Genomic DNA, 72,089 nt, shown 5'->3' with positions numbered 1-72,089 from the left:
GATTTTGGCCGATTTTGGACTTTTGATTCAAGATTTGATCTTTTTCGATCGGGATTGGTTCCTTTAGAAATTGTTTGATGTATTTGAGTTGTTTTTGGTTAGTTTCGAGCCGTTCGGAGGTCGAAACGCGCGGGATGGAATTTTGGAGCATCTCTTAACTTGCACGGTGTTGGAATTGGCTTGTTCGAGGTAAGTAACTCTTCTAATCTTAGTGCTGAGGGTATGAAACCCCAAAATACGTGTTATATGATTGGCATTGAGGTGACGCACATGCTAGGTGACGGGCGTGTGGGCATGCACCATGTGAATTGGGACTCTATTGTTTCCATGGCACTGTATAGTGGTCCTACTTTGTTGGTATCCGTCTTTTCACTATGTGATAAAGTAGTTAAGCTGTCAACCATGCTAGATATCATGTTTAGGTATTATGTTGTTCCTGTTTTGACCCATAGTGGTCGTTTCTTACTGTCACCTCACTGATTTCATTGATATTTCATACTCAGTCATATTCATGCATTCATGCCATAGCTCAGTCTCAGTTATTATTTATTGATACATCATATCATTGTTGTCGGGCTAGTTTCATGACATCGTGAGCCTGTGAGTGATACTGGAGAGATTGATGACTGAGTGAGGCCGAGGGCCTGAGTGAGAGTAATATTTTTTGGGATCAGGCTGCACGCCGCAGCATGATACATTGATTACATTTATGAGATCGGGTTGCACGCCGTAACGAAACTTAGGGTTGTATATGCATATGGATCGGGTTGCACGCCGCAACGAGCCTTATGGCTAACTATATATTATGGGATCGGGCTGCACGCCGCAGCGATATAGTGCTTGGGCTGAAAGGAGCCCCTCCAGGAGTCTGCATACCCCCAGTGAGCGCATTCGGCTATAAATAGCGATCGGGCTGCACGCCGCAGCGGGTATTGTACAACGCTGAGTGATTGAGTGTGCTGAGCATAGTGAGAGAAAATGCGAGACAGCGAGATTGAGTACTCTGCGAGTGTGAGTACATAAGTTGATACTTGAGATGTATTATATTTGACATGCGTACTTGAGATACATGCATAGAGATGCATTTCATTCTCTACCCGATTTTTGGGACATTTATGATTTTACTTGTATCTTGACATGTAGGCATAGAGAAGTACTCTCCTCATGCTATCTGAAAATGAAACAACTTACTATTTGTTGAAAGGAGTTTTTGGGAAAAATCACAATTTTCATACTTACTCGTATTTTGGATTTTTCGGTAAAAGATTTGGATTTTTACTGATATACTTGAAAAGAAATGCCTACTTTTCTAGAAATGTGAACAAACTGAGCCTTTGATTTCTGAGATACTCTTTTATTACTTGTACTATGTTGTTATGTTGACTTGTGGAATATAGGTATTGGACCCGACCTTCATGTTAGCTCGTCACTACTTTTAACATGAGGTTAGGTTTGTTACTTATTGAGTACATGGGGTCGGTTGTACTCGGCTTACCAAGCGGGTTGGGTTAGGTGCCATCATGACTAGTCAGATTTTGGGTCGTGACACCAATATAGTATATCACTATGCTATATCAGTTTACTATGTCAGTATAGAATTATATTGGTTTTTGTGTGTGTGTGTGTGTTTATCAATAAAAGATGATACTGATATAGTATATAAGTATGCTATATGAGTATAGAATTGTACTAGTTTGTGTGTGTATTTTTTATCAGTAAAAGATGATACGGATATAGTATATAAGTATGATATATGAGTATACTATGTGAGTATAGAATTGTACTGCTTTGTGTGTGTGTTTTTTATAAGTAAAATATGATACTGATATAGCATATCACTATGCTATATCAGTATACTATGTAAGTATAGAATTGTATTGGTTTGTGTGTGTGTTTTTTATCAGTAAAAGATGATACTAATATAGTATATAAGTATGTTATCTGATTATAGAATTGTACTAGTTTGTTTGTATTTTTTACCAGTAAAACATGATACTTATATAGTAAATAAGTAGGCTATATTAGTATATTATGTTAAAAGCAAACAATGACATAAATATGTAAACATTATACATATTTAGCATATTAGTATACTATTTGAGTACACAATTATCTTGATCATTCTTCTTCTCTGCACATAACTGTATTTGTATTATAAACAGGCATACCCTTGATTGCGTGGATGAAAGATGCACTTGGAGACTTAAAGCATCAAGCCTACGAGCATCCAATCTTTTCAAAGTGACGCATTTCAATTCTGTCCACAGTTGTTTAAATGATAAGAGATTTTGTTCGCAAAAGCAAGTTGTCTCAGCTTTTGTTTTAGCTGTGGTACAAGATAAACTTGTTGACCCGAAAACTATATATACACCAACAAATATCCAGAGAGACATCCAGAAAGCATATGGTATGGACTTAAGCTACATGCAAGTATGGAGATCAAAAGAAAAAGCAATGCAATTGTTGAGAGGAATACCAAGTGAGTCATACAAGAAAATACAATATATCTTTACATGTTAGAGTACGCTAACCCAGGATCAGTGACACGACTACACACTGAAGTAGATAGGAGCTTCTTGTATGCATTCATAGCTATATATGCATCGATTAGAGGTTGGATCTATTGTAGGCCAACAGTTGTAGTTGATGGAAGCTTTTTAAAGTCAACATACAGAGGGACCATACTCACGGCTTCCACGCAAGATGCAGAGGGTAAGAAAAAAAGTTGTCTCAAAATCAGTATTGAATAATTGATGTACTTTACTATTTTAAAAATGCAATCCAATTACATTCAGTTAAAGCATCAAAAGAGATCTTCAAATATCATATGATACCAATATGGTATACAAGTATACTAATAGATTATATAATTATTTTGCTATATATATGCACCTACCTATGACTATACTACTATAAGAAATGATATAGTAATATTGTGTGTTATAACTGTAACGACCTGGCCGGTCGTTTTGAGTATTATAATCTCGCTCCCCTATTTACTACTCAATTTATGCTTTATAGTTGTTTTATGACTTACCGGTTTAGTTGGTTCGAGTCCGGAAGGAATTCGGAGTGAAATGAGACACTTAGTCTCATAATTAAAAATTTAAGATAGTAAAGTTGACCGGATATGAACCTATGTGAGAATGACCTCGGATTTAAAATTTTGATGATTCCAATAGCTCTGTATGGTGATTTTGGACTTAGGAGCGTGTCCGAAAAATTATTTGGAGGTCCATGGTGGAATTAGGCTTGAAATGCCGAAAGTTGAAATTTTGGGAAGTTTGATCGGGCGGTTGACTTTTTGATATCGGGGACGGAGTCCGATTTTGAAAATTAAAATACCTCAGTTATGTCATTTATGACTTGTGTGCAAAATTTGAGGTCAATCGTACGTGATTTGATAGGTTCCGGAGTCGTTTGTAGAAACTTAAAATTTCAAAGTTCATTAGGCTTGAATTGGGGTGTAATTTATGATTTTAGCATTGTTTAAGGTGATTTGAGGGTTCGACTAAGTTCGTATGATGTTTTAGGACTTGTTGGTATATTTGGTTGAGGTCCCGAGGGGCTACTGCTGGAATTTTCTGATATGTGATATTGTTTTCCTTCTACGTGATCGCGTGAATGTGTCTGCAATCGCATAGGCTTAGTTGGTCAGTGGAGGTTTTTGTTCTACGCAATCGCGTGGGGATATCTGCAATCACGTAGGATTAATTTGAGGCAGTGATATTCTGTGCTTCGCGATCGCGTGAAGCGGGACGCGATCGCGTAGCTATGTGAGTTTGTTATTCGCGAACGCGTGAAGAAGGTCGCGTTCGCGTAGAGGAAATGGGGCAGAAATGGAAATCACGTGTTTGTCCTTCACGATCGCGTGGTTTAGTCCGCGATCGCGTAGGTCTGTCATGTTGTGCATCGCGGTCGCATGGGAAAGTCCGCGATCACGTAGAGTTAAATCTGGAGCGATGGAAAATTGTTCTTCGCGATCGCGTGGGAATGTTCACGATCGCGTAGAGCAAATGTCTAGGAAGAGAGTTTAAGTTCTGAAAATGCAGTTTTTGATGGATTGGAGCTCGGAAAGAGGCGATTTTCGGGAGTTTTTCAAGAAAAACAATGGGGTAAGTGTTCTTAACTCAATATTGGTTAAATTACCCGAATCCATGGTTGTTTTTATCATTTAATTGGTGAATTATGTTGGAAAAGTTTGAAAAACCTCTTTGTTTAAATTGAAGATTTGAGGGTCGAGTTGGGGTCGAATTTTGGTAAAATTGGTATGGGTAGACTCGTGGTTGAATGGGCTTTCGAATTTTGTAAGTTTTGTCAGGTTCCGAGACGTGGGCCCACAGGCGATTATTGAGCTAAATTTTGAATTTTTATGAAAAATTAGTATTTTCTTATGGAATTAATTTCAATAAATTTTATTGACTTAAACGAATTAATTGTGACTAGATTCGAGGCATTCGGAGGCCGATTTGCGAGGCAAAGGCATAGCAGAGTAAAGAATTTCATGTTTTGAGATAAGTAATAGTTTTAAATCTGGTCCTGAGGGTATGAAACCCCGGAATTTTGTGTCATGTGATTATTTTGGAGGTGACGCGCATGCTAGGTGACGGGCGTGTGGGTGTGCACCGAGAGGATTGTGACTTGATCCGTCCCATGGAAACTGTAAAGCTGAATAACTTGTTGATAGTTATGTGCTCTCTATGTGTTGTGGAAACATGACTATTAGACATGCTAGAAACCATGTTTAGACTATATGTTGGTATTGTTGGGACCCACAGAGGTCGTGTACATGTTGAATTATCTGCTTAAATTGTTGTTTTGTACTCAGTCACAGCTTACTTGATTATTTTATCTCAGTCTCTATTGCTCATTATTGATGTATTATATCATTGTTGTTTGGGCTGATTTTATGATTTTTGAGAACCCGAGAGACTGGAGAGCTTTATGACTGAGTGAGGCCGAGGGCCTGATTGTGAGATATTATACCATAGCATGTGAGTTGTCCGTGCAACACGTGAGTTGTCCGTGCGGATCCTTATATTATACTATAGCACGTGAGTTGGCCGTGCAGCACGTGAGTTGGCCGTGCGGATCCAGATATTTATATTATGGGACGTGAGTTGTCCGTGTAGCACGTGAGTTATCCGTGCAGATTATAGCGCTTGGGTTGTAGGAGCCCCTTCGAAATCTGTGCACCCCCAGTGAGCGCGGGTACCCATTGAGTGTGAGTGTTGAGGGCTGGGAGCCCAGTGAGTGATTGTTGTCCTGAGAGGTTGTACTTGTTTTTCATTGGTTGGTGCACTTAGTTAATATCTGTTGTTGTGGTTCTATATCCGGATTACATGAATTTGAATTGTATAAAATTGATTTGACTTAACCTGCCGGATTTGAAAGCATATTTATTCTTTGCTGGAATTACTGAAAAAATAAATTATAATTGTATAGCTCGTCACTATTTTCAGTTCCTTATCTATTATTGTTACTTGCTGAGTTGGTTGTACTCATACTACATCTTGCACTTCGTGTGCAGATCCAGGTGCTTCTGGACATAGCAGTGTTGATTCTCTCGCACATATAATTTTTCGGAGATTCACAGGTAGCTGTCGTATTCCGCAGACCTTGTCAATCCTTCCCTATCTCCTTATTTACTGTATTTGGTCTTAGACTATTATAGACCGTATTTTCCGGACTTGTATTCATATTAGATGCTCAAGTACTCAGTGACACCAGGTTTTGGGGAGTGTTCGTATCAGTATTTGTGGGATTTTATATTGTATTTAAATATTATATTTTCAAACTTAAAAGAAATTGTGGTTTATTGAGATTATAGGTTTGCCTAGTATCGAGATAGGCGTCATCACGACAGGTTGGGATTTTAGGTCGTGATAGTAACTAATATTATTTTTTGATTTTACAGGACAAATTCTACCCCTCGCATGTGCAATTGTTGATTCGGAAAATGATGCATCGTAGGAGTGGTTCTTCGTGCAGTTCAGAGAAACATATGGACAAAGAGAGGGAATGTGCATTGTATCATACATGCATGATGGTATATGGAGAGAAACTTCAATTGTTTATCCAGAAGTCCCTCATTGTGCATGTATGTTCCATCTGTGGAACAACATAAAGACGAACTTCAGGAAGAGCCAAAAACAAATCAAAGATGTATACTTTGCGTTACCAAGAGCATACACTGTTGAAGAATTCAACACGTATATGGCAGAGTTAGAAGCTATTGATAGTATAGTGAAAGAATACCTGATGGATATTGAATATGATAAATGGCTCTGGGCACATTCCAAGGCAAATAGAACCATAACCATGGTATCGAATATTGCAGAATCAGTAAATGAGCAAACAAGCACGCAAGAGACCTCCCAATTATGAATTTTCTTGACTTTATGACAACATTGATTCAAAAATAGAATTACACCAATCGGAAGGATGCCGTAGAATCATTTATGAAGATCGGTGAAAAGTATAAAAAAATATTGGCAGATAATACTATCTTATTACAGACGATGATAATATGTATTTTCAGAATCATAAAAACACTGCATGTTTTGTAGTTTTACTTCTGCACCTTAGATATTTCACTAACAACTACATATTGTTATCAAAAATACTATTACTTCATACAACTAATGACTTTTCTTAATTAAAATTATATTAGGTGTTGCGATCAACTCAATACTTACATTTAGATGATATTCCATGTCCACATGTAATGGCAGTTATACAAAAATTCCATATGGATTCATACAAGTATTGCTCAGATTACTACAACATAAACTACTTGCTGAAAACATATGAGATACCAGTAAACCTTTTGACGGATGAAACAATGTGTCAAATTCCAGAACATGTCTCTTCGCAGGTGGTACTGCCACTAAAAGGAAAAATCAAACCAGGAAGAGCTAAAAAGAAGAGAGGCATAGGAGGTTGGAAAGAAAATACAGTTACATGTGCACTATATACAGGAAAAAAAAAGACACAACCGGAGAACGTGCCAAAATATTCCAAAGAGAGATTGATATAATGCTTCAATATTTTTATATAACTTATATATCGTAGAATCATCATTTGAATTGCCAAAAAATAAAATGCATGTCTTGCACTAGACATATATTTGGTATGGTGATTGTTTGCCATATTACTTTTTGGCAAAAAATGTATATGGCTACTTTTGTTTTCAATAAGAATCTGTTTATTTGCTATTTTAGTATATAAAAGTGGGATGCATTTACATCTAGTTGCTGCAGGAAAAAGGCGCTCAAATATAACGTGATACCCACGTGATATATCTGTATACCTTATTAGTATATATGTATACCTTATTGGTATCAAAATATGTGCAGAAATAGAAGTGGTGCCCCAAATGCAACATCTGTACATACATCGTTAACAAAATGGGCACGTTTTGCATCTCATGTCAGTATTGAAGTATAACAAATTGGAAGCCATTTACATGCAGTTACCGTTACATTTGTGAAATTTTACTAGGTTGTTGTTATTGTTGTTACACGCAATTACTGCAGGAAAAAAAGGTACTCAAATAGAATGTGATACCTAAATGGTATATTTGTATACCCAACTCATGTCAATATTGAAGTATAACAAAAAGGTACTCAAATAAAATGCGATACCCGAATGGTATATTTGTATACCTTATTGGTATATAGTTGTATTGCACTAATATGGTTAAACCAAAATATGTGCAGAAATATAAGTGGTCCACTAAAAAAATACAACATCTGTACATACTTCCTCAACAAAATAGGCACACTTTGCAACTCATGTCCGTATTGAAGTATAACAAATTGGAAGCCATTTACATCTAATTACTGCCGGCAAAAAGGTACTCAAATACAATGTGATACCCGAATGGTATATTTGTATACCTTACTAGTATACAGTTGTATTGCACTAATATGGTTAAACCAAACTATGTGTAAAAATACAAGTGGTGCACCAAAAAAATGCAATATCTCTACATACTTCTTTAATAAAATGGGCACACTTTGCAACTCAAGTCAATATTGAAGTATAACAAAAAGATACTCAAATATAATGTGATACCCGAATGGTATATTTGTATACCTTATTGGTATATAGTTGTATTGCACTAATATGGTTAAACCAAAATATGTGCAGAAATACAAGAGGTCCACCAAAAAAATACAATATCTGTACATACTTCCTCAACAAAATGGGTACACTTTGCAACTCATGTCAGTATTGAAGTATAATAAATTGGAAGTCATTTACATCTAATTACTGCAGGAAAAAAGATACTCAAATACAATGTGATACTCGAATGGTATATTTGTATACCTTATTGGTATATAGTTGTATTGCACTAATATGGTTAAACCAAAATATGTGCAGAAATACAAGTGATGCACCAAAAAAATACAATATTTGTACATACTTCCTCAACAAAATTAGCACACTTTGCAACTCATGTCAGTATTTACATCTAGTTGGTGTAGGAAAAAAAGTACTCAAATACAACATGATACCCAAATGATATATTTGTATACCTTATTGGTATATAGTTCTACTGCACTAATATACCTGAACCAAAATCTTTGCAGAATACAACTGGTACATCAATGCAAAATCTGCACAGAATTTCTTAGATTCAACTACAATTAAAAATTGCTCTCAATACAAATCCAAAACCAATTCGCGTTCTAAAAATATTTCTTCTCATTCAAATAAATATGTTGCCAAAATTAAAACTCCTACAATTTTCCAAAATGAAATAAACTGAAGATAGATTCCAATATTAAAACGGTTATAGCAACATATTGTACTATTACAATTGTATTCCTAGAACACACTTTTAAAAGATAGCATTTTTATAATCTAATAATGCAAAATACAATACTTCACCAAAAACTATTAAAATCCTTCAAAGTTTTCATGCTACGATTAACTAAAAGCAAAAAGAGACCTATACTACTTTTGCGCTTCTTTCTAGAGTCTTTTTTGTTACTACTAGAGCCTCAGATTCACTTGATTCACCATGCAACTTCTTGTTCCTCCCATAGTGCTACAAAAGTTTACCAAACCTAGCTCGAAGAGCATCCACATCGAAATTAGCAACATGGATTGGAAGACCTTCAATAATGTACTCAGCAAAGCATGCAACATATACTCCACAATCTCTAAAATAAAATAAATGAATATAATATAAAAATCGATTAGTAGTGAAAAATATTAATATGAATAAGGAAAACAAAGTAAAAAAAATTAACTATTCTTACGAATTTTGCTGTGTTGGCAGATTTGTAATCAGTTCATCTCAAATGGATCAATCAAGATCTTTTTCATGTGCAGATCATTTTCTACTACAATGTCACTTCTTTGTTTTTAAAATTCAATGCTAACTAAAAATAGGGGGATCAACACAGTATATGCCGCTGCCACCTTTTAAATAGTTTTTTTGTGCTTTCGACTATGTAGCGAGTCATATACATAAAAATATATCTCTTATGGAATGATACATACCCCAATATCCAATGCCACTTTTCTGCCAAATTAATTGGAAAGAGGACATGATCAACCTGGTGCCATGGAGTGTTGCAATGCATCCTAAATCCTTTCATGTACTCCATGATATCGCCTGATCTATCAATTAAATGATCTTGTTTCCCACCTTTTACAAATTCTGTGTAAACCCTTTGAATGATATTATTAAAAAGAGTATATGTAGTTGTGACTTTGATTGGCATATTAATTCCATATTTGGCCTTCTTCATAAGATAGTAGATTATAATATTCAAGTGCTGCAAAAAAAGAGGAAGAAAACATGACTAACACTAACAATATGCATGAAGTAATACCAAAACAAAAATAAAAAGCAGTACACATACCGAACTAGACAATGGCCTGCTAGAATAATTTAATGTGTGAAACAATGTCTTATCATCAATCTATTCAACTTCAAAGTCAAAACAAGGGTCCAGCATCCGATCACCAGGTAAATATACTTCACTATTTCATATAAAAGAATACATGGATAAGAAATACATCAACAAAAATTAAGAAAACATGAAAACAAAAATACATGAAAATGAATGCGCACTCTCCCAACTGCATATCTGCTTCAACAAAGTTTGAGAATGCAGTCGTAAGCTTATAATCAACAGCCATTGAAATGTCATTTATAAATGAAAATCTTACTTTGATAACCTTCAAGGAACCCCTAACTGCACTAACACCAGATTGCCAGTCATTCCTATACGGCGACTGTTTTACAGCTGTAGGGCGCCTTCTCCGTGTGAAAACTGCATGAGTTTTTTCAACATATGTTCGTGTCTGGACAACAGTTCTTGATACCGACTGATTAGATTTACACTTATTTACATCATGAGTTGTTAGTTCATTTCTAGATTGATTTACAGTACGTCTCCCTCTTTGTGTAATGGCGGCAATTAGATCAAGTTGAGACTCAGTATATTCATAAACAGAATCCAAGCCAAGATCACCCTCGTGTCGATAGGGAGCTTAAATTACAAAATATTAGTGAATGAACAAATATACAAAGGTAAGATATTTTTTTTAAAAAAGAATGAAAAGTTACATATAGAAGACGTTACCAGAAGGCAAATTCACATTACTGCCACCAACATCCTCTTGACCAACACCATCAACCCGAGATGTTGAACACATAAAATCATTATCAACATCACTATTTAAATAAAAAAACTATCAAAAATCTCTCATTTACATACAAACTTCAGAATTTGTAACATCAACAATCGTATCCCATGGAGCAGTATTTTGTAGTAAAGGAAGAGCTTTAGACTCAATAATAACATCTAGTCGTGTCTGTGCAGGGATTCTTGATGGCAACAGAGCAGGTCCAAACTTTTTAACATCATGAGATGGTTGCTTATATTTTACATGTTGTGTAATGGCGATGATTTGATCAATTGCAGATGCAGACAGTTCAAAGTTAGAATCCAAGCTAATATCATGCCCAAAGTTAGAATCCAAGCCAAGATCATGCTCATTTACAAAAGGGGCTGAAAAAAGTTAAAAAAAGATTAGTGAATGCACAAATATATAAAGTTAAATAAATAAATAAAGAATTAAATAATTACATATATAACATTTTACCAGAACGCAAATCATCATTAACTACGACATGCCTTATTGTGACGTTCTTCTCATTGACACCACTGGCACCACCCTCACGACCAACCCCACCAAAACCAAACACTAAACCTCAACGATCCCGGTGGCGATGTCCTTTTTTGTCTGGGTGGAAGCTGGTGGGCGGGGCTTGCTTAACCGGATACACGGAATTGGGATCTATATTGCATGCAAATCGCCCCTTTCAAACTGGTCATAATCATTATGCATCTCACAAAAGTAAGGATCATTATCCTGTTGCTTATGCTGAAAATGAGAAAATAATAATTTTATTATTATGTATATTACAAGAATACTATGTGCACTAAAAGTAAAGAATGGAATAGCATCTTATAAGCATATATTGCATCTTTGAACAATATACTATAGCATTATATTATATAAAAGAATAATGCCGATGAATTTTTCTCTATTTTATTGACTGCCTACCAATAGCTGCAAGCACCCCCTCAAACTTGGTCTCTACAAAAAGCTTCAAACCTTGTAACTCCTTCATTACCTCAGCATTGGCAGGTTCGGAATCACCTCCAGTACTTTGATGCATACTTTGTGTTTTTGGCAATTGAGTGCCAAAAATTTGAAAGTTATCAGGCTGACTGTCAGTGCAATCAACTTCAATTTCAAAGTTTAGACCACGCATATCAAATAGTTGCTTCTCAGTAACAGTTGGGGTGATGTTCTTTAGTTAAAATTATTAATGACACTAGTTAGAAATAGAAATGATAATAAAACATGGAAAGATGAAAAGATCCCTATTACCATATGATACCAATATGGTATACATATATACCAACAGAGTATATCATTGTTTTGGGATATTGCTACAACTACCTGTGACTAAACTACTGTACCAAAATATTAAAAGATACAATAAAAGTATGAGAAAATTAAAAGTATAAGTAGCAATAAAAGTATAAGTAGCAGAAAAGATCCCTATTATCATATTATACCAATATGGTATACATGTATACCAATAGAGTATATCATTGCTATGGAATATTGCTACAACTACATGTGACTAAATTATTGTACCAAAACATTAAAAGATTCAATAAAAGTATGAGAAAATTACCTGCTCGCGTTGCAATCTAAACATTCGCAAAGCAACTCGCTCATTCTGTATTTGACCTTTGACTACCCAATTCAAAATCTGTGGAAGGTTGTTTCCAATATGATCAGCAAAGTGACCATCCAAACTTGGGCAACATTCATACAACCAAATCTGTAAAGCCAACGGGAAGCCACTGAGTCTATAAAAAGAAGGCTTATCTTGAAACTTGTTGGAACACGAGTTGATTGTAGTGTTATAAATATCTATACCCTAGGGATAATTATTAAAATCACTGCACTCAACCAAGTCAATGTAAGACCGTGAAATAACCTTTGTTTTGAGCAGAGAAAGTAAGAAGATGTTCAAAAAATAAAGAACTGCTATCTTCAATGCATCATCATTTGTCTCCCATTTCTTCTTCGTAAAACAATCTACTAGTTTGGCCAATGTCACAAATGCAGTCCCAAAATATTTTGAAATCAACCTATTCTCTAGTACGCTCTCTATACTTGTATCACCCTTACATTTCAGCCCAGTAACGAGTGCAAATTCATCCAAATCAAAGCGCAACCTAGAATCACTCACTACAAACCGCATCTCATTTTTCACCTCATGATGTACTTCTCTAATAAGTAAATGGAGCATAACCCGAATTTACACAAGAACTGGTGGCAGATCCAAAAAATATCCAAAGCATGTTTTCTTAAACATCCGAAGTTACGTCTTTGTTAAATTCTCTTTCAATAGACGAATGACATTGCAGTTGGTATCCCAATCTACCTTTGGTTTATAATCTATGTCCATAGGCACAAGAAAATCCCAACACACTGCAAAACATGTTCATATAAATAATTTCAGAATTAAAATTCACTTAAAATGCAACTAAAACAACCTAAAATGTTACAACTACCATATGATACCAACATGGCATATAACTATACCAACAGAGTATAAAGTTCTACTGGCTAATTCCCGGCAACTATAAATGACTATACTACTATTACATAACAGACAAGCATAAAGAGAAAAATCAAAAAGGTATGCAGCTATAAAGTATTTTCAAGATATTATACGATACTACTATTATTAAATAAAAAATAAATAGTGTACCAATTAAATACAACCAATACAGCCAAAAAAGGATCCAAAAGCATATGATACCAATATACCAATATAGTATATAGCTATAATAATAGGGTATATAGTTATACGGGGTTATTTCAACAACTGCCTATAACTATAAAAACTATTACATAACACGCATACTCTATATCCATAGGCACAAGGGAATCTCAACAATTCAAAACATGATCATATAAATAATTTCAGAAACATAATTCACTTAAAAATGCAGCTAAAACAACCAAAAAAATATTACAACTATCATATGATACCAGTATGGCATATAATTATACCAACAGGTTATACAGTATTACTGGTTAATTTCCGGCAACTATATGACTATACTACTATTACATAACACACATGCATAAAGAGAAAAATAAAAAAATAGTGTATCACATATTAATATAATAAAGTATTTTAAGATATTGTACTATATTACTATTATTAAAAGAAAATCAAATAGTGTACCAATTAAATGCAGCTATTACAATAAAAAAATAATTTAACTAGCATATAATACCAATACCAACAGGAAATATAGTTGTATGGGGTCGTTCCCGCAACTGAGGTTCCAACAAACATATGATACCAATATATTATATAGCTATACCAACAGGGTATACAGTTGTACGGGGTCATTCCTAGTTCCCACAACTGACTATAACTATAATATAATACAAAAGCATACCAAGAAATCAAAAAATAATAATGTATTATATATTCAAAAGCGCAGATCCTAATTTTAAGAAAATTATCTTCTTGGGCACGACACCAATTTTTTTCTTCTTTACTTGAAAACCATCGCTACAATCAACATCGATTGGTTGAGTCTTTGTTTCAGGCACGAATTCACGTTGGCTTAGTTATTTCAGTTCTAATTGTGATATGAATCAAATATCACTCTAAAGTTTGCAAAATAGCCGGCTTGCCGACATGCAAACCTGGAGACATCTAATACACTTCGGATTTTATTAGTTTGTATATGATTTATATTTATTGCATGAATTCATGTAGAATAAGGATTGTCAATTTTTTCTATAAAAGAAGCTATTATTTCATCATAGATTTTTAGGGAATATTACACAAAAATTATTCTTGGGCAAAGTTTTCAAAAGGTATGATTAGTAACAGTAACAATTTTATTATTATACGACATTAGATTAATCACATCAATTTTTTAGGAATTAATGAGTTCTTAGGTCTCTTGGGGTGATATGAATTATTAGAACTTCCTTCTTTATATCTTTTTTTGCTGTTAACTAGATAACTAATGATGATGCTGTAGGTTTATCTTTATCGTTATTGTATGGGATTAACACGTTGTATTATCTGTGACTAGCTATATCCAGATACTTGCTTATGATATATATATATATATATATATTTATGGTGCAAATATATCCTAAAGTATATCTATGTTGCTGGAGCATGAAGAGGATAGACTAGACAAAGGTATGCATTCTCGAAATTCTCTTGCAAGTGAATACTCTTCTATTACATGTTCTAACTTCTTTAATCTTTCAGTTGTCTCGAATATTGCGATGATCCAAAAGGTCATCTTATATTTTAGAACTCGATTCTGTGCCCTTAAGCCTTAAAAATTTTATTTTCACCCTCCTCAATTTGCGTGCACAGTCCGAGCATGTTTCCGAAAAGTTTTTCTGCTAAAAATTGATGAAAATAAGAATTTATGCCTTAAAAGTTGATTTTAGTTGATTTCGGTCAATATTTTTGGTAAACGGATCCGGATCCATGTTTCAATAGTCCCGGTAGGTCCGTATCGAATTATGAGACCTGGGCGGATGCCCGAAATCAAATTCGGAGGTCCCTAGCTCGAGTTATAAATTTTTTATAAAAATTATTTGTTTTTAAGAATTGATTGACGTTTGGTATTGTTAGTACCGGGTCCGTACTTTGGTTCTGAAGCCCGGTACAAGTTTATTATGATATTTAAGACTTATTTGTGAAATTTGGTGAGAAACGGAGTTGGTTTGACGTGATTCGGATGTCCGGTTGTGAAGATAGAAATTTTAAAGTGTTCTTGAGAATTTTATTTGATTTGGTACTAAATTCATAATTTTAGGTGTTATTTTGGTGATTTGATCATCGAGCAAATTCGTATGATGTTATTAGACTTGTGTACATATTTGGTTTGAAACCCCGAGGGTTCGGGTGATTTTCGGATAGGCCACGGGATGTTTTGGACTTTTGCAAAATCTGGTTTTCTGCAGATTCTGGTGTTCTAGCATGTCCTTCTTCGCGTTCGCGAAGGTCCTCTCGTGAACGCGAAGAGTAAACTGATGAGGCCGGAATTTTCTTCTTCGCGAACGCGAAGGCTTGGTCGCGAACGCGAAGCGATGGGGGCACTACCCTTCGCGAATGCGACGAGCTCATCGCGAACGCGTAGTGTTAGGCACTGGGGGGAGTCAGTCTTTCCTTCATCGCGAACGCGAGCAATGCCTCGCGAACGCGAAGGCCGGGGGGTAGCCTACGTGAACACTGTCTCGCGAACGTGAAGGCTTGGCAGCCAATGCTCTTCGCGAACGCGATAGTGGCCTTGCGAACGCGATGCACACTGTCGCCCAACACTTAAAACAGAATCAAACACGGGTTTAAGCCATTTCTTCAACATTTTTCAAGAACTAAAAGGGTAGGGGCGATTTTCAAGAGTCATTTTCTTTCCCAAAGTATTGGTAAGTTATTCTAAACCATTTTCTTTCAATTACCCATTATATTTTATGAATTATCAACCTAAAATCTAGAGTTTTCATGGTAGAATTAGGGGTTAGGGTAGAAACTAGGAATTTCGGAAATTTGGGGATTTAGACCTCAAATTAATGTCGGATTCTAAAATTAATTATATATTCGGGCTCGGGGGTGAATGGGTAAATAGATTTTGGTCCAAACCTCGGGTTTTGATCAAGCGGGCCCGGGGTCGATTTTTTGACTTTTTGGAGAAAAATTTGAAAAATTTAATTTATGCAATATAATTGATTCTTTTAGAAATATTTGATATTATTGAGTCATTTTTGAATAGATACGAGTGATTTGGAGGTGAATTCTAGAGGAAAAGCTGTGATTGAGAATTAAGTGGCCTTCGGAACAAGGTAAGTGTTATGTCTAACCCTGACTTGAGGGAATTAGGAACCTTACACTATTTGTTATGTGAAATTCATGTGAGCGGCGTATATGTAAGGTCACGAGTACTTATGCGCCGCCAAATTACCTGTTTTCTTTTCCATGTTTCTTCCGTTTTTCTTACATTGTTTCTCCCTATGCCTAATTGCTATGTGTTTACACTAGTGTTGTTAAATTGATAGTTCTTATTATATTTACGGATTTTCTGGTGATAATTGAGTATTTATTTTAAAGTTAAGATTGATATTTGTGGAACCAAATGTTGAAGTAAGGTTTGTACTTGTTATTCTATCTCCCTGTTATTATTTATGCATTGCGTTATGGTAAGGGAGAGTGTTAATGCACGAAGGATGATGCCGTGCCATATTATGAGTGTTAATGCACGAAGGGTGATGCCGTGCCATACTGTGAGTATAAAAGCACGAAGGGTGATGCCGTGCCATATTGTCAAGCAGGTTACTGTTGGAGATGATGGAGTTTTGAGGATGCAGGGTCGTGTTTGTGTGCCTAATGTGGATAGACTTCGTAAGTTAATTCTTGAGGAGTCCCATAGTTCTCGGTATTCTATTCATCCGGGTGCTGCCAAGATGTATCAGGACTTGCGGCAGCATTATTGGGGGAGGAGAATGAAGAAGGACATAGTTGCATATGTAGCTCGGTGCATAAATTGTCAGTAGGTAAAGTATGAGCATCAGAGACCTGGTGGTTTGCTTCAGAAGATAGGCATTCCTGAGTGGAAGTGGGAGCGTATCACTATGAATTTTGTTGTTGGACTCCCACGGACTCATAGGAAGTTCGATGCAGTTTGGGTCATTATGGACAGGCTGACCAAGTTAGCGCACTTCATTCTTGTGGTGGTTACCTATTCTTCGGAGCGAGTGGCAGAGATTTACATTTGTGAGATCGTCCGTCTTCACGGTGTGCCCGTGTCCATCATTGCTGATCGAGGTACGCAGTTCACCTTGCACTTCTGGAGGGCAGTACAACGTGAGTTGGGTACGCGGGTTGAGTTGAGTACAACATTTCATCCGCAGACAGACTTGGACAGTCAGAGCGCACTATTCAGATATTGAAAGATATGTTTCGCGCTTGTGCTATAGACTTTGGAGGTTCTTGGGATCAGTTCTTGCCACTTGCAGAGTTCGCCTACAACAACAGTTACCATTAGAGCATTCAGATGGCTCCCTTTGAGGCATTATATAGTAGGCGGTGCCGGTCGCCAGTTAGGTGGTTCGAGCCAGAGGAGGCTCGATTGTTGGGCACAGACTTAGTACAGGATGCCTTGGATAAGGTCAAGATTATTCAGGATCGACTTCGCACAGTTCAGTCCAGGCAGAAGAGTTCATGTAAGTGAAGTTGCCTCAGCCGGACTACTAAACTCATAAGCACGCCACCACTGATAGGTTGCTCCTCTAAGCTGAAAGGTGGTAAAAGAAACCCCACTCATCTCCGCTACACCCATACTACGGAGAATACGATGACACTCCTCCAGAAAACCCTAAGCATCGTCTGTAGCCAATCCGCTGAAGATAGGTGGGTGGTACTTCCTGTACCTCTCAAGTCTGAGTTGCTCCGCCTCAGAAGCTGCTACCCTAACCTCGGGCTGAGTTGGATCTACCAGCTGCATTGGTACAATATCTAGAACCGGGTCAACCTGAACCCGCTGCTCTAGAGTACCGACGACAGGAGTCTGTGCTCCTCCCCCGGCCTGAGATGTGGCAGGAGCAAGTGGAATCAATCCAGCCTGAGCTAAGGTGCTGAACATGCTCAGAAACTAGGCTAGAGTCTCTTGGAGTGCTGGTGCAGAAACAGGTACCTCAGGTGTCTGCCCTCCAACTAGAGCTACTGGGGGCTCCTCTGTAGCAACTCTTGCGGGTGCTCTGGCTACACCACGTGGACGTCCTCGACCTCTACCCCGGACCCGGCCTCTCGCAGCTCTAGCAGGGGGCGCGGGTGCCTGGTCATCAAATCCGATTGTACTTGTCATCACCATTTGTGAGAGAATAGAATATAGAAGTTTAGAAATTTTTAAGTCAACAATCTTCGCACGATAAGGAATCAAAGTAGTGAAATTTCCTAACAATTCCATAGCCTCATGAAGATAAGCACAGACATCTCCGTGCCGATCCGCGAGACTCTAATAAACCGGCTTGTGACTCACGACACCTATGAATCTAGAGCTTTGATACCAACTTGTCACGACCCAATTTCCCCTCCATATGACGTCATGATGGCACCTAGTCTCTACGACTAGGTAAGCCTAACATTTGTGGAATAATGAAATGAAAACATAAATTTAACAACTAACTGTAGCAATAACAACATAACTGGGTACCATGCCGCTTGGCATGTACAATAACCAACTATTCAAAAATACACAGAAATCCCAAAACCCGGAACATCGTGAATCACAAACTACAGAAGGAAAATCTAGTGTCTCTATACATCAAAGTCTATCAAAAGAAAAATACATAAAATAATGGACATTGAGAAGAGTAGAAGGGGACTCCGAGGTCTGCGGATGCGATAGATATAACTTAAAGTCTCCAAAGCTGTCTCGGCTAACTGACAATGCGGTTGATAAGGAGCACCTGGATTTGCACATGAAAAACATGTGCAGATAGTAGCATGAGTATACCATAATCGGTACCCAGTAAGTGCCAAGCCTAATATCGGTCGAGTAGTGCCAAGCCTAATATCGGTCCAGTTGGACAAGGATTTGACTTACGAGGAAGAGTCGGTAGCTATTCTAGCCCGACAAGTTTGCCAATTGAGATCAAAAGAGTTACCCTTCAGTTCGAGTGCAGTGGAGAGGTCAGCCTATTGAGGCAGCCACTTGGGAGTCTTAGTCCGATATGCAGAGTAGATATCCCCACCTTTTCCCCAGCCTAGGTACTTTTCTATGTCCGTTCGAGGACGAACGGTTGTTCTAGAGGTGGAGAATGTGATGACCCAAAAGGTCATCTTATGTTTTAGAACTCGATTCTACGCTCTTAAACCTTAAAATTTTCATTTTTACCCTCATCGATTTGCGTGCGCAGTCCGGACATGTTTCTGGAAAGCTTTTATATTAAAAATTGATGAAAATAAGAATTTATGCCTTAAAAGTTGATTTTAGTTGACTTCGGTAAACATTTTTGGTAAACGGACTCGGATCTATGTTTTGACGGTTTCGATGGGTCCGTATCGAATTATGGGACCTGGACGTATGCCCGGAATCGAATTCGGAGGTCCCTAGCTCGAGTTATGAATTTTTGATAAAAATTAAAAGTCTGAAAATTATTTATTTTTAAGAATTGATTGACGTTTGGCATTGTTAGTACCGGGTCTGTATTTTGCTTTCGGAGCCCGGTACAGGTTTATTATGATATTTAAGACTTATCTGTGAAATTTGGTGAGAAACGGAGTTGGTTTGACGTGATTCGAACGTCCGATTGTGAAGATAGAAATTTTAAAATGTTCTTGAGAATTTCATTTGATTTGGTACTAAATTCGTAGTTCTAGGTGTTATTTTGGAGATTTGATCGCGCGAACAAGTTCGTATGATATTTTTAGACTTGTGTGCATATTTGGTTTGGAGCCCCGAGGGATCGGGTGAGTTTCGGATAAGCCACGAGATGTTTTGGACTTTGAAAAATCTGGTTTTCTGCAGATTTTGGTGTTTTGGCATGTCCTTCTTCGCATTTGCGAAGGTCCTCTCGCGAATGCCAAGAGTAAACTGATGAGGCCGGAATTTTCTTCTTCGCGAACGCAAAGGCTTGGTCACGTATGCAAAGCGATGGAGCATTACCCTTCGCGAATGCGACGAGCGCATGGCAAACGCATAGTGTTAGGAACTGGGCGGGGGTGGGGGGAGTCAGTCTTTCTTTCATCGCGAACGCGAGCAATGCCTCGCGAATGCGAAGGCCAGAGGGTAGCGTACGCGAACACTGTCTCACGAACGCTAAGGCTTGGTAGCCAATGCTCTTCGCGAACGCGATAGTGGCCTTGCAAACGCGATGCACACTGTCGCCCAGCATTTAAAACAGAATCAAATACGGGTTTAAGCCATTTCTTCAACATTTTTCAAGAACTAAACGGGTAGGGGCGATTTTCAAGAGTCATTTTCTTCCCCAAAGTGTTGGTAAGTGATTCTAAACTATTTTCTTTCAATTACCCATTACATTTTATGAATTATCAACCTAAAAGCTAGAGTTTTCATGGTAGAATTAGGGGTTAGGGTAGAAACTAGGGATTTCAGAAATTTGGGGATTTAGACCTCAAATTGAAGTCGGATTCCAAAACCAATTATATATTCGGGCTCGGGGGTGAATGGATAAATGAATTTTGGTGCGAACCTCGGGTTTTGACCAAGCGGGTCCGGGGTCGATTTTTTGACTTTTAGGAGAAAAATTTGAAAAAATTAATTTATACAATGTAATTGATTCCTTTAGTAATATTTGATATTATTGAGTCATTTTTGAATAGATACGAGTGATTTGGAGGTGAATTCTAGAGGAAAAGCTATGATTGAGAATTAAGTGGCTCTTGGAACAAGGTAAGTGTTGTGTCTAATCCTGACTTGAGGGAATTAGGAACCTTAGACTATTTGCTATGTGAAATTCATGCGAGCGGCGTATAGGTGAGGTGACGAGTACTTATGCGCCGTCAAATTACCTGTTTTCTTTTCCATGTTTCTTCCGTTTTTCTTACATTGTTTCTTCCTATGCCTAATTGCTATGTTTTTACACTAGTGTTGTTAAATTGACCGTTCTTATTATGTTTACGGATTTTCTGGTGATAATTGAGTATTTATTTCAAAGTTAAGATTGATATTTGTGGAACCAAATGTTGAAGTAAGGTTTGTACTTGTTATTTTACCTCCCTGTTGTTATTTATGCATTGCGTTATGGTGAGGGAGAGTGTTAATGCACGAAGGGTGATGTCGTGCCATATTGTGAGTGTTAATGCACGAAGGGTGATGTCATGCCATATTGTGAGTGTAAAAGCATGAAGGGTGATGCCATGCCATATTGTGAGTGTTAATGCACGAAGGGTGATGTCGTGCCATGATATGAGAGTTAATACACGAAGGGTGATGGCGTGCTGTTTCTATTGATTTTATGGTGAGATTGAGAGTAAAACCACGAAGGATGATGCCGTGCATTTTTCCTTTACTGTATTCGTTGTTTCTGTTGATTCATAGTATATTGGTTGTACTAGTTATTATTCTGCTGTAATTCTTTATCTCGTATTTCCCTCAGCATGTTTCCCCCTCCCGATAATTGTTGTCTAGCTTTTCATTACTGTTATTTGCATATACACTATTAAATTGTACAGGTTGATTTGTAGGTGCCTTGCCTTAGCCTCGTCACTAATTCGTCGAGGTTAGGCTTGACACTTACTAGTACATGGGGTCGGTTGTACTGATACTGCACTCTGCACTTTCTGTGCAGATTTTGGTACCGGCTCGGGTTGATCGAGATTTTGCTATTGGACCGCTATCCAGAGATTCAAGGTAGATCTGTCGGCGTTCACAGACCTTGAAGTCCCCGTCTCTCTTTTCTGTTCTACTGTTTCTTTCATTCAGACAGTTGTATTTCTATCAGACTATTACTTGTAGTAAATTCTAGAATGCTCGTGAATTGTGACTCCAGATCCGGGTGGTAGTAATTAATACAGTTTTTATATTATTCCGCACTTATCATATTTTATCTTAGTTAATTATTGTTATTTACTGAATGGAAATAAGGAATTCGTTTAATGATTCTCTAACGTTGGCTTGTCTAGCAACTGAAATGTTAGGCACCATCACGGTCCCGTCGGTGAAAATTCCGGATCGTAACAAGTATAATTTTTATTTTCCACCTTCCCCAGCGCTTAAATCTTTACTTCAGAGTATAAGTTTCTCCGAAAATTAAGAAAATAACCTTTTGACCCCGTTCAAATTATTTGCTTCATGAATATCAATAGGTGTTCAAACTTTCTGTTAATCCTTATCTCATGTTCTTCTTATTTCTTAGATTTTTTGCTTGGTTTTTTATCACTAATTTTTTTAACCCTTGAATCCCAATGATATAGGTCTAATTTTTCGATTTACCTTGTTCAGGCCTACGGTGACAAAAATTAACTTCAAATTTTATCATCTTCTTCTAAGCAAATAACACGAGGGTCAGACTCTAAATTCATATGAAAACTAAAGTTCAGAACCATTACTAAAGTACATCAGCTTTATGAGGTATATTCATCTCATAAAGTTCAAAGGTTTTGTAGAGTAAATTTGTATGTGCGAGCTCTGTTACTTATTAGATGAAAGTAAAAATAGGATTCAACTATAAAGAGATATAGGCATTAACCAACTAGGGAATCTTAGAAATTGAGAGGACATTGGCTTAGTAGAATGATAAGTATTAATTTTAGGATTCTAATTTCAGTAAAAGATCTATTAAGTATTATCCCTTTTCAAGATGATTTATTGTCACGACTCACGTTGGCCTATGGGAAAGTTTAGTGTATTTAGCTTTAAAATTCCAATTACACAATTGTGGTCAAATAATAAATTTTAGTTGAAGTCGACATCCTAAGTATTGAACAAAATGTTAAATATCACATACAATTTTATCCAACTTTGAACTATTATCTTTATTTGTTGAAATATCGCAGCTTTCAAACCTTCCAATTTCTTCTTTGCTTGCTATAATAGTTTAACCATATAAAGATAGATAATTTCTCTAACGTTGTTCAAACTTGAAAGAATTAAAAAAAAATTCCGACAAAGTATGTTCAATATATGTTATTATATACCTGTAAAATCTAATATTTTACTTATATATACATTATAATTTTTTGACGAAGAGTAGTAAATTGACCATCCCTAGGACGATGTAGCTTCACCCCTGCGAACGACACCGCCTTAGAGATATCAATAAAAGTGCAACAAAAATATACACACACAAAAAAGGACCAATAACATGCTTGTATCTTTTAATAAATAAAGGTAATGTAGCAAAAAATTACATGTAACTATTTTAATGGCGATCCTTTGGGCGAATTCTGACTTCAAATATTACTCCCTCCGTTCAATTTAAGTTGTCCACAATGAACCTGGCACATCCCTTAAGAAATAATAAATAAAGTACATATTTCATCATAATAACCTTAATAATAATAGCATTTTAAAAAGTCTTGGGAAATAATTTGGGAAGGAATAGTTAATGATAAGGATAAAACGGAAATTTTTTGTTGATTTTATCTTGATTTGCTAAAATTGACAAGTAAAAATAAAAAAATATATTTAGTATAGTACACAAGTAAAAGTGAATGGAGGGAATAGTTCACTAATTATGGTAATTTATTATATACATTTTTAAAAGAATCCATTTTATTAGTCTCACAAATGTTATTATTTAAAAACATATGCAATTACAGGTTTGACTTAAATTTTCATGCAACGCACGAGTATAGAGACTAGTTTTTTTAAAAGGTACGTATTAAGCTATTGAACACTTCGGTTTTTCATGGACTGTCTACTCGAAATCTCACTTATACCTATTAAGCCCAAACTATTTATCCTTTGATACCCAGGCCCAAACTATTTACTTTTCCTACCCATGCGGCCCAGACTATTTATGTGGCCCACCTATTAGCGAATTCTCATACCCGGCCCAAGCTATTTCACCCAGCAGCCCGCGTAATTAGTGAATTCCCATTGTGAGCACGTAATTTTTGCCTCACAAAAATAACTCCTACAAATTTTGCAAAAATAGTTTTTTTTTTTCTTTTCTCTAATTATTTCTAATTTTTATAGAATTTTAAGGAATTTCTTGTTAATTATTGTTTGTATTTTAATTGCATTTTGTGTATATTTAATATTTCAAAAATCATGGAAAGTACCATAAAATGTCCAAATCTTTATTGCATAGCATTTTAGGTTTTTATTAGTTGCATTATTAAACAAAAATTACAAAAAAATACAATGGTCTTGTTAACATTTTTGCTTTTAGTTTTAAACTAAATAGTGGTAAGTTAATGGAAAATAATTAAGTAAGATTAATTTTACGAATTAGACTAATTTAGGATCAAATTTAGGATTCTTATTTAATTTGTTTAGGATTTAAAAATCAAGAGAAAAAGAAATAAAGAAAGATAAGGGGTTTTTTTGTTTGATTTACTCATAATTTGGGCCAATAGCCATTTTAGCGGCCCAATTCTCAAATCCGCCCAATCCAATACTCATGGTCCAATCCGGTCCACACCCTCAACCCAAAACGACCCCATTTTGATCCCTTAAATCTCAACACTTCATCTCCATTAATCCAGCGGCTCGCAACTCCCTTCCTATCTCCCTTTTAACTGTCCGAACCGGCCCACTCCCCCAAAATGATTTCTCTCATTCTCAAAGACCACTCTCATCTCCCCCACTCAAAACCTAGCCGCCCCAAAACCCTTCACCGGCGGCACTCTCCAAATGACTCCAAATCACCACCTTACAACCTCCAGCACTCTCTCAGCTATAATCCACCTTCAATTTCTTCAAAAGCCCCATCGAATTGGTCGAATCGTAGATCTAAGAAGGTCGAAAAAACCTAAATTTGTCCTTTTCTAGTTTCTCCTCAATCTCGACCCGTTTGAACTCGAAACTTACATCAATTGATTGCTCTTGATGAGAGAAATCGATTGATGTTGGTCTAAGTTCATCTCACGGCCACCGGAATTTGTTCTGCCTGGCAGAGTTTGGTATATCCTCAGTTTTCTTCTAACCTGCGTCTATATGGCATCGATCGGTAACCTTTCGACCTTTTCTTTGTCTCAGATTAATTGTTCTTGGTTGATTTCAAATGAATCCCTATTTTTGCATTTTTAGTAGACATTTCACATATTGTTTTTACCTAGTTAGGTTAATAGTTTTAATTGCATAATAATTATCTTGTAGGCTAGTCAATCCTGATTTTGTTAGTCACCATGTTTGAATTAGGGTTTATTGGTTAAATTGTTTGATTTTTTGCACATTGTTTGCTCTATTTTGATTTCCAATCTGGTCGAATCTTTTGTGTTTAGTTTGTTTATAATTAACAAAAGTCTAAATGGGTTAAATGAGATAGAAATTTAGGAAATTTTTTGTTTGAGCTACTGAAAAAATGTTAGAAGGAAGTAAAAGGGATTAAAATGCAAATTAGTTAAAACTTGGGGTGGAAAAGAGGTAAAAACAAAAGTAAAAAGGGTAGGAAATAAAAAGAATTATCTAGAAACAGGGACAGATGTCCCTTTTCAGCAGAAAAGATGCTTTATTCCCAAATTTTAGGGACTAACATTCTAGAATTATTCCCTGATTTTTCTGTGCACACAACAGATTTCATTCTCGATATAAGACCTCATCTCCTCTCATTTTTACTCTCTCTGGATTCAAAACAGACTTTCACCCTAAGAAATCTCTGAAATTCAGATTTCTTTTCCTTCATTTTGAGACTGACTTGGAAACAGATTTGAAATTCAATTTTTCTTCTTTTTAAAAATTGAGAACTTCCCTCTCATTTGGCTATGATTCCGCATTAGAGTTTCATTGGTCTTTGGTTTTACTGCTGGATTTTTGGTTTGAAAATCAAAGCTCATGTATACTTTTTCCACTGCTATTGGCTGCTACTGTTTAAGCTGTGTTTTTCTGCTGCACTTCTCAACTTCAGAGATCTATTTTCTATCTTGTCTATCTTGCAGTAATCAGGTGCTCATCTGTAAAATTGAGTTGTTGTTTTTGACATGAATGAATCAATCTCTTTATTTGTTTCCATGAAATCCTAAACATTTACTGTATTCATATGTTGATTCTCTTATTATTAGTCTGTCGATTAGTGGATCGAAATTTAACTAACTTCATTATGGTTTGTTTCTGCTTGTTTGATGTGTTGAATAATGCAAGCCAGAACCCTTTGCCCTAACTTTTGCTTACTTGAATTGGTTGTCCAGTGTGCTCTAGACTCATTAGTATTCCTCCTTGGTTGATTTTTGTCTGTTGAAACTATTTTAGTTTGTTAAAAATATTGTATTAATCAGTTCATCATCTTCTATAGCCTGTTATTGTCTAACTAATGATTTGTGCTAAAAAATGGTATTAAGATGTGGCGGCATGGATGGATTTGACCACGAGTTGGTCGGAGTCATCTCTAAAGGAGCCAATACAGCACTTTAAATTGTAGAAGTATATAGTGTATGAGTTTCATAGTTTTTTTTCATACATTTAACAGCTCGAGGTTTCAATGGTTAGCTATAGAAATTCGTATGAGTTAAACTGAAGTTCATTGACCAGCCTTGTTAGAATAGTTATTACTAGCGTATTTGAATGGCAAATTAGTTATGAGAGATTGGTGTTGTAATTAGAATTTGAATCGTATATATTCATTTTGGGATTATGCTTAAATTACTATATTTTTCTTTCAATGATAGATGAAGTCTTGAGTCATTAAGTTTGGTTCCCAGTCATTGGGCCTAAAAACTGGCCCAACGAAGCTTTAAATAAATTTTGCAGCCCTAACAGACTTTCGACCCCTGGTCAGATTTATTTTGGGCTCGCTCAATGAGCCAGTGGTCTGTTCTTCCTCTATAAGGCAGAAGACGTTTAAACTATTACTTGAAGTCCATTTTTATATGTATATGTAATTGTTAAAAGTCCAATTTGAGTGCCTAAACAAATTTTGACTTGTGCCAGTTTTCCAGTTTAAAAATCCACATCGATGTGGTTAATTGAAATAAGAAATGTGGTTTAATTATAAGCTATCATCCATCCATAAACTCTTGATCCTCCAGTAACCCCAAATTAGTTTAGGAAAACAATTATGAATACCATAGTTTGTTTTAGGCGCGTTAATAATAATCATCGTGACTATGGGTACGGTTGTCGTGGCATAGTCATCATAAGTAATCCCCAATTGGAGTGTGCGTTTCGCGTGACTCGACCACAACTTCAAACAATAATAAACATTAAACACATTGTAGATTGCAGGTGCGTTTCACGTGGTGCGATTTGCGATGTGTAAAAATGATGGGTGTACGACAACGTAACTCGTCTCATATTAATTCCATAGAAGTTTAAAATGCAGTAATGTAATAAAAGCGGTAAAAGGAATAAAAAAGCACATAGGTTTAAAACATGTATTAAATCAGATAGCTAGGCTAATTATTAATAGTTGAGTGACCGTGCTAAAATTACAGAACTCGGGAGTGCCTCACACCTTCTCCCAGGTTAACAGAATTCCTTACCCGGTCTTCTGGTTTTGCAGACTTTAAAACATAGTCAAAATTCCTCGATTTGGGATTTAAAATGAACCGGTGACTTAGGACACCATAAATTATTCCAAGTGGCGACTTTTAATTAAATAAATAATCACATTTCGAATAATGTCACTTTAATTGGAAAAACTCCCTACCCCCTCGGAAAAAAGGAGGTGTGACAGCTCTGGCGACTCTGCTGGGGATCGAACCCAGAATCTCTAGTTCTGGGTTCAGAATTCTAGCTTAGAATAACTATTATACTTGACTTTTGTTTATTATCTTATTTTTACATGTTTGAGCCTAATGTGCTAAATGCCGCTTTTTACCGTTTTGATATTGCTTGAACTGTATATAAACTGTTACGAAACCCTTATTCTCTCTAAGTCTTCTAAATCTTCTGGGAAGTGCACGCTGGCGTGACTTCTTTTCTGTTAGTGTCATATCCCTAATTTAGAACGAGGATCGGATAAGTTGCAAAGCCGGATGATCTTTTGGTTACCGGTACGCTGCCCTTCCCCCTCCCCTCCCCCCCCCCTTCCGGCTCGAGTTGTCCGCTCGGGTTAGTCAAGTCTAGAACAATACACCCAGGTTTTAAACTTAGAATAACATAGCCTCATGCCGGATCCCTAGTAGGAACGCTTGTTTGCATCATGTGCATTTGAACTTGGGGACTCAACACAAGAGTTGGGTCCGTCTAGGACAGGTGTACCCGAAATAAAAAGACCATCCTGATGCATTTTACGTACTACTTGTGCATTTATTTGCTTCGGCTTGCATGTTGACTGGCTTTTAGAATAGGGAGGAAAAATCAAGAAAAACCAAGATTGAGGTAGGAGAGAGAAAGTCACCCGTTTCTGAAAACCCCGGTATTCAAAATATCCCGAAACTCTGCCAAATTCTTTTTTAAAAAAAGAATAAGTTATTTCTAAATAAGTCATATTTTCCTATTGCGTCAAAACTTACCGAACTACGTGGGTTTGATTCTCACCGGATGTGGGATACGTAGGCAACCTTCATCGGGTCCAGCCCCGCTTTTTTGCAAAAAATAACCAAAAATATGAAATGTTGTCATTTTGTCATAAATAAGTTAGGTGATTCCGTTTTTGCCCAAATAGCCAAAAATGTCCCGACCGGACGCCAGAAGACCGTTTTGCAAGAATAGTCGCCTATAGTCCTTTTTCTATTGTTTGTCCACTTAGCAAACACAGCCCTAAAATCTTCCCTTCTGAAGTGCTAAAGGGTCGTATCTGCAAAAGTAGCCGTGATTTGTTTTAAATTGAATTTTGCAAAAATAATCTTTTCTGATCAGTTTTCAAACAAAACTCACATGTTTTAACCCAGTCACCCTAATTTAAAAATGTGCAGAATGAGCACTGTTCAGAATTTACCGGTGAAGGTTATGGATCAGATTCCACTAGCAATCCACATGTGGTGGGAAGACTTGGGAAAACAAGGGCAAGACAAGGTCAACTGATATCTAGAGGCACTCACTAAACTATTAAAAATTCAACCTAGAAGGGATTTGATAGAGGCACTGGTTTCGTTCTGGGATCCCGCTCACAATGTTTTGTATTTCTCAGATTTTGAGCTTACACCTACCTTGGAACAAATTGCGGGTTATACCGAGAATACGGAGGGATTAAGGCACAAGTATATGATATCTCCAAGGACTGTTACTCCCCACAAGTTTCTAGACCTACTGAAAATAAACAGGCAGATCAAGACTGAAAGTCTAGTATGTGGAGCTTCCACTTTTCACTTTCTATACCAGCGGTACGAGCACTTAAGAGGATTTGAAGACCCAGAAAATGGACTCTGCAGTAAGGGAAACCGGTCAAAGTGGGAAACACATAGATGCTTTGCCTTCATGGTTGCATTTTTAGGCCTTTTAGTGTTCCCGAGGGAGGACAGGTGCATTGATTTGCGTGTAGCGAAAGTTGTCCATGTTTTGACTACCCAGGCCAAGAGTACCCTCGCGCCCATGATCGTATCAGATATATTCCGAACTCTCACATCTTGTAAGGCCGAAGTCAGGTTTTTTGAAGGGTGCAATCTGTTATTGCAAATGTGGATGATCGATCACCTTTGTTACCGTCCCCGATACATGAACTATGGGTCTACGGAAAAAAAAAAGCATCGAAGAGTTTAGTACACGAGTAACAGGGTTCGAAATGCCGGAAGGGGTCAAAGATTGGATATTCCGCCTTCGTTCTATAACTGCGGATCAGATATGGGTGTTTAACAGGCGGGCTGGGATGGGCTGAACACAAAAAAACCAGCCCGTCTGTTTAACGTTGCGGGCTGAGTTAGCGGGCTGTACTTTTTTGGGGTTTTTTTTGTCCGTCCATGTTTGGGCTAGACCGGGCCGTGCAATTTTTTTTTTTAAGTAAATTTTATTTTTCATATTCCATGTTATTGATACTTAAGTGTTTTCAAACTTTTAAGGCTTAGAATTAAACTTTAAAATTTGAATTTTATAATTTTAAAATTAAAATTTGAAAGTAAGTGGTTACAAAAAATTATTTAGTAAGACCAATAGGCGATATGTAAAGATCAAGCTCCGAAGACTTTCATTTGATATTTTTATTGAATAATATATAATACTTCAAATTAAATTGCAAGTTCTTTTTTGATTTTGTTATTTTTGAACTTGCAAATTAAAAGTTTACAACAATTATAAAAAATAAAAATAAAAATAGTACATCACATACTTTGCATTATTTTTGTAAGTTCATCCATGTCAACATGATGTTCTTGGTTTCCGACATTGGTTGAATCAGAACCATAAACCATTATATCTCTAATTTCTTGGTCCTTCGCTTCATATACCTCGTCATGCCTTTGATTTTGCCATTCTGATCTTATCCAATCTTTGAAGCACACTAGAATTTCCAAAGCGTTGTTGCCCAGTGAATGACGGGTATCTCCTAGTTGCTGCCTTGCTTGGCTAAATGCGCTCTATGATGCGACTGTTGAAATCGGCACATTTAGCACGTCTCGAGCCATGGCCGAAAGAACAGAAAATTGATTTGAGTTGCTCCTCCACCAACCCAGTGGTAGAAAGTTCTTTGTGCAGGGCTCTGCTGACTTTTGCAAGTAGAATTAAAGTTCATCAATATTCCTGCTACTGGTTTGTTGATGCTCCCCTAGTGTAGACCAAATCAAGTAATCTCCAACACCATCATTATCATCCAAAGCACTGGTCCCAGATGTTGAAACTGAACTTGAAGGAATATTTGCATCTACAGCAGAAGAAGCATCAACAATGTTAGCATAATAATTATATAATATTTCTAAATATTTGTGTAGATCAGAAATACAAGTGTCAATATCAGGAGTTTCAGATGGTCCAATATCCATATAAGAATATAATGCAGTGATTAATTGGCGACAAGTGGCCATTTTGATAGAAGGGTTTAAAATAGCACCAATTAGGTAAATAGGGGGAATTGGGTAGAAATATTTTTTAAACTTATCTAGCATAGATTCAACAACAGAAGTATATCCTTCTTTCTTCTTCAAATTATGTAGTAAAAGAAAAATTTCAGCAATATGAACTAAACCATTTGCAATAGTAGGATAATTTACAATATTTGATTTTGACCATTGGCAACGGTCCAAAATAAATAATTAAAAAAACCGTTAAAAAATGGGCTGAACCGGGCTGAAGCCCGTTAATTAGCAGGTTTCGGTGCACCGGTATCAAAAAACTGTATGTTTGAAACCCGCTCCCCGCCCAACCCGTCCCAGCCTGCCCCCCACGCTACAGTACCGGGCTGACCCGGGCTGAACCGGGTTGTAAACGGGTCAGCCCGACCCGATTAACAGGTATAGGATCAGATAGAGTGGACATTAGGTTAGATTCCCGTTGATAAGATTGTTTATATGCCCGCCACCGGTCCTTGCTTCCTTCTAATGGGTCTCCGAAGCATCCAGCCCTATGCCCCGTATCGGGTGTTGAGACAACTTGGAAGATGCCAAACAGTTCCTAGAGATGAAGATCTTAGTACTCATGTGGTTGAAATCTGCTCCGAGGCTCAATTTCCTGAAGAAGTGGTTCGCCATATTTGGAACGAATGCCAGTATTTGGGGGCAAACACCCGAGTAAGCGATTTGTCCAAGGGCGAGGTTTTACCGGGTTATCTTGCTTGGTATGGAAAGAGAGTCGTGACGAATGATGAATCTGACAGGCAGACTAAAAGGCCTCATATCCAAGAATTTGTCGACGCATCGCAAGAACAATGGGCTTGGTTAGCCAAAGAGAATGACTATCGGACTACCATAAGCAAACTAGAATATCAAATCAGAAATATCAAATTTGATAGTAGTTTGCAGGCCGTTGTGGATGAAGGGGAAAAGAAAAAGTTGGCTCAGGAAAATGAAGCCCTCCGAGCTGAGATTCAGAAAATAAAAATAGCCGCTGAAAACCCGGGAAGAAGCAAAAAGGATGAAAGACTCATAAGCAGTCTTAGGCGAAAAGTGTGTAATTATGGGGCTAATCTGACAAAGGCTGAGGAAGAATTGGCAAGAGCTCGGGCAAAACTAGCAAAAAATGCAGAAGAACGGACAAGGTGTGTTCAGCAGTTAAAGTAAAAGTATGATAGAGGGGTCGCGATCTTAAGGGAAAAGCTGACTAATCTCGAAAATAAAATGTTCCAACAGATAAAGGATTTCAAAGCAGAAAGAGAGCATTGCTATACATTGATTGCCCGATTGGAAGAAGACATACAACAATTGCAAGGTCAAAACCATATGGTCACGCAGGTGTTGGAGGCCTGATCTCAGCAAATTGGATGCTTGCTCCAAGAAAAGGGTGTCATTAGAATGAGGATTAAAGAAATCGATGATTACGTCGCAATGAAGTGCCATGAATGCGAAGATATGACCAGGTCCATGTTCTTTGCTTCTATGATGACCTTTGTCCGTCACGTGATGGCTGATTTAGAGTACCTTTAAGAAGAGATTGTACGCAGGCCCGCGTCGAGACCGACTGATGTCTCGCGGGCCCCCGGAATAGTATTGGAGGCTCTTATGTATTCTTGATTTTTTTTTTATTTATTTATTTTTGGCTTTGAGTCTGTATTTTACCTTTTCGAGTCTGTTTATCTTTTCCAAGTCTGTTTGTTTTTCTGTTTTGAGTCTGTATGTTTAATCGTCAATATTTCCAAAGTCTTTGTAATTGAAAAACCCAAAAAGATTTTATTTAATGAAATATTGAAAAATGCAAAATTTTCTTTTCTTTTATTCTGTATTTATTTTCTGAACTACGTAATAATCTGATTCATGCGGCGTCATGATACGTAGACAATGCCCATCGGATTCGATCATAACTATAGACAATCTGAGTGAAAAATAAACTGAAAATGAGTGAAAAAGGAGAGAGAAAGAAAAAGGAAAAATTGAGTGAAAAAGAAAGAAAAGAGTGAAGAAATAAAAGTGCGGAAAACAGCAAAGAGAAGAGAAAAGAAATCAGGATTTGAAATTTGAGAAAAGAGATAGCAAAGCTGGGATGAAACACATAGCCGTTGCAAAATATTTAGAAACGTTTAACTGTTCAGGTGCATTGCATCTCCAATATGTGATTCTCTATCTGTCAAATGTCTCAAACTGACAAGGTTGTTGTGTGTGCAAGTTTAGACAGGTCCTGTTTGGTGGTTGGTTTTGTTGGTAATCTGGCTTCCCATCCTTACTTCACAAGATCCAAAGGCAGTGTTCCTATGGCCTCCGAAAGTCATCTACCAATTATTGATCCTTCTGAGGATAGCCTGGCATCGGTTATCCCACAGTCAGAATCAGCAACTGCTGAAGAAAACAGAAGGTTGCGTTGCCGTATGTTAGAGATGTGGGACGTTTGGTCTAATGGCAAAGAACTGCCCAGTATAATCCCCGGGTTTCCTGAACTGCTTCCCAGGACAAGCGGAACCTCCAACGTCCCCATTCCCGTAACCAACCCATTCATCCTGTTTGGGTACCCCACTATATTAGCTAATTTCACCGATATGCCTTCTGAGGTTTGCCCCCAGGCACTGTTTTCGGGAGTATCTTCTACAGTATTCATCGCACCACCAGTCTCTACTACGGCACTTCCAACAGTGCCTAGGCCATGCTTCGAACCATCAGCTTTCACTTTTCAAGTACCACAATTTTAGCTAGACACAGCTCATGTCATCCTAAACCCCTACCCTCAGCACCCGCAATACGAGTCTCCAGTAGAACAGGAAAGAACGGAAAGAAACCCCGAGCAGGAAAAAATGGCTCGGGAGATGAAAAGTCCCGAACAAAGTCTTCAGAACATGCAAGGCCTGAGTGGCCAAAAGAGTGTCTCGTACTTCGATCTATGTATGTTTCCTCATGTTCATTTGCCCGTTGGCTTTAAAATGCCAAAATTCGAAAAGTACGATGGGCACGGAGACACGATCGCTCATTTGAAAAGATATTGCAATCAACTGATAGGGGCGGGTGGAAAAGAAGAACTTTTGATGGCCTATTTTGGGGAGATCTTGACGGGAATTGCGTCAGAATGGTACATGGACCAGGACATATTCCATTGGCATATTTAGGACGACTTAGCCCGAGATTTTGTCACGAAATTTCAATACAATGTTGATATAGCTCCAGATAGGAATTCCCTGACCAATTTCAAGAAGAAAACTGCGGAAAGTTTCCGTGAATACGCTATCAAGTGGCGTGAGCAAGCAGCCAGAGTGAAACCGCTTATGGATGAGACAGAAATGGTCAATGTTTTCTTGCAGGCCTAAGAGGCCGATTACTTTCAAAACATGATGTCTGCCATGGGCAAACCTTTTGCAGAAGGCCATAAAAATCAGAGAAATGGTAGAAAATGGCCTGAAAACTAGCAGAATCATAAGTCAATCTGCTTTGAGAGCCACCTCCCAAGCCATCCAGAACGGCTCAGGAGGTTTAGCAAATCAAAAGAAGAGGGAAGAAGGAGCCATGATGGATTCAGGTTCGAGAGGCCCCCGTCGATCACGTGATCACTCCTACCTGCCTCCTAGAACCCCACAACACTACTACCCCTATCAAGATGCAGCATATGCCGTGGCACCGCCTCCCTATGCGGTGATGAATGCCCAACCCTATACACGGCCACAACAGCATTGCAACCAAAACTGAGCTCCACTTCCCAGACATAACCATCCTCACCAAGCTCCATATAACCCCTGTCCACCACAAAACAACTACCAACATAATACACGCCCCCGTGAACCTCCTAGGAGAAGCGACTTCACCCCTATTGGTGAGTCCTACTCTAGCATGCTTCCAAAATTAATCCAGATAGGTCTATTGTAACATGTGCCTCCAAATCAGCAAAATCTGAAATCTCCATCATACCGGCCCGGTACCAGGTGTGCCTATCATTCGGGGGAAGAGGGTCATGATACGGAGGATTGTTGGACTCTCAAGAGGGCAGGTGAGAATCTGATAGAACAAAAACGAGTGGTGCTGAGGGACGAAGAAGTCCCCAATGTGACTAATAATTCATTACCGGCGCACAATAGCAGGCCGGTCATTGGAATAATTTGTGATGATAAAGAGTTTGATCCAGCCTTGAAAGCTATCATCGCCAATGCCGATTCAGAGGCAAGACCCAAAGCGGCGGCGAAACAAGCCAGAAATGAGAAGAAAATCACTCCAATCCCTCAAGTTGCAGAAAAAGCTGTAGAAACAAAAACCGAGGCAGCACCTGCTAAGGACGTAATTCTCTATATTCCTAAGTCCCCAAGGAAGGAACAACTCATGTTGAAAACTCCCAAAAGATTTGAGCAAATGAAAGTCACGCTAAATATACCAAAGTTATATGTGCCAAAAGGGACTTATATGGCGCGAGGGCCGGTAATTCCTCCAAGGCTGACTGAGCCCGTGGTTATCAGCCGCGCACCACAGAGCCCTATGAGAGACCCCACTACAGTCCCTTGAAATTATAACAAAATAGTGGTTACTTACAAAGGGAAAGAGATTATGGGAGAGGTGAACGAAATGAACCAATCTGGGAAGTACCACAACCTAGAAGAGCTAAAGAAGTTAAAACTGAACAATGATAAATGGTTTCCGCCCAAGAAGCCTGCGAGCGCTGAAGAAGCAGAAGAATTTTTTCGAAAAATGAAAACTTCGGAATATGCCATAGATGATCAACTCCGGAAGACTCCTTCCTAGGTTTCACTTTTATCCCTGTTGTTGAGCTCAAATGAACATCAGAAGGTACTCTTGAAAACATTAAAAGAGGCATATGTCCTGGTTGAAACTTCAGTTGAACAATTGGAGAGAATGGCTGAACGATTCTTCAAAGTCAACAGGATTTCTTTCAGCCGCGATGATTTACCCAGAGGGAGCTGCCCACAACAAAGCCCTTTACTTGACAGTCAAATGTGAAGGTTATTATGTGAAGAGAGTCATGCTAGATGGTGAGTCCTGGGTCGACATTTTCCCTCTCTCTACGCTCCAAAGGATGGAAATTGGAACATAAAGAATTTGACCAAACAATGTCTGTGTGTGCACTTTTAATGGTGTCAAGCGAGAAACAATAGGGAAAATTTATTTGATTTTGACCATTGGCCCTGTGGATTTCGAAGTGACTTTCCAGGTTCTGGACATGGATACTTCATATAATTTTCTCCTAGGAAGACCATGGATTCACGCTGCAGGGAATGTGCCCTCCACTCTCCATCAAATGGTCAAATTTGAGTATGAAAACCAAGAAATTGTTGTACATAGGGAGGATGAAAAGTCCATTTACAGGGACCCTTCAGTCCCGTGTCTCGAAGCTAGAGAAGAAAGTGAGCACATTGTCTATCAAACCTTCGAAATTGTGGTCGCCGACCAATGCGAAGAAGGGGCCCCGTTCCCTCAACCTTGCTTATCTAATGCCCCGATCATGGTTGCCACTGAAATGATTAAACATGGGTACAAGCACGGAAAGGGGCTCGAGGTATCTCTACAAGTCATCATAGAGCCCGTTACTTCAACCGCCAATGAGAAGTTCTTCGGCGTAGGTTTCTGAGCTACAGAGGCCGTTAGAAAATGGGCTGATGAGCGCAAGAAAAATGAGTGAGTCCTGCCTCAGCCCATTCCGTATCTCGCCAAGTCATTTGATATGTAGAAGAAGAAGAAGAAGAAGAAGAAGAAGAAGAAGAAGAAGAAGAAGAAGAAGAAGAAGAAGAAGAAGAAGAAGAAGAAGAGGAGGAGGAGGAGGAGGAGGAGGAAGAAGAAGAAGAAGAAGAAGAAGAAGAAGAAGAAGAAGAAGAAGAAGAAGAAGAAGAAGAAGAAGAAGAAGAAGAAGAAGAAGAAGAAGAAGAAGAGGCATTCACGGCCGAAGAGATTGAGGACATTTGTGAAGCCATGAAACAAATGATGTATGGGTCCCACATGGTCCAGGGAAGGCACAAGCGCTGCTGAGGTGTTGTACATGGGACCAAATGCCAAGCTGCAGAATTGGAAAGCTACCCCATTCCCTGTCAGGCGGGAATCCCGGTAGTCCAGTCTTGCCATCTTTTCTACATTACGAGTTATTTCAGGGTGTAACTCGAATGTTTTTATTTTATTGTCTTTTGATTTCAATGTAAACCCTCTTATCTTCAATTCAATGAAATGAAATCAATATTTCATCATATATGGATGTCTCCTTTTTCTTTATTATGATTTTGCTATTTTTCTTATCTTTTTCTTTTTTCAGTTCTAACAATGCGGACTTAAATAACATGACATGCTTGCGGACTTCATGCCCAGATCCTAAAACGCTATCTAAATGTGAAATAATGAATCAAGAACTAGAATATGACGAAGATGAGGCTTTTAGGGAAATAAATCTAGAACTGGAACAATTTGAGAATAAGCCTAAGCCAAACTTAAATGAAATTGAGCCAGTTAATTTGGGTAGTCCAGAAGAGGTTCGGGAAACCATGATAAGCATTCACGCCAATGAAAGAACTAGAGATGCATTGATCCGACTTTTGTCTGAATTCAAAGATGTGTTTGCATGGTCCTATGATAATATGCCAGGGCTGAGTGTTGATTTGGTGGTACATAAATTGCCAACTTATCCCGGTTATCCACTCGTCCAACAAAAGCAGAGAATGTTTAAAACGGATATCAGTGATAAGATCAAAGAAGAAGTCACCAAACAATTAAAAGCTGGTGTTATTCTGGTGGTCCGATACACCACATGGTTGACTAGCGTGGTCCTAGTGCCAAAGAAAGACGGGAAAACCCGAGTGTGTGTTGATTATCGGAATTTGAACAAAGCAAGCCCTAAGGACAACTTCCCATTGCCAAACATCCACATTCTTGTTGACAACTGTGCCAAACATGAGATACAGTCTTTCGTGGATTGTTATGCTGGATATCACCAAGTTCTGATGGATGAAGAAGACGCAGAAAAGACGGCTTTCACCATACCTTAGGGTACTTACTGTTACAGGGTCATGCCATTTGGTCTGAAAAATGTTGGGGCGACCTACATGAGAGTTATGACTGCCATCTTTCATGACATGATGCACCAAGAAATTGCGGTGTATGTGGATGATGTGATCATTAAGTCCAGAATGCAGGAAGACCATGTGCGGGATTTGAGGAAGTTCTTTGAGCGTCTGCGCATGTATGATTTGAAATTGAACCCAGCTAAATGTGCATTTGGAGTTCCATCTGGAAAACTTCTAGGGTTTATAGTCAGCCGAAGGGGTATCGAGTTAGATCCAATAAAGATAAAGTCTATTCAGGATTTGCCACCTCCGAGAACCAAAAAAGAGGTCATGAGTCTGCTAGGAAGACTGAATTACATAAGCAGGTTCATTGCTCAGCTTACTACCATATGTGAGCCCATATTTAAGTTGCTGAAGAAAGATGCGGCGATTAAATGGACGGATGAATGTCAAGAGGCTTTTGATAAAATAAAACAATATCTGTCAAATCCGCCAGTGTTGGTTCCGACCGAGCTAGGAAGACCTTTGTTCTTGCACCTGACAGTTTTAGAAAATTCTTTCGGCTGTGTCTTGGGGCAACATGATATGACCGGGAAGAGAGAGCAAGCCATATACTGCCTGAGCAAGAAGTTCACCAGTTATGAAGCCAAGTATACTTTGTTGGAAAGAACTTGTTGCGCCCTAACTTGGATTGCCCAGAAGCTTAGACATTATCTTTTGGTTTACACTATATATCTCATAACCAGAATGGATCCTCTGAAGTACATATTCCAGAAACCAATGCCCAACGGGAAGGTTAGCAAAATGGCAAATCCTGCTCACGGAGTTTGACATTGTCTATGTCACCCGCACGGCAATGAAAGCTCAAGCCTTGGCGGATCATCTAGCTGAGAACCCAGTTGATGATGAATACCAACCCCTAAGTACTTACTTTCCGGACGAGGAAGTAAATCCAGTTGAAGTAATTCCAGAAGATACCCCTTAGATGTTCTTTTATTCCAGAAGGTTGTCGGAATTGGGGCAATTTTGGTTTCGCCCACTGGTCAGCACTATCCGACCACAACCCGACTTCAGTTCTTCTATATAAACAACACCTCCGAGTATGAAGCTTGCATCATGGGCATGAATATGGCAGTTAATCTGGATGTGGAAGAATTATTAATCATGGGGGATTCTGATTTGATCATTCGGCAAGCCCAAGGTGAATGGGAAACCCGAGATATCAAGCTTATTCCATACAAGCAACATGTGAAAGATCTTAGCAAATGGTTCAAGTCCGTAGAGTTCAGGTATATCCCTCGATTCCACAATGAGTTAGCTGACGCACTGACTACTTTGGCCTCAATGCTGCCATATCCGGGCAATGTCCATATTGACCCACTGGAAATCCAAATTCGAGAAAGGCATGGTTATTGTAATGCAATTGAAATAGAACCAGATGTTCAGCCATGGTATCATGATGTCAAAAGGTTTTTGAAAAGAAAGGAATATCCCGAACATGCCAGTGGAGATCAAAAGAGAACTATCAGAAGGCTTGCCAGCAGTTTCTTTTTTAGCGGAGAAGTCTTGTACAAAAGAACTCCAGATTTGAATCTTTTAAGGTGCGTAGATGCCCAAGAAGCTGAAAAGATCATGAACAAAGTGCATTCGGGAGTATGTGGGCCCAACATGAACGGATATGTCCTTACAAAGAAAATCCTGCAGGCAGGTTATTACTGGATGACCATGGAAAAGGATTGCTTCAGTTTTGTCCGGAAATGCCATCAGTGTCAAATACACGGTGACCTGATTTATGCATCGCCTTCAGAATTGCATCCTATGTCAGCGCCTTGGCTATTTATTGCCTGGGGTATGGATGTCATTAGGCCGATCAAGTCAAAAGCTTCAGATGGGCATAAATTCATCTTGGTTGCTATTAATTATTTCACAAAGTGGGTTGAAGCAGTCACTTTCAAAGTTGTCACCCAGAAAGCGGTGGTAGACTTCGTGCATTTCAACATTATTTGTCATTTTGGTATTCCTAAAACTATCATTACAGACAATGCTGCAAATCTGAACAGCCACTTGATGAGGCAGGTATGCGAACAATTTAAGATTACGCATCGTAACTCTACCCCTTATCAGCCCAAAGCTAATGGCACCGTTGAAGCTGCAAACAAGAATATCAAGAAGATCCTTAGGAAAATGATTCAAAGTTCTAGACAATGGCATGAAAAGCTGTCTTTTGCATTATTGGGATATCGCATAACCGTGCGCACATTAGTCAGGGCCATGCCTTACTTATTGTTTATGGCACTGAAGCCGTAATACCTGCAGAAATTGAAATTCCCTCTCTTCGAATCATTGTTGAGGCTGAGATCGAGGATGATGAATGGGTCAAGACCCGATTGGAACAATTAACTATGATTGATGAAAAGCGAATGGCTGCAGTTTGCCACGGGCAGTTGTACCAACAAAGAATGGCCCGTGCCTATAACAAGAAAGTGCGGCTTAGGAAATTCGAGGTGGGGCAACTCGTTCTGAGACATATTCTCCTGCATCATGAGGAAGCAAAAGGAAAATTTGCTCAAAATTGGAAAGGTCCGTACATTATAAGAAAATTATTGCCGAATGGAGCGTTGTACTTGGGAGACATTGAAGGAAATGACCCCGAAACAACTGTCAATGCAGATGCGGTCAAGAGGTATTATGTTTGACCCTATTCGCAACTTTAATATTCTCTGATTGGGATGACGAAGGCTTTCATTCTCGCTACCCAAATACCATTAACCCTTTTCCCAACCCTTTGAGTCGGTTACATTTCTTTAATTACCCTCTTTGGAACCTAAAGATATTACTAAAAAAAAAAAGAAACAAGAAAGAAAAAGAGAAGAAAACCAAAACAAAGAAGACAAAAAAAATGGTAGAAGAAAAAAAAAATAGAAAGAAAAAGACAAAAGAAAATTAGAAACAAAGTTCGTTGAACTACGTTCGACTTGATTCCAAAAGGATACGTAGGCAGCCTCTCTCTAGGGTTCAGTCACACCAAAATAAAAATCCAAATTCTCCCAAAAGTGAAACTGGGGCAGATGTTATAATATTTCGGCGATGGTCTCGCCTAAAAGGTTCCAAAGTTGTAATTCAATCCAAATGCATTCTACCCTAAAATCATGTTCAAGTCCTTCCGATCGATTGGCAAAGAGGTTCAAAATGGGAGGATACAGTTACTTGGATCCGATGCAACCAAATGAGAGAAATAAAATGAGAGAGTCTTATTGGTGAAAACCCTCACGGGCACCGTAAGGCGACGGTAAGCATAGAAATTGAAAATGAGAGAGTCTTATTAGTGAAAACTTACAAAGAGCACTATAAGGCGATGGTGAGAAGAGAAATGAGAGAGGTTAGCTGGTGAAAACCCGCAAAGGGCGCCACTGATCGAAAAAGAGGATCCTCAGTCACTGACATTGACACAGTCCTGGGCAAGATTTCTCGGTTTCGAGGCAAAAGTTGTGATAAATTTCTGAGAGTCAGACGGTTCACACAGATCAGGCATCCAGTCCAAAAGGCATGTCATGTTCATTGAAGTCTGCATGTACTCCAGATAAGTCCTTCTTTCTCTTCCCCGAAAGGGACACCTCTTGTCTAAATTCATTATCCATTATATTGTTTGTTTTTTTTGAATCCCTTTCGGTCTAACTCTGTTCCAAACTAAGGCAAAGAAGGGATGGCAAGACTGATTTATAGGGTTCTCATTTGATACAAGCCAATATGCAAAAGGGCACCCAACCTCGGCAGGGGCATCAAGTCGGCTCCGACTGGCAATGATGGTCTATGCCTCAAAGTCAAATACTCTTAAAATAAGAAAAGCAAAGTCAAATGCCCACAAAGTCAAAATAAAGTTGAAAAGGTTAAGTCCGGCGTGGCTAACCGTCTTGGCAAAGTTTGAAAAGTCAAAGATTCCCCAACGCTCTGAAGTTAAATTTAGAGGAAAGAATTGAAAAGCCTACAAAGGCAAAATGAAGCTGAAAAAGATTATGTCCCACGCGACCAACTGTCATGGTAAAGTTTTAGAAAAGCCAAGGGTTCTCCGAGGCCAGAAATGAAGTCGGTGTTAAGGGAGAACCAGTTGCAGCTGAAAGTACCATCAAAGAAGACGGCTGAGATCAAGTGACAGAATCACTCAAGGCCGCAAAACCAACCACCGTTTCAAACTGACAAATTGTTCTTTGTTTGAACCACAAGAAACAGGTGTAATCCAAAGCAACATTGCAAGAAGCAGGTGCAACCAAAAAGAAAATCACGCGGAGACTGAAATAGCTCTACAGCAACAACCATTCCAAAAAAGGGAAGTCTTCTCCAAATTCTTTCCCGCATTTACTCATTCTCTAAAAAAAAAAAAAAATCAAAATCATAGTAGTATAGGGTCTCCAATCCCTAGCTGCATTTTCTAACATAGGGTCTCCACTCCCTATTGATTTTATTTGAGACATAGGGTCTCCACTCCCTAGTTAATTTTATTTTAGACATAGGGTCTCCACTCCCTAGTCTGCTTTTCCAACATAGGGTCTCCACTCCATAGTTGATGTTTATTTTAGACATAGAGTCTTCACTTCCTAGTCGCTTTTCCAACATAGGGTCTCCACTCCCAAGTTGATTTTATTTTAGACATAGGGTCTCCACTCCCTAGTCTCGCTTTTCCAACATAGGGTCTCCACTCCCTAGTTGATTTTATTTTAGACATATGGTCTCCACTCCCTAGTCGCTTTTTCAACATAGGGTCTTCATTCCCTAGTTGATTTTATTTTAGACATAGGATCTCCACTCCCTAGTTGAAGTTCTTTTAGACATACGGTCTCCACTCTCTAGTCTGATTTTCCAATACATATAGAGTCTCCACTCCCTAGTCTACTTTTCCAACATAGGGTCTCCACTCCCTAGTTGATTATATTTTTAGACATAGGGTCTCGACTCCCTAGTTACTTTTCCAACATAGGGTCCCCACTCCCTAGTTGATGATATTTTAGACATAGGGTCTCCAGTCCCTAGTCGTTTTTACAACAATGGGTCTCCACTCCCTAGTTGATGATATTTTAGACATACGGTCTTCACTCCCTAGTCTCTTTTCCAACATAGGGTCTCCACTCCCTAGTTGATGATATTTTAGACATAGGGTCTCCATTCCATGGTAGCTTTTCCAACATAGGGTCTCCACTCCCTAGTTGATGATATTTTAGACATAGGGTCTCTACTCCCTAGTCTCTTTTCCAACATAGGGTCTCCACTCCCTAGTTGATGATATTTTAGACATATTGTCTCCACTCCCTAGTCGTTTTTCCAACAATGGATCTCCACTCCCTAGTTGATGATATTTTAGACATAGGGTCTCCACTCCCTAGTCTCTTTTCCAACATAGGGTCTCCACTCCCTAGTTGATGATTTTTAGATATAGGGTCTCTACTCCCTAGTCACTTTTCCAACATAGGATCTCACTCCCTAGTTGATGGTTTTTAGACATAGGGTCTCCACTCCCTAGTCGTTTTTCCAACATAGGGTCTCCACCCCCTAGTTGATATTTTTAGACATAGGGTCTCCACTCCCTAGTCGCTTTTCCGACATAGGGTCTCCACTCCCTAGTTGACGATTTTTAGACATAGGGTCTCCACTCCCTAGTCTCTTTTCCAACATAGGATCTCCACTCCCTAGTTGATGTTTATCTTAGACATATGATCTCCACTTCCTAGTCTCTTTTCCAACATAGGGACTCCACTCCCTAGTTGATGAATTTTAGACATAGGGTCTCCACACCCTAATCGTTTTTCCAACATAGGGTCTCCACTCCCTAGTTGATAATTTTTAGACATAGGGTCTCCACTCCCTAGTCTCTTTTCCAACATAGGGTCTCCACTCCCTAGTTGATGTTTATTTTAGACATAAGGTCTCCACTCCCTAGTTTACTTTTCCAACATGGGGTCTCCACTTCCTAGTTAATTTTATTTTAGACATAGGTTCTCACTCCCTAGTTGATTTTATTTTAGACAAAGGTTCTCCACTCCCTAGTCTCTTTTCCAACATAGGGTCTTCACTCCCTAGTTGATTTAATTTTAGACATAGGGTCTCCACTCCCTAGTCTCTTTTCCAACATAGGGTCTCTACTCCCTAGTTAATTTTTATTTTTAGACATAGGGTCTTCACTCCCTAGTCTCTTTTCCAACATAGGGTCTCCACTCCCTAGTCGATATTTCCCAACATAAGGTACATCAATCTTGAGTTGAGGTATCATTTTGACAAAAAGGAACACCATCCCAAAAAAAATCATCATCATGATCTTTTGAGGGTACACCATTCCCGACCTTTTATTACTTTCAATAATGAAGTAGTATAGAGTTTTGTTATAATAACTTACGAAATTTTTTTAGTAAAAACTGGGGCAGAAAAATTTCGTTCATTCATTTATTTTGGTGTCTGAGCAGGTTTTTACCTCGAGGCACAGGGTTAGAGATAACCAAAAAGAAGTCTCAATACAAAATAGTGAAAGAAATGGAAAAGAAGTGAGCTCAAAGTGCAGAAGCGGAGAAAAGATATGGACTGCTCAAGACATGACTGAAGCCATAAGCTCTGCATGTCCCGTCTTGATTAGAAAAGCTGAAGAAGAATGAACTAGCACCTGCAGCTAGCAAGCATCAAGATTCAGATCAGAGTCTGCGTGAAGAACCAGCCAAGACTCACGATCAAACTTCAGAAGACTTATAGATAGGAATCTTGTAATTCGTAGTTGATAGGCTTAGTTAGTCTTTTTCATTTTTGAATTTGGTGTAATAAGGAGCTCAGCAAGCAGCAATAGCAGCAGCAGCAGTGAAATCACAGCTTCTCGGTAGTCTCAGCTACCAAAACTTCTAGAACTATACCGACGTGATTCCTTTATAGCCAAGGATATGTAGGCAACCTCCGAAGCAAGGTTCGGTCAAAGTTTTTTAAAATGCTTCCCATGGAGTGTCCAACGGGCAAATATTGCTCGTAATTTCTCACTTTATCTTTGCCCGAAATCTCTTCATGTTTCCGAGCAAAGAGGGGCAGCTGTGAGCACATAATTTTTGCCTCACAAAAAATACTCCTACAAATTTTGCAAAAATAGGTTTTTTTTTCTTTTCTCTAATTATTTCTAATTAGAACTTTTAGGAATTTCTTGTTAATTATTGTTTGCATTTTATTTGCATTTTGTGCATATTTAATATTTCAAAAATCATGAAAAATATCACAAAATATCCAAATCTTCATTGCATAGCATTTTAGGTTTTTATTTGTATTTTTAGGATTTAATTACATTTATTAGTTGCATTATTAAACAAAAATTACAAGAAAATACAATGGTCTTGTTAACATTTTAGCTTTTAGTTTTAAATTAAATAATATTAAGTTAATGGAAAATAATTAAGATAGATTAATTTTACGAATTAGACTAATTTAGGATTCTTATTTAATTTGTTTCGGATTTAAAAATCAAGAGAAAAAGAAATAAAGAAAAATAAGGGTTTTTTTTTTGTTTGATTTACTCATAATTTGGGCCAATAGCCATTTTAGCGGCCCAATTCTCCAATCCGCCCAGTCCAATACTCATGGTTCAATCCGGTCCACAACCTCAACCCAAAATGACCTCGTTTTGATCCCTTAAATCTCAGCCCTTCATTTCCATTAATCCAATGACTCGCAACTCCCTTCCCATCTCCCTTTTAACTGTCCGAACCGACCCCCCCCCCCCCCCAAAGCCTCCCCAAAAACCTTCGCTGACGGCACTCTCCAAATGACTCCAAATCACCACCTTACAACCTCCAGCACTCCCTCAGCTATAATCCACCTTCAATTTCCCCAAAAGCCCCATCAAATTGGTCGAATCATAGATCTAAGAAGGTCAAAAAAATCTAAATCTGTCCTTTTCTAATTTCTCCTTAATCTCGGCCCGTTTGAACTCGAAACCTACATCAATTGATTGCTCTTGATGAGAGAAATCGATTGATGTTGGTCTTAGTTCATCTCACAACTGCCGGAATTTGTTATGCCTGTCGGAGTTTGGTATATCCTCAGTTTTCTTCTGACCTGCATCTATATGGCATCGATCGGTAACCTTTCGACCTTTTTTTTGTCTCAGATTAATTGTTCTTGGTTGATTTCAAATGAATCCCTATTTTTGCATTTTTAGTAGACATTTCACATATTGTTTTTACATGGTTAGATTAATAGTTTTAATTGCATAATAGTTAGCTTGTAGGCTAGTCGATCCAGATTTAGTTAGTCACCATGTTTGAATTAGGGTTTATTGGTTAAATTATTTGATTTTTTGCACATTGTTTGCTCTATTTTGATTTCCAATCTGGTCGAATCTTTTGTGTTTAGTTTGTTTGTAATTAACAAAAGTCTAAGGGGGGTAAATGAGATAGAAATTTAGGGAATCTTTTGTTTGAGCTGCTGAGAAAGTGTTAGAAGGTAGTAGAAGGGATTAAAGTACAAATTAGTTAAAATTTAGGGTGAAAAAGAGGTAAAAATAAAAGTAAAAAGGGTAGAAAATAAAAAGAATTATCTAGAAACTGGGACATCTATCCCTTTTCAGTTGAAAAGTTATTTTTTTCCTAAATTTTAGGGACTAACATTCTAGAATTATTTTTTGATTTTTCTGTGCACACAACAGATTTCATTCTCGATATAAGACCTTATCTCCTCTCATTTTTACTCTCTCTAGATTCAAAACGGATTTTCACCCTAAGAAACCTCTGAAATTCAGATTTCTTTTCCTTCATTTTGAGACTGACTTGGAAACAGATTTGGACTTCACTTTTTCTTCTTTTTGAAAATTGAGAACTTCCCTCTCATTTGGCTATGATTTGGCATTAGAGTTTTATTGGTCTTTGGTTTTACTGCTGAATTTTTGATTTGAAGATCAAAGCTCCTGTATGCTTTTTTCACTGCTATTGGCTGCTACCGTTTAAGCTGTGTTTTCTTGTTGCACTTCTCAACTTCAGAGATCTATTTTCTATCTTGTCTATCTTGCAGTAATCAGGTGCTCATCTGTAAAATTGAGTTGCTATTTTTGACATGAATGAATCAATCTCTTTATTTGTTTCCATAAAATCCTGAACTTTTACTATATTCATATGTTGATTCTCTTATAATTATTCTGTCGATTAGTGGATTGAAATTTAGCTAACTTTATTATGATTTATTTTTACTAGTTTGATGTGTTGAATAATACAAGCCAGAACCCTTTGCCCTAGCTTCTGCTCACTTGAATTGGTTGTCCAGTGTGTTCTAGACTGTTTAGTGTTCCTCCTTGGTTGGTTTTTGTCTGTTGAAACTATTTTAGTTTGTTATAAATATTGTATTAATCAGTTCATCATCCTCTATAGCTTGTTATTATCTAACTAATGATTTGTGTTCAAAAATGGTATTAAGATGTGGCAGCATGGATGGATTTGACCACGAGTTGGTCGGAGTCATCTCTGAAGGAGCTAATACAACACTTTTAATTGCAGAAGTACATAGTGTATGTGTTTCATAGTTTTTTCATACATTTAACAGCTAGGTTACAATGGTTAGCTATAGAAGTTCATATGAGTTAAAGTGAAGTTCATTGACCAGCCTTGTTAGAATAGCTATTACTAGCGTATTTGAATGGCAAATTAGTTATGAGATATTGGTGTTGTAATTAGAATTTGAATCGTATATATTCATTTTGGGATTATGCTTAAATTACTATATTTTTTCTTTCAATGATAGATGAAGTCTTGAGTCATTAAGTTTGGTTCCCAATCATTGGGCCAAAAAACTGGCCTAGCGAAGCTTTAAATTTATTTTGGAGCCCTAACAGACTTTCGACCCCTGATCAGATTTATTTTGGGCTCGCTCAATGAGCCCGTGGTCTGTTCTTCCTTTATAAGGCAGAAGACGTTTAAACTATTACTTGAAGTTCATTTTTATATGTATATGTAATAGCTAAAAGTCCAATTTGAGTGCCTAAACAAATTTCAACTTGTGCCAGTTTTCCTGTTTAAAAATCCACATCGATTTGGTTAATTGAAATAAGAAATGTGGTTTAATTATAAGCTATCATCCATCCATCAATGGAATTTTTTTTCCCTTTAAATACAGTTAATTCCCAATCCTCTTTCCCTAACTCTTCTATCTTTGTCGCGAAACAGACCTTTGACATTCCGAAATCATTTGAACCCACGAATGAGATGACATAAGCTCTTGATACTCCAGTAACCCCAAATTAGTTTAGGAAAACAATTATGAACACCGTAGTTTGCTTTAGGCGCGTTAATAATAATCATCGTGACTATGGGTATGGTTCTCATGGCATAGTCATGATACGTAATCTCCAATTCGAGTGTGCGTTTCACGTGACTCGATCACAACTTCAAATAATAATAAATAAAATTAAACATATTGTAGATTATGGATGCGTTTCACGTGACGCGATTTGCGATGTTTATAAACAACGAGTGTACTACAACGTAACTCGTCTCATATTAATTCCATAAAAGTTTAAAATGCAGTAATGTAATAAAAGTAGTAAAAGGAATAAAAATGCACATAGGTTTAAAACATGTATTAAATCAGATAACTAGGCCAATTATTAATAGTTGAGCAACCGTGCTAAAACCACGGAACTTGAGAGTGCCTCACACATTCTCCCGGGTTAACAGAATTCCTTACCCGGTCTTCTGGTTTCAGAGACTTTAAAACAGAGTTAAATTTCCCCGATTTGGGATTTAAAATGAACCGGTGACTTGGGACACCATAAATTATTCCAAGTGGTGACTCTAAATTAAATAAATAATCTCATTTCGAATAGTGTCACTTTAATTGAAAAAACTCCCTACCCCCTCGGAAAAAAGGAGGTGTGACACCTATACCCACCGTCATTTAATGCCTCATTTAATTTGCCTTCGTCCTTTAACGTTATAGACTTAGTTTCGAAACCTCCATAGCCAAACCATGAGAACCCATATTTCACCAAGCATTTACTGATTCAACTTTTGAATTTTTTCTTCAGATTTTGTTCTATCTCTTCGTCAAATAGTAATTTCTAGGCGAAATTTTTGGATGTAAAAGTATATTTTAGTGAAAGTGGCTTTTCAAAATCATAGATTTTTTGTATTTTTTTATTGTACTTTTGTGAATAAATATTTGAATAAATATATGTGAGTTGTTGTTTTCACTATGGGTCGGAAGCACTGTGCGCGTAGATGGTGGCGCCGTGCATAACATCATTCTTTAACCCAAGTAGTTGCTACATTTGTTGCCTCAGTCATGTCCAGTCCTAGTTTTTCATTATTTTCTGATTCTCCGTCTGTGTTTGGTCCTAACCCTAGCAGTAGTCGTATTGAAAACACAATTGAAAATGTAGAATTAGAGGGAGGGAAAGGCAACAATATTAACGCTTCGTCAGTCGATGGAACTCCCTATCAGTCATTACCCAAAATAAATTTCGAACCAGTCAACAAAAATTCTACTTTAAATCGAAATTGATAATATTTTTAATATTACAATTACATCCACCTTCAACTTGCTTCATTAAACAAATATTTTAGTTATTTAAGGGCATAAAAGGCTATTAATATTTTAGGAATATTTTTATCGTTCAATATTTAGCGTGAAATATTCGTGATTGGATCATATAGATAGATATAGATACATAGATAGGGTGATAGATAGATATATTTGATAAAGATAAAAAGCGTTAACTTTTAACAAATTTAGAGGACTAAAACCGCTTATGAGTGTACCTAAGGTACCATTTTCAAATCTACCCAAACGTGATTGGATCATATTTGCCATTTTCCTCTAATTGCTGTGCCTCGTCTCAGCTGGCTCCTCTCTTGATGTTTCGGTCTGCCGTTTTCGTTTGTGTTTCTCGGCGCTGTAAGTTCTGTTCGTGAATCTTTGACAGAATAGTGGTTGTTACTTCAGTGAATCAATTGTAAAATGTCATCGTTCAAGAATGCTATTCCTAGACGAGCTCATAAGGAGCGAGCTCAGCCGTAAGTGATATTACTTGCATAAATTAATTCTGTGTTTTTGAGTTGCTTTAGTTTAATCTGTTTTTTGATTTTGTTGTCTATTATATCAGACAAGCTAGGAAAAAATTTGGATTGCTCGAGAAACACAAAGATTATGTGGTGCGGGCGACAGCATTCCACAAAAAGGAGCAAACTTTACGGGTAACTTTTTTTATTTTTATTTTATTTTTTATTCTACTAGGAATTGAAAGGGTTTGAAGTTAGAAGATAGGATTAGATACGATATTAGTTGAATTAGACTTGGCAGCCCATGAAAAATCGAAGTATTTTGTAGCTTAATACGTGATTGAGACGTGAATAAGTTAGGGTTGTGTGATATTTGCTGCAAGAAAGTCAGCTTGCGGCAATTGGGTTTTTATAGTTTATCTGTATTAGAAGATCAGAATTACAGCGGAGGCACACGATACCTAGTCATTTCTTTCCCTAAGCCTTGGGGGCAGAGTTATGCCGTACCTGTGATGGTGCGAGGTAGCAATGTACCCGGTGAAATAGTCGATGTGCGGCAAGTGGGCAGGGACGTCACTGGTATTAAAAAAAGGGATCAGAATTCAGAACCATTGATTGTGTTTTGCAATTAGTCAATTTGAAGGGATCCTTGAATGTTCTTTATTTTTCTTTGGTGGTGGTACCGCATCTCAGTCGACACTGATCTTTTTACATTTTATATGATCAGATATGTGAATTATATTTATTATTTGCTTTACAGAAACTCAAGGAAAAAGCAGCATTTCGGAATCCAGATGAGTTCTACTTCAAGATGGTTAAAACAAAAACTGTGGATGGAGTTCATAGATTGGAGTAAGATATGAATATTCATATATGTTGGGTTGCGCTAATTTCTTCCTCATTCGTGATTTACCTGACTTGTTGGATACTGTTTCGATGTTTCCAGGAGTCAAGTAAATAAATACACTCCAGAGGAACTCATGTTAATGAAAACTCAGGATATAGGCTATATTTTACAGAAAGTTCAGACTGAGAAAAAGGTATAGATTTGCAAAATGTGGTTCATGTTTTAATCTCTCTCTCTCTTCTTGAGCCAAACGATTGAGAAATCTCTTATGCTTCCTTCTTGTCAATAAGACAATAACTCTTATTGTATGCAGAAAATTGAGAAGTTAACTGCCACACTGCACTCTCTTGATAATCAGCCATCAAATAGACGTGTCTACTATGCCGAAGATAGGTTAGAAATAAGATGCCTTGAATTCTGTATCCCTCTTTAGACTTTCCGTCGAATACATTGAAATAACTTAGCTTTACATTCTTGTTTTGATTTGCCTATGCACACAAAACACAATCTATATTGCGCGGACTCTTCATTTTGGCCACCGCACCCGTGTCGACACGATACTAGTACTAGTAAGGGTGTGGGATTCGTACCAGATGTAGTCAATCGAGATCAGGTTCTTTGACCACAATCCATGGACAAATTTGAGGAAAAATGAAAAATGAAAGATTGAATTTTAGTTGTTGCCTGCTAGTGCCTACAACTTGAGAAATTCTCAAAATGAAAGATTGAATTATTGGTTGCACTCCAGAACCTATAAGTTTTCCTTAAAATATTTCTCATAATTTAGGATATTTTTGTAGATCTATTTTTAATATTTTAGACAAGAGTGGGTTGCTCTAGTGGTAAGCACCCTCCACTTCCAACCAAGAGGTTGTGAGTTCGAGTCACCCCAAGAGCAAGGTGGGGAGTTCTTGGAGGGATGGAGCCGAGGGTCTATCGGAAACAACCTCTCTACCCCAGGGTAGGGGTAAGGTCTGCGTACACACTACCCTCCCCAGACCCCACTAGTGGGATCATACTGGGTTGTTGTTGTTGTTTGTTGTTGTTATTTTTAAAATTTTGAATTATTTTTAGCCGAATCCCTGCACCTATATCCATACTTAGATCTATACCTCCAAATCTTAAAATTTGGATTATAAAGGATCCAACCTCTAGATCCGCACCCGGATCGGATACCTGCATCCCAATCCGTGCAACATAGAACACAATCACGTTTGGAGATATCTACTTGATTGTCATTGACCTGACCAATTGCGTTCAATATTTAGATTTCTTTTCATGGGTTGAACCTCATTATTCAGAAAATAGTTGACTTTTACCATACGACTAAATGATTCATTTGGAGTTATCTACTTAATGACCTGACAAACTGCATTCTGTGTTTAGCTTTCTTCCTGAGTTGAAACCTCATCACTTGACTTGATCTATGTTGACTTTTACCATATGACAATTGAGCCATGTCTATGGAGGACTAACGATTCCCTCCTCTTTTATTAGGTGTTATCTCTAATGGATGCTCAAGCTTTATTCACAAATAATCTCCTCTCCTTCTGGTTTCATTTGTCCTAATTATACACAACCATAGCAGGCGTCTTTCTAAATAAATTTACTGGCACTCACAGATGAACTACTCAAGAGCCTGAACTAATGCTGTATCGTTGAAACTAACTCAACTTGGGCTTTTTGAAAAATAATAAAAAGCAAAAATAATAATAAAAGAATTACTCAATAGCTGAAACTGTTAGAGGATTTCAGTGTCAAGCTTGAATCATGCAGTGGGGTTTCAGCCTCTCAGGACCTATATTTTTCATTATCTTTACCTTTTTTTTTTCCTGTTTTTAAGTTAGTTTATTAGCCTCAAACAGTCAAAGCATACTATTTTCTTTTAACTTTTATCAATTTTTTGGCTTCTCTTATTAATGCCCCACATTTTTTGAGAAGAGGATCACGTGGTGCCATATAAGGAACTGCCAAGAGCTTTATTAGAATCTGTTACTATCGTTTTGGACAGCTAAAAAAGTGTTTGTTTTGATCTATCATACACCTTATGTTTTGGTGCTTCCATTGGAATACAGTTGCTATGTATCTTTTAATTCCTTGGATTATGACCACGAATTCTTATGAGAGTTGCATATTTTGTAGCATTTCTTTTCTTTTTTCCCTCCCTCTGCCTCAATGTATATATTACTTTAAATTTGCCGCTTCTGTTAAAAGATCTTCTTTGTGCTGCAGTTTCCTTCAAATTCCTTACTTTCTTTGTTTTGCTTATTTACAGGGAGGAGGCAGAAGAGCTAGCGTCTAAAGCATCAGAACATAGTAATTTGGCTGCTTCTGAGAACTTGCCTAGTAGTATTAGAAGGTACTATCAGTTTATTCCATTTATATTGTAGTGCAGATTAATTTGTCATGTTTTGAACTCTTTAATAATCAAAAAACAATTATGTTTGAACTTGTATAAGGTTTAACCTTTTAGCATTTGATTTAGAGCTTATCAACCATTTTCGGATGTAGGAACTTACTAGTTTAGTGATGTCTAGAAGAATACGTCAATTGCAATCCAAACTTACATTATCTTCTTATCCCTTATAGTTGATAAATTTTTTGAAAAGGTTCAGTCCTTTTTATACCAGAAAACATTCTTCTACCTTTTATTATTTTAGGCTCACTGGTCGAGAGGAGCTAAAAAATTCAACCACATCATAAAATGCCTTGTTTTTTCTGTTAAAATTGGACAAGGTTTATTTTTAAAGATGAGGGTAGTTTGTTTCTTACATTCGATTCAATCCCAATCGAGCACTTTGTAACTGCAGAGAGGAAGGAATGCAATTGAAAGAGAAAAGTATCCATTTGGGATATGCCTGGAAAGAACTTTAATATGTTTAGTTTACTTGAACAAGTGTTGGTCTTGCTTCTGTAAATTGTTCTTGGAAATCAATTGTTACAAGTTCTATTCTTGGTTCTTAAGGAATCACTAATGCCTTCAACACTCTGCATAGAGTGCGACATTCAATTTGATAAAAGAGTTGCATTAATCCTATAATTTTTAGTATTTTTTAAAGCTGGGATAAGGGTAGATTCTTGCACTTTCTTGAATGTGTACACTAATTCCCGTTGGTATCAGAGCAAAATTTGTGAAGTTGTTCATTGTTGGAATCTCCTGCGCAGGAAGACAGCTGCCTCCTATAGAGAGTTGGAAGCAAGAAAGGGCAGAGTGAGAGACTTAGAGAAACTGTACATGGATATGGCCATTCAGAAAGAATTACAGGTGTTTATACATTTCAGGTTTTATGTTCGTCATATTCAAGATCTTGAACTGTGACTTCAGAATAACTCTTTTCTTGTTACCAGAAATCGGGAAGGAAACGCAAGCTTCGTGAAGAGGAGCTTGTGAACCCAACAACCAAACCTGTCTACAAGTGGAGACAAGAACGAAAGCGATGAGAATTTCGATGTTATAATACAAGTACGAGGAAGTGTTTTGGATGGTCATATCAAGAATTCAGGTGAAAGTCTGTAAAACAGCTGCCTACTTGGCTTCATTGGGTATTGAAGTTCTACAATTTTTTTGGTTGCTACTGTCTGGGTGAAATCTTTAGATGGAACTCATGCATCACTTCGTGGAACATCTCAAACATTTAAATATTAATATTAATCTTAGTTCCAGTTGGTGCTTAAGAGGCTTTGGCTGTGTGTAAAATGGCAATTGAATGTGAGAATGATAGCTTCTTCACAATTACAGGATTTGCTTCTAGCAACTGGTGTGTACAAGTGCAAATGCATGTGAAATTTTCTCCTACTAAGCTCAGTTTTCTAAATTCCATTTTCTGATCCTGCAGTTCCGAATACTTTGAGGCGGATAACATTTGAACAGCAGTAAAACAACAAAATGCGCAGTTGAAACAAGCTATGCCAAAACGATTGTGGTTTTGTTTGAGAAACAACACACAAAGAGAAGCGATTTTTTTTGCTGATAATGAAGTTTGTAATATAGATATTCATCATGATTTTCCTACAGAAGTCAAGAAACTTTATAAGATGATACAGTGTCACGACCCAACAAGCCAAAGACACTAATGTATTTTCTTTGTTCCTCAAGTCACTAGCAACATACAATATATCCTTAGATGGCAAATTTCAATTATAATACATTTCTATGACCATAGAGTTCTTCAATTCAAAACCTGAAACTTCAGGATGTTCAAATATCAATTCAGTGTGAGAACAGGAATCTCATATTATTTCAGTAATTTAGCTGCAACATGCTCCGCAATAGCCATACAGGAAGTTAGGCCTGGGGATTCAATCCCAAACAAGTTAACTAAACCAGATATACCATGAATGTCCTCTCCCTGCAAAATGTGTGTTTTAGAGACTGTCAAAATTAGCAGATGGAATAAAATTGAAATCTAACAAAAAACATGAAACATGAAAGGTAACCAAAATGTCAATGCTTCATGTGTTCTGACAATTCTTGTCTGATAAGCATGGGAAGAAAACCCAACCAGGGTATTTTCAATAACTTGGTCGTGCAGAAAAAACGCATACAATTTTGTAGGGATTCGTTAAAATTTCGTCAGTTGGACCAGATGTGCTTAATTTTGTCAAACTTAAAGAACTATACGTGATCAGAGTAATATAATAGGGATGAAAACATATCTGCTCCTAAACTTCAGGGAGCATTTGGATTAAAATCCCAGAATAAGTACGATATTACCTGAACTACAAAATCTGTAGACCCCTCTTCTGGACCAGAAAGCTTTGGTCTGATGCCTGCATAACCTGGCTCCAAAGATCCATCCTTCAGACCAGGGTAGTATTTTCTTATCGCTGGGTAGAATTGCTTTGCACGGTCTTCACGCACAGAATAATCAAACCTAGAATATCATAAGCATATATCATAAAGGAGAATTGTCTTCTAATGCAAGAAGACTAACCATTTCCAGCATTAAACAGATATTTTGACAGTTCTGCAATTCTATTTCCTTATTATGCGTAAAGAACGTAACTGGTTGAAATACTCAAAAGGTGAAGTCCGAATTAAAATATTTACATTATCTGTCCAAACATTCACCTTAGCTTCATATAAAATTATCCGTCCGAGAATTCATCATTGCTGCGCATAGACAGTTACAAGTTCTTGAAACGGTGAGCTTTTGACTTAGAGCCTGTTTGGATGGGCTTCAAACCAGCTTTTAAGCAGTTTTTAACTTGTGGAAGTGTTTGGCAACCAAAAAATGGGCTTAAAAAAAAGTTAAAATCTGCTTAAAAAAAGCCAAAACCAATAAGTTGGAAAACCCAACTTTTTCTAAATTGGCTTAAAAGCCATATTGCTTTGACCAAGGATATTACATTCTTATCCCTTATAATTTTTCTTAATCCCGAAATTACTCCTAAGTAAAAACCCAACAACATACTATTTTTTTTCCCCATTCTCCAATATTTGTCAATTTCTTGAAGTTCTTAACGTGAAGCAAACAATAATTTTTTAAATAATGTTTGATACATTCCAATATTTTGTAAATATTGTTCTTTTGGCTTCTTTTTTTGGTTCCATAACATTTAATTTTTTTGGTCGTTGAATCCTTCCTTTTTTTTTTAATTGGTGTAACTATATTCTAAAATCAAATCATTCAATGAATTTACGTGTTATCCCTGAATTTGAAGCTATGAACGGAAAATATAATATTATGGTCATCATCTTCTTTATAATGTTAACAACTTTAAGGATATTTCAGTCATTTTAACAAGAAAAAGTGCTTACCAGCATTTGTTTACCAAACACTTCATCAACTTGTTTTAAGTTTCAACACTTTTATCCAAACACGTAACTGCTTATTTATAAAACAAGTTCCAGCACTTATAAAGTGCTTTTAAGCACTTAACTTAAAAGCCATTTTTTTTAAGCCAATCCAAACGGGCCCTTAATTTAGGTACCATTTTTTTTCCAACACCTTGTTGCATTTCCCAATATAAGGAGTCCGCAAAATTTTGAGCATCAGGCAGCGCAAACAAAGATGAACTGTCAATTCTATAGCTTGAAGACCACCGTCCAGAGATAAGAACAAAGACATAACAGAACTTCCTACAGTTAATTACAACTCTTGCCTCCTGAATCATATCTGAATTCTTGCTGAATAAAGCTATCAAGGAACATTTTAAAGAAGCTTGAAAACTTCTAAAATGTTAAACCCCTAAGTCTCCTAACTGAAAAATACAATCTCTGAGACAAATCTTGATGCAATCTAAATAAATTTGAACTATCAGAAAGAACAAGCTAAAACTAAAATTAGTTCATCATTCAGGTTACTTCTGAGACTCTTCTGAACATGAAGAACAAATTTGGGTATTGATGGGAAAATAGAAAATTTTTAAGGGTCTAAACATAGAAAGGTGCAAAGTATGTTAAAACAACTGATAATAGAATTAGCTAGTTTAGAAACCATCATAGTCAAATTTATCCACATAAAACTGTCTAGAAAGAACTGATATGAGTTATTATTCTGTGTGTTCAATGAGGACTTACATGTTGAGGAAGCTCGGAATATCATGAATTCCTTCTATCCATTCAACATCAGGACCAAATTTGACTTGGCCATTCAAATCCAAGGTCACATGCACTCCAAGGCCACCAACCTCAGGTATAGGATAAATCAAGTGCTTGAAAGGGGATTTAGTGTTTGACAGGGTGAAGTAGCAACCACGAGCATAGTGAGAAGCAGGAATAATACCATTAGGTAGGCCTTTCATTCGTTTTGCAATGGCTGGAGCGCTTAAGCCTGCAGAATTTACGACAAGCTTGGGAACAAGAATTAGTTCAGAGTCCAATTCGGACCTCCCATTCCAGTTTGCAATAGCATTGCTCCCAGAAACATGAATTTGAATTTCATTTCCTTCAATATGACCACCAATAACCGCAGTATTGTAGGAGAAAGTCGTGCCGTGACTTTCAGCTTCGCCCTAAAGCCACGGTATGGTCATAGTCCTGTCAATATCATATCAATGGTTCTAAAAGGTAAACAAATAATGATCTCCTCTAAGTAATGAGAAAATTTCACTTCCTAAGTTCTAAAGGATTAGCTCTTCGAATGTAGATTAGCTAGCAACAATATGACAGTATAATAGGAAACTGAATGGTGAGAAGCAATACCACCAATGATAGCATCAATGAATGGCTATCAACTATTCCCGAGGAAGGTGACCATAAAGCTTTAAGACATTGCAATTCAGGCTCCAGTGTCATAGCTTCATAACTGTCCATCATCGTCAGACTCTCAACCCCATTTTGAATTCCTCGAGTCATGAGAGCACTCAACTTTGGAATCTCTGATAAACCATTAGCAACTATAAGCTTGCCTATCTGCTTGTGTGGAACTTCATGATCTTTGCAATACTTGTAGAGCAATTCTTTCCCTCTAACACAGAAAAATGCCTGCGATACAGTTTCAAAGTTAAAGCTCAGGCGTGGGAGCTCCACGCAGTAGAGCTGATTATGATAGTGTTATGAAATTTACAGAACTATTACATTCCACATTCCAATAATGGCGCTCACTCCTTTACAGCTTCAAAACAAGAGATCAGTACGAGTAAGATAAGAGTTTGCATTACAACAACAACAACAAACCCAGTAGTCTCCCACGAGTGGGGTCTGGGGAGGGTAAGATGTACGCAGCCTTACCCCTACCCTTGGAAGGGCAGAGAGGCTGTTTCCGATAGACCCTCAGAAGATAAGAGTTTGCATTGAACCAAGAAAAGATAAAAATCACTATTGTCAAGCCAACTAGCACTAATTTGCATAGTATTGTGCATCTAATATCCATACAGCATATGTGCAAATATGAGTATTGTACATCGAGTATTCAAAATAATTTTCAGGGTTAGCTCTAAATATAGCACTCGATTTGCAGTCATGATAATCAACTATCAGATCAAGCTTGAACTCAAATTGAATTTCAGACACCAGATAAATGTACTATAATCAAGTTAAGACAACTAGTTTCTTCATGCGGCATCTTGTATTGCCAGTTGTAGATGTAAAAGAGGAGGAGCAATGCATAACCAGTTAGTTGGACACTCAACTTTTACCACCAAAGCTTAACAGATGCCACTAATTTATCCTCTTCCAAATAACTAGGAATACTCATTTGACTGACTAGATTTATCAAAGTTCAACTTTCTGTTCATGTTTAATGAATAATGTTTAGCAGCAAGATTGCAGCAGAAGAGAAAATACCTAAATGTAGCAGGATCAAATTCAAACTTCCAGTTCATGCTTAATTTTTAGACACAAGATTACATAACAAGAATACAAGAAACTGGATTAACAGTATCAAAATTCAAACTTTCAGCTTAACTGGCAATGTGTAGAGAAAACATTAAAATACAAGGAAAAAAAGAGAGAGGAAGGATTCATTAGCAGAATCAAAATTCAAACTTCTAATCCATGCTTAACGGTGGATAGTTCTAGAAAAAAGACACTAAACTCACTGATTAGCAGTGTCAAAATCCAAACTACTAGTTCATGCTTAATAGGGGAATGCTCAAAAAAGAAAACGTTACAGTAGAAAAGAAGACAACAAAGTGGACTGATTAGCAGTATCAAAGTTCAAACTTCAAATTCATGCTTAATTGGGAGTGTTTAACAACAAGATTAAAGTATAAGAAAAACAAAAAACTCGATTGATAGACTTTATCATTCAAATTTTTAAGTTAATGCTTAATGGGGTATGCATAGAGAAAAAAAAATCGCGGTAGAAAATTAAAGGGGAGAAGGACCTTGAGAGAATTAGGAGGATAATAAATGCCAGCATGAATAACTTCACTATTGCGAGAACTGGTACCAGTCCCAAAAGTTGGGGCAGAATCAACCACCAAAACTTCTCTGCCATGCTTCACACTAAGCTCTTTAGCCACTGCTATGCCCACTACACCAGCCCCTATTACCAAACAATCCACCTTCTCCTTTGGAATTGATGATGATGATAATGGGGTTCTGCTGATATTCTTGAGTTTATGGGATATTGTTTTTGTGATTGAGTTTGTAGGTTTCATCGTCCCCAACATGGACTTCTAGATGGCGCTGCTCGGGGAACCTGAAATGAATCTGTCAAGTGTCAACCTAGTCGCTACTTATCAGTCATCTCAAAATAGGTGGATCTGAGATGATAAATCTTCCCTTTTTGTTTTTCTTTCTTCTGAAAACATACTTTAGGGTTGTACATTTCTGTTAAGCTATATGAATCCTACATACATATTCCTATTCACAAAATAATTGTTGATGCAGATGGTGTATGACCCAAAAATTAAATTTTGATTTTTATACAATTAGATTTATAAAAAAATAGGGTTGATCGTGGTCAATATTAATATTTAATAGCGGATCTAGCACTTTTAGGATAAATACTTAATATGTAATACTAGACAAGACTATCTTGAAGCATTGATTGAACAATAAAGACTTATAAATATAAAAAGTAGTAATAAATAATAATAAATAGTAGATGAGATAATGATCACCACACAAGAAATCTTTAGATATGCTTTCTCACAATGATGGACGACGATAAGCAATTGTATATTTAGATTCTTCTTGGATTCGGAGAGATGGATAAAAGAAAGGAAGTGTAAAGTGAAGTTTTATTTCTATTCAATAAAGTGAGAATCTTGCACAGAAAAATTCTTTACAAAAGTTTCAATCCCCTTATGAACTACATCTCTTTCTATTTATAAGGTTACATGGACCACAAAACACTAATTAGTACCGAAGGCGGATGACCGTCCTCGCCTTTGTCTTCTGTTAAACCATCTCGACCTCGACAGCGATTTAACTTCCTCACATAGCCTCGACGTTTTGGGGGTCAGATTGAAACATCACAGCCTTCAAAGGCTTTATCGTCGTTTGACCGGATCAAATACATAAAATGAAAATTTTCCCCCATAGAGATGGTATCGTAAAAGTTATTTATTTGATGAACAATATTCTAATTAAATTGATAGTGTGTCAAAACTCCAGTCAACATATTTCCTCTTTAGTCCAACAATCATTTAAGATGTCATTTGTTTAAAAGAATTGTAAAAGTAATTTTGATATAATTAGTGTATTTGAGATATTTTTAAAATATCGTTTTTTAATATTTGCAAACTTATTTATACAACGATTTTCAAAACTCAAAGTTATTTCTCCATGTTTACCCCAAAATTAGGTAACAATTAAATTTGTACGCGGTTTAAACGATACATGGTTTAATTCAACACAAATAATTAAGAATAACATATAAATAAATTAATCATGATATATATGATTAAACCAATGGCAATGTTAAGACCAGAACTGATCTTAGATTGAATAATGAGCTCGTCGTCGGTTGGACCCTCGGTTCAAGCCAAGTCGCGAATAAAGAACAGTACAAGTGAATAATGCCTTTAACAATAGCTAGAAGACAAAAGTAAATCTTTTTTGTTTTGAATTACGTGTTACAATGTGTCACACTAAAGAAAAATTTATCTTTTATATAGTAGGAGAGTTTCAGCCCTATTATAAGTCTAAAAATGTAAAAAAAATCTTTTTCTGGTAATTGTTGATCCATAATCGACTCCATAATCGACATCGAGCGAGATTCGCGCCTGATATCCAGTTGAGGGCGAGTATTATGGCCCTCTATCCGTCATGCATAACCGTTCACCGTATCTCCCGAGGTCTAGAACTTATACTCAGCCTAGGGCGCGTCGCTTTACCATGTCCGATGTCGGATACCGTTCACTCTTCCTGGGTCTCGATACGAAGGGTCTCTGGCCTCGATTACAATCTCGCGGATCCGTGCTCCTCCTTCGTTCTCTCATCGGGGAATCGGGATAGACATTGCCCCCTATTTTATCCGTATACAAATAGTCCCCACATTTTATGGAGAGTAGATTTATCGAAATGACGGGAAGCGATAAATGAATCATGGTTCTTTCCTTCGTATGTTACAACCGAGAAAATGAGTCAACGAAACGTCCCATCAGCCGCGTCGTTCTGACTTCGGATACGTGTCAGGCGACGGTTGACTGTCCTCGAATGTGAAACGTCACGCATTGATTGTCCTTCCTCTATAAAAGCTCTGACCCCCTTTTAACTTTTCTATTTTCCGATTTCAGAGCTCTTTGATTTACCCTCGAATCCTCTACTTACCTTTTACTTCTTCAAATCTTCATACATTGCTCCTTATATCTTCAAATCATCATACATTTTCTTTGAATCTTCAACCCAGACCTTCATATCTTCAAATCTTCATATATTTTCTTCAAACCTTCATATTCCTATAATCTGATGGCGAAACCGCCTGTAACGACCCGGCCAGTCATTTTGAGAGTAATAGCCCCGATTCCCTATTAGCTTCTTTTTCCATATCTATTTCTGCTATTGTGACTTACCGGGATAATTGATTTTGAGTTTCGGAGTATTTTGGGACACTTAATCCCTAAATGAGAGCTTAAGCCTTAGGATTTGGACCGTACTCGGAACTGTGTGAAGACAACTCCGAAATAGAATTCTGTCAGTCCCGTTAGTTCTGTTAGGTGATTTTGGGTTTAGGGGTGTGTCCGGATTGTGTTTTGGAGGTCCGTAGCTCATTTAGGCTTGAAATGGCGAAAGTCGAATTTTTGGAGTTTTGGGTCGGTAGTGGAAATTTTGATATCGGGGTCGGAATTCGATTCCGAAAGTTGGAATAGGTCTGTAATATCGAATATGACTTGTGTACAAAATTTGGGGTCAATCGGACGTGGTTTGATATGTTTCAGTATCAGTTGTAGAATTTTAAAGTTTCAAGTTCTTTAAGTTCTTTAAAGTTCCAAAAATGGAGGTTATGCCATTTTTATCAAAAACTTAAGTTGGAAGCTCGGATTTTGGACGAGGGATTTAGGAATTTTCAGAGATATCGATTGGGTAACGATTCTTAACTACTATATGGTTATATTCTACTAATCTATGCTTGAATTCATCGTTAAATTTCGGATTTGGAGTGAAAGATTGAGAAAAGTTCTTAGACCGAATTTTGGGGTTTTGATCGAGATTTTGGTATCGAATTTGAGCAATTTTGGTACGAGTAAACTCGTGAGTGAATGGATGTTCGTATTTTGCGAATTTTACCCGATTCTGAGACGTGGGCCCCATGGGCGATTTTTAAGTTAATTTCAGAATGTTTGTTAAAATGTTGATTTCATTAATTAGATGAGTCTATTATGGTTGTATTTATGATATGTAATTGCTTTTAGCTAGATTTGGGCCATTCGGAGCCAGATATTCGTGGGAAAGGCATTGTGACCGATTGATTGAGCTTGGTTCGAGGTAAGTGGCTTGCCTAACCTTGTGTTGGGGACTTTCCCCTTAGGATATTTCGATATTATTTGGTGTGTGGGCACCGTGTACGTGAGGTGATGAGTACGTACACGGGCTGTTATTGCAAAAATCCCGTTTATCCTTTTTAAATCATAAATTGTTTCTTTTATTGAATTGCACTAATAATATTTAATTGTTGAGTTTAGACTAGAAAAGCATACTTACGTGTTTTAACTGCCTAATTGATATTTTGTGCGTCATGCTTAGTTAAATCCCTATTTTCCTTATCTGTGATCAGTGTAAACTGTATAATTCGAGGCCATACATGTCATTGTATCTTGCATTGCATATTTACTCTGGGACTACAGACGTATTCCGGGAGATCCTCCAGCACTGCATATTTACTTTGGGACTACGGACGTATTCCGAGAGATTCCCCAGCGCTGCATATTTACTTTGGGACTACGGACGTATTCCGGGAGATCCCCCTGTACTGCATATTCATTCGGAACTACGGGACGGCATCCCGAGAGATTCCCCATTGTGTTTACTTTGTACTGAGCCGAGGGCTCCTTTAACTATTAAAGTTTCGAGAATTTCTTTAACTGTATTACCGTAAATTTTACTTATATCTTTTACTGTTTAATTTATTATATTTACTCCGGTAGGGCCTTGACCTGATCTCGTCACTACTCGACTGAGGTTAGGCTTGGCACTTACTGGGTACCATTGTGGTGTACTCATGCTACTCTCTGCACATGTTTTTCGTGTGCAGATCTAGGTGCACCTTATCAGCCACACTATCAGTGAGCCGGGACAACTTTGGAGACTTCAAGGTATATCTTCCGCATCCGCAGACCTCGGAGTCCCCTTCTACTCTTTCTCATGTCCATTATTTTTTGTATCTTCCTTGTTAGATTCTGATGTATAGAGACACTAGACTTTTCCTTCTGTAGTTTATGATTCACGATGTTCCGGGTTTTGGGGATTGTTGTGTATTGTTGAATAGTTGGTTAAATTTATATTTTTATTTCATTATTCCGCAAAGTGTTAGTCTTACCTAGTTGTAGAGACTAGGTGTCGTCACGACGTCACACGGAGGGAAAATTGGGTCGTGACAAGTTGGTATCAGAGCCCTAGGTTTGTAGGTGTCGTGAGTCACAAACCGGTTTATTAGAGTCTCGCGGATCGGTACGGAGACGTCTGTACTTATCTTCGGGAGGCTATGGAACTGTTAGGAAAATTTTACTATTTTTATTCCTTGTCGTGCTAAAATTATTGACTTCAAAGATTCTAAACTTCTGTATTCTATTCTCTCACAAATTGTGAGGACATGTACAAACGGATCTGATGACCAGACACCCGTACCCCCTGCTAGAGCCGCGAGAGGCCGGGGCCAGGGTAGAGGTCGAGGACGTCCACGTGGTGCATCCAGAGCACCCGTACGAGCCGCTACAGAAGAGACCCTAGTAGTTCAAGCTGGAGGACAGACACCTGAGATACCTGTTGCTTCACTAGCTCTCCAGGAAACTCTAGCCCAGTTTCTGAGCATGTTCAGCACCTTAGCTCAGGCTGGATTGATTCCACTTGCTCCTGCCACATCTCAGGCCAGGGGAGGAGCACATACTCCCATCGCCAGTACTCTAGAGCAGCGGGTTCATGTCGACTAAGTTCCAGAGGTTATACCAATGCAGCTGGTAGCTCCAACTCAGCTCGAGGTTAGGGCAGCAGCTTCTGAAGCAGAGCAGCTCAGACTTGAGAGGTACAAAGAGTACCACCCACCTACTTTCAGCGGACTAGCTTCGGATGATGCTCTGGGTTTTCTTGAGGAGTGTCATCGTATTCTTCGCACTATGGGCATTGTGGAGATGAGTGGGGTTTCTTTCACCGCTTTCCAGCTGAGGGGAGCGACATATCAGTGGTGGCGTGCCTATGAGCTGAGTAGTCCGGACGAGGCAGCCTTACTCACTTGGGCTCAGTTTTCAGATATGTTCTTGCGTGAGTATGTTCCCCAGAGCCTTAGGGATGCTTGGCGCGCAGAGTTTGAGCAGCTGCACCAGGGTGCTATGACTGTGTTAGAGTATGCCGTCCGTTTCAGTGATTTGGCCCGACATGCACCGGCCTTGGTTGCCACAGTTCGAGAGAGGGTTCGATGATTTATTGAGGGACTCTACCCCAGTATCAGGATTAGTATGGCCAGGGAGTTGGAGATGGATATTTCTTATCAGTAGGTTGTGAGTATCGCCAGGAGATTGGAGGGCATGCTTGCCTGGGACAGAGAGGAGAGAGAGACCAAAAGGTCTCGAGAGACTGGTCATTATTCAGGAGCTCGTGCACTAGCAGCACGCTATGGTAGGGGTTTTATGAGTCGCCCTGTTCATTCAGCTCTTCCAGCAGCCAGCGGTGTTCCAGCTCCTCCTAGACCTCAGGAGCCCTATTATGCAATGCCTCCTACTCGAGGTGCTATTATCTCGAGGTGCTATTACCGGCCAGTCCAGCAGGCCAGGTCCAAGTCAGTCTAAGTCGTCGCGTCCTCCGAGAGGTTATTTTGAGTGTGGTAACACTCGTCATATGGTTAGAGATTGCCCTAGAGCCATGGGGGGTACACCTTCATAGACTTATCAGTCTTCACATGCTCCACCGGTCCTCCGGCCATTCTTCCAGCACCAGCTGCCACCCCACCTCCTCAGCCAGCTCGAGGTGGAGGTCGGGGAGGTCGAGATCGCCCTAGAGGGGGAGGCCAGGCCAGGCCAGGTACTATGCCCTTCCAGCCCGTTCAGAGGCCGTTGCTTCAGATTCAGTCATCACAAGTATCGTCCCTGTCTGTCATAGGGATGCATCAGTATTATTTGACCCAGGCTCTACGTATTCATATGTGTCTCCTTATTTTGCTCCACATTTGGGGATATCTCGGGATTCTTTGAGTTTCCCTATTTATGTATCTACTCCTGTGGGAGATTCTCTTGTTGTGGACCACGTGTATCAGTCGTGTTTGATTGATCTTAGTGGTTTTGAGACCAAAGCCAATTTATTATTGCTCAGCATGATGGACTTTGATATTATTTTAGGCATGGACTGGTTGTCGCCCCATTATGCTATTCTTGATTGTCACGCTAAAGCTGTGACGCTGGTTATGTCAGGTTTACCGCGATTAGAGTGGAGAGGTACCTTAGAGTATACTCCCAGCAGAGTTATTTCTTTGCTTAAAGCTCAACGAATGGTTAAGAAGGGGTGCGACGCGTATCTATCTTATGTGAGAGATGTCAGTATTGATACCCCTACAGTTGAGTCAGTTCCAGTAGTGAGAGACTTTCCAGATGTGTTTCCAGCTGATCTTCCGGGCATGCCGCCCGACAGAGATATTAATTTCGGCATTGATTTATTGTCGAGCACTCAGTCTATTTCTATTCCTCCCTACCGTATGGCTCCTCCTGAGTTGAAGGAGCAGTTGCAGGAGTTACTTGATAAGGGTTTCATCAGGCCTAGTGTATCACCTTGGGGTGCTCCAGTCTTATTTGTGAAGAAGAAGGATGGTTCTATGCGTATGTGTATTGATTACCGCCAGTTGAACAAAGTCACAATGAAGAACAGGTACCCATTGCCTCGTATTGATGATTTATTTGATCACTTACAGGGTGCCAGGGTGTTTTCCAAGATTGATTTGCGTTCTGGCTATCATCAGTTGAAGATTCTAGAGCCGGACATCCCTAAGACTGCTTTCAGGACCAGATATGGTCACTATGAGTTTCTTGTCATGTCATTTGGGCTGACCAATGCCCCAACAACCTTTATGCATTTGATGCCCAGTGTATTCTGGCCTTATCTTGATTCCTTCATCATTGTGTTTATTGAGGACATCCTGGTATATTCCCGATCTCGGGAAGATCATGAGCAGCACCTGAGGACGGTGCTTCAGACTTTGAGGGAGAAGAGGTTGTATGAAAAATTTTCTAAGTGTGAATTCTGGCTTGATTCAGTGGCATTCTTGGTCCACATAGTGTCTTGTGATGGAATCAAGGTAGATCCGAAGAAGGTGGAGGCAGTGCAGAGTTGGCCTAGACCGTCATCAGCTATGGAGATCTGCAGTTTCCTTGGTTTGGCGGGGTATTACCGTCGCTTTGTGGAGGGATTTTCATCCATTGCAGCACCTATGACCAGGCTGACCCAGAAGGGTGCTCTGTTCAGGTAGACCGAGGAGTGTGAGCAGAGCTTTCAGAAGCTCAAGACAGCTTTGACTACAGCCCTAATATTAGTATTGCCTACAGGTTCAGGGTCCTACACTGTCTATTGTGATGCCTCGAGAATTGGCCTTGGAGCGGTATTGATGCAGGATCGTAGGGTGATTGCCTACGCGTCCAGACAGCTGAAGGTGCATGAAAAAAACTATCATGTCCACAACCTTGAGCTAGTAACTATTGTTTATGCCTTGAAGATTTGGAGGCATTATTTGTACGGAGTTCCTTGTGAGATTTACACTGATCACCGGAGTTTGCAACACTTGTTCAGGCAGAAGGACCTTCATTTGCGTCAGCGGAGGTGGTTGGAGCTACTTAAAGACTATGATATCATTATATTGTACCACTCGGGGAAGACCAATGTAGTGGCCGACGCATTGAGTCACCGAGCAGAGAGTTTGGGGAGTTTATCATATCTTCCGGCAGTCGAGAGGCCCTTAGCCTTGGATGTTCAGGCCTTAGCCAGCCAGTTCGTGAGATTGGATATTTCAGAGCCTAGTCGGGTATTAGCTTGTGTGGTTTCTGAGTCATCTCTTTATGACCATATCAGGGAGCGCCAGTATGATGATCCTCATCTTCTAGTTCTTCAGGACAGGGTTCGGCGAGGTGATGCCAGAGATATGACTATTGGTGATGACGGTGTGATGAAGATGTAGGGCCGGATCTGTGTGCACAATGTAGATGGGCTTCGAGAGTTGATTCTCGAGGAGGCCCACAGCTCGCGGTACTCCATGCATCTTGGTGCCGCGAAGATGTACTAGGATTTGAGACAACACTATTGGTGGAGAAGAATGAAAAAGGATATAGTTGGGTTTGTAACCAAGTGTCTCAACTGTCAGCAAGTTAAATATGAGCATCAGATACCGGGTGGATTACTTTAGAGGTTAGTAATCCCAGAGTGGAAGTGGGAGCGGATCACCATGGACTTTGTAGTTGGACTTCCATGGACTTTGAGAAGGTTCGATGCTATTTGGGTGATCATGGATCGGCTGACCAAGTCAGCTCATTTTATTCCAGTGTTGACCACTTATCCTTCTGAGAGGTTGGCTGAGATTTATATCAGAGAGATTGTCCGCCTTCATGGTATTCCAGTATCCATCATTTCAGATAGAGGCACACAATTCACATCACGGTTTTGGAGAGCCGTACAGCGGGAGTTGGGTACTAGGGTGGAGCTGAGCACAGCCTTTTACCCTCAGACGGACGGGCAGTCCGAGCGCACGATTCAGATTCTTGAGGATATGCTATGTGCCTGTGTGATGGAGTTCGGAGGGTCATGGGACCAATACTTGCCACTTGCAGAGTATGCTTACAATAACAGTTACCAGTCCAGCATTTAGATGGCACCGTATGAGGCTTTGTACGGTAGGCGGTGTCGGTCCCCAGTGGGATGGTTTGAGCCGGGCGAGGCCCGATTGTTAGGTACAGACTTGGTCCAGGATGCCCTGGATAAGGTGAAGGTGATTTAGGAGAGACTTCGCACAGCCCAGTCCAGGCAGAAGAGTTATGCGGACCGGAAGGTTCGTGATTTGGCATTTATGGTTGGTGAGCGGGTCTTGCTTCGGGTATCGCCTATGAAGGGCGTCATGAGGTTCGGGAAGAAGGGCAAGCTGAGCCCGAGGTTCATTGGTCCTTTTGAGATATTGTGGCGAGTTGGGGAGGTTGCTTATGAGCTTGCTTTGCCTCCTAGGCTAGCAGGAGTTCACATGATATTCCACGCATCTATGCTCCGAAAGTATCACGGTGATCCGACTCATGTATTGGATTTCAGCTCAGTCCAGTTGGACAAGGATCTATCTTATGTTGAGGAGCCAGTAGTCATTTTGGACAGGCAGGTCAGAAAGCTCAGGTCAAAGAATATTGCTTCAGTAAAGGTCCAGTAGAGAGGTCAGTCGGTCGAGGAGGTGACTTGGGAGACCGAGCAAGATATGCGGAACTAGTACCCTCATCTTTTTACAATTTCAGGTATGTCTTTATACTCGTCCGAGGACGAACGATTATTTTAAGAGGGGGAGGATGTAATGACCCGGTCGGTCGTTTTGAGAGTAATAGCCATGATTCCCTATTAACTTCTTTCCCCATATCTATTTCTGCTATTGTGACTTGCCGGGATGATTGGTTTTGAGTTTCGGAGTGTTTTGGGACACTTAGTCCCTAAATGAGAGCTTAAGCCTTAGGATTTGGACCGTAGTCAGAACTATATGAAGACGACTCTGGAATGGAATTTTGTCGGTTTCGTTAGCTTCGTTAGGTGATTTTGGGTTTAGGGGCGTGTCCGGATTGTGTTTTGGAGGTCCATAGCTCATTTAAGCTTGAAATGGCGAAAGTCGAATTTTTGGAGTTTTGGGCCAGTAGTGAAAATTTTGATATCGGGGTCGGAATCCGATTCCGAAAATTATAATAGGTCCATAATATCGAATATAACTTGCGTGCAAAATTTGGGGTCAATCGGACGTGGTTTGATAGGTTTTGGCATCGGTTGTAGAATTTTGAAGTTTTAAGTTCTTTAAGTTTGAATTGGAAGGTGATTCATGATTTTAGCATTTTTTTTAATGTGATTTGAGAGCTCTACTAAGTTCGTATGGTGTTTTAGGACTTGTTGGTATGTTTGGTTGAGGTTCCGGGGGGCCTCGGGTGAGTTGCGGATGCTTAACGGATCACTTTTGGACTTTGGAAGATAGCAGATTTCTGGTGTTCTATTGCATGCATTTTCTTCATCGCATTCGCGAGGGAGTCCTCGGGTTCGCGTAAGGTATCTGGGAAGGGTAGATGAATTACTCTTCGCGTCCGCGATGTCGCTCTCATGTTCGCGAAGGTGTGGAACCTCGAAGCTATGCGTTCGCGACATGGTCCTCGCATTCGCGAAGAAGAACTGGAGGCATGCGAGATTTTGTGCTTCGCGTTCGCGATGGAGATCCCGCATTCGCGAAGGGTCAAGCTAAGTGGTCTTCACATTCGTGACATGTGCATCGCATTCGCGATGGAGGATTTTTGGGCTGAAGTAAATTGTACTTCGTGAACGCGAGGGTGTGGCCGCGTTTGCGAAGAAGGGCGTGTCTGGGCAGTATTAAAGTTCCAAAAACGGAGGTTATGCCATTTTTATCAAAAACTTAAGTTGGGAGCTCGGATTTTGGACGAGGGATTTAGTAATTTTCAGAGATATCGATTGGGTAACGATTCTTAACTCCTTTATGGTTATATTCCACTAATCTATGCTTGAATTCATCGTTAAATTTCGGATTTGGGGTGAAAGATTGAGAAAAGTTCTTAGGCCGAATTTTGGGGTTTTGATCGAGATTTTGGTATCGGATTTGAGCAATTTTGGTACGAGTAAACTCGTGAGTGAATGGGTGTTTGTATTTTATGACTTTTACCCGATTTCGAGACGTGGGCCCCACGAGCGATTTTTAAGTTAATTTCGGAATTTTTGTTAAAATGTTGATTTCATTAATTAGATGAGTCTATTATGGTTGTATTTATGATATGTAATTGCTTTTGGCTAGATTTGGGCCATTCAGAGCCGGATATTCGTGGGAAAGGCATTGTGACCGATTGATTGAGCTTGGTTCGAGGTAAGTGGCTTGCCTAACCTTGTGTTGGGGACTTTCCCCTCAGGATATTTCGATATTATTTGGCGTGTGGGCACCGTGTACGTGAGGTGACGAGTACGTATACGGGCTGTTATTGCAAAAATCCCGTTTATCCTTTTTAAATCATAAATGGTTTCTCTTATTGAATTGCACTAATAATGTTTACTTGTTTAGTTTAGTCTAGAAAAGCATGCTTACGTGTTTTAACTGCCTAATTGACATTCTGTGCGCCATGCTCAGGTAAATCCCTATTTTCCTTATCTGTGATTAGTGTAAACTGTATAATTCTAGGCCATACTTGTCATTGTATCTTGCATTGCTTATTTAAATTGGGACTACGGACGTATTTCGGGAGATTCCCCAGTACTGCATATTTACTTTGGGACTACGGACGTATTCCGGGAGATCCCCCAGCACTGCATATTTACTTTGGGACTACGGACGTATTCCGGGAGATCCCCCAGCACTGCATATTTACTTTGGGACTACGGACGTATTCCGGAAGATCCCCTTGTACTGTATATTCATTTGAAACTACGGGACGGTATCCCAAGAGATTTTCCATTGTGTTTACCTTATTTTGAGCCGAGGGCTCCTTTAACTGTTAAATTTTCGAGAATTTCTTTAACTGTATTACCGTAAATTTTACTTATATCTTTTACTGTTTAATTTATTATATTTACTCCGGTAGGGCCTTGACCTGACCTCGTCACTACTCGACTGAGGTTAGGCCGGGCACTTACTAGGTACCATTGTGGTATACTCATGCTACTCTTTGCGCATGTTTTTCATGTGCAGATCTAGGTGCACCTTATCAGCCGCACTATCAATGAGCCGGGACAGCTTTGGAGACTTCAAGGTATATGTCCCGCGTCCGCAGACCTCAGAGTCCCCTTCTACTCTTTCTCATGTCCATTATTTTCTGTATCTTCCTTGTCAGATTCTGAT

At 38.5% G+C, this 72,089-nt stretch overlaps 2 protein-coding genes across 6 annotated transcripts; one reads left to right on the top strand and one right to left on the bottom strand.

Moving 5' to 3' along the window:
• The first annotated feature begins 25,799 nt into the window (after nt 1–25,799).
• On the top strand, nt 25,800–55,163 carry LOC107788842 (putative U3 small nucleolar RNA-associated protein 11). 5 transcript variants are annotated; one of them, XR_001648712.2, is made up of 10 exons: nt 25,800–26,674; nt 47,684–50,171; nt 50,261–50,351; nt 50,917–51,008; nt 51,103–51,196; nt 51,317–51,396; nt 53,279–53,362; nt 54,169–54,268; nt 54,352–54,506; nt 54,840–55,163. XR_001648712.2 is itself a non-coding variant. In XM_016610571.2 (9 exons), the coding sequence occupies exons 2-9, from the start codon at nt 50,116–50,118 to the stop codon at nt 54,442–54,444; spliced, it is 690 nt and encodes a 229-aa protein (XP_016466057.1). In that variant the 5' UTR covers nt 25,800–26,674; nt 47,684–50,115; the 3' UTR covers nt 54,445–54,678. The 5 variants fall into 5 exon arrangements, 4 of the variants coding, with proteins under 4 accessions (XP_016466057.1, XP_075107720.1, XP_016466059.1 ...); XM_016610571.2 differs by lacking the exon at nt 54,840–55,163 and having other exon boundaries at nt 54,352–54,678; XM_075251619.1 differs by lacking the exons at nt 25,800–26,674; nt 54,840–55,163 and adding an exon at nt 46,804–47,185 and having other exon boundaries at nt 50,101–50,171; nt 54,352–54,678.
• Nucleotides 55,082–60,312, bottom strand: LOC107788841 (L-2-hydroxyglutarate dehydrogenase, mitochondrial). The gene is made up of 5 exons (XM_016610570.2): nt 59,776–60,312; nt 58,151–58,432; nt 57,527–57,960; nt 55,718–55,877; nt 55,082–55,352 (listed from the first exon to the last, which is right to left on the bottom strand). The coding sequence occupies exons 1-5, from the start codon at nt 60,061–60,063 to the stop codon at nt 55,239–55,241; spliced, it is 1,278 nt and encodes a 425-aa protein (XP_016466056.1). The 5' UTR covers nt 60,064–60,312; the 3' UTR covers nt 55,082–55,238.
• Between the last annotated feature and the right edge of the window lie 11,777 nt (nt 60,313–72,089).

The sequence above is a fragment of the Nicotiana tabacum genome, chromosome 4 (assembly GCF_000715075.1).
Source record: "Nicotiana tabacum cultivar K326 chromosome 4, ASM71507v2, whole genome shotgun sequence".
NCBI classification, from domain to species: domain Eukaryota; kingdom Viridiplantae; phylum Streptophyta; class Magnoliopsida; order Solanales; family Solanaceae; genus Nicotiana; species Nicotiana tabacum.
Note: the sequence above shows the minus strand (reverse complement) of the source record. Positions and strands in the feature narration are given on the sequence as shown.

Excerpts from the sequence above, each read along its gene's own strand:
- LOC107788842 (XM_016610571.2), top strand. The coding sequence starts at position 50,116 with ATGTCATCGTTCAAGAATGCTATTCCTAGACGAGCTCATAAGGAGCGA. Across the intron at positions 50,352-50,916 it reads AAAAGGAGCAAACTTTACGG|AAACTCAAGGAAAAAGCAGC; the intron begins GTAACTTTTTTT and ends TTTGCTTTACAG. Across the intron at positions 51,009-51,102 it reads GATGGAGTTCATAGATTGGA|GAGTCAAGTAAATAAATACA; the intron begins GTAAGATATGAA and ends CGATGTTTCCAG.
- LOC107788841 (XM_016610570.2), bottom strand. The coding sequence starts at position 60,063 with ATGTTGGGGACGATGAAACCTACAAACTCAATCACAAAAACAATATCC. Across the intron at positions 58,433-59,775 it reads ATCCTCCTAATTCTCTCAAG|GCATTTTTCTGTGTTAGAGG; the intron begins GTCCTTCTCCCC and ends ACTGTATCGCAG. Across the intron at positions 55,353-55,717 it reads CTACAGATTTTGTAGTTCAG|GGAGAGGACATTCATGGTAT; the intron begins GTAATATCGTAC and ends CACATTTTGCAG.